The sequence below is a fragment of the Citrus clementina genome, unplaced genomic scaffold (assembly GCF_000493195.1).
Source record: "Citrus clementina cultivar Clemenules unplaced genomic scaffold, Citrus_clementina_v1.0 scaffold_6, whole genome shotgun sequence".
Lineage (NCBI taxonomy): Eukaryota > Viridiplantae > Streptophyta > Magnoliopsida > Sapindales > Rutaceae > Citrus > Citrus x clementina.
The window spans coordinates 6802119-6874207 of NW_006262139.1; the positions used below are offsets into that span (position 1 = coordinate 6802119).

Consider the following 72089-nt stretch of genomic DNA (forward strand, 5'->3'; position numbering starts at 1 on the left):
ACTCACTTAAATTATGCTATTTGTTTACATTCATATCTTGAGATTTCAAGAATTAGACCAGATTATTAGCGTTTTAAGAATGGCATAACTCACTTAAACCTATTTATTGAATACTGCTATTAAGTATACTCTATGGTTGAACTGTGGTTAGATTCTTGTGGCACAAGCCTGAGCAGCATTTGTTCTTAGCATATTTGCAAGCATATTATTTCATACTATTGACAAAGCCTTATAGTCTCTTTTGAATTATATAGTCTAATTGGTATTGGAGCCAGGATTAGTAGCAACTTCTTATGTGTTGAAGTTTGAAGGACCCTTTTGGTGTTTGCTTTCTTCGTTGATGATAGTAGAGCTGGCAAAATTTGACATGATTCGATTATCTGACATGAACATGACACGAATAAATGAAAATTAAGTCGTCAAATTGGACACGATTATTAAATGAGTCGGGTCCGGGTTGACACGATTTTTTTATGTGTTGGGTTAGGGTTAAAGTTCTTGACCCATTTACCCAAAAAATGACACGATTATATTTTTTTTTAATTAATTTCTAAGTTCTTTTCATTAAAACTCAAATATTGGACATGATTCTCTCTTTTTATTTTTTTTTAGAAAGGTAGATATATACACAATGTTTTATTTATAAAATTTTATATAGATTTAGAACTTTAATAGTGTATGTAAAATATTAGTATACATGTATCCTTTATGATATTGATATATAGTATTATTTACATATATATAATTAAAAGCTTTAATAGTATAAATGTGTAATATTTTAGGGGGTGTGTGCATATGTGAGTGTGTGTGTAACATTTGTTAAATATATAGATATTAAATAGGTTATTGGGTAACCCGTTTATTTTCTGTATCGGGTTTGGATCAATGTAAATTTTACACGATACGAAACTGACACGACACGAACACGACTTGACAACCCATTTTGTCAGCTCTAGATGATAGTGACACTTTTCCAGTAGTGTATAATTTAACTCATCACCCAAGTTCTCGTGAACACTGATTTAAATTTAGTAAGTTTTAAAAGAGCGATTTATAGCCAACCATGTTAAGTACTCATGTGGAAGGCCACTGTGGCACTATGAACTCACATGGGATTAATATTGTTTCGGGCACACAATCCATTTGAGTCAAATGCCAGTTCCCAAATTTTAATACTATGCAACGCAATTTTATTGGATGGTGAATTTTATAACTTATAAAATTATTATTTTATAACTTATAAAATTATTATTTTATTATCTAATAGATGAATATTACATTAATTGTGAATCAAATATTAGAGTCTTTAGTATTAGTCACGAGGTCAATAATTATGAAGAGCCAAGTGAAAATTTGTTAACATCATCGGAGGTCAAAATACCCATAAAAATTAGTGAAGGAAGACTTGGCAACTCATTGAATTTAGTTTGTCATATGATGACAAGGACCAAAGTGGTCGAAAACATGCCAAAATTCAATCATTTATGCCGACAGTCAACTCTAAGCAATCAGTAAATACAATTTTAATTTAAGAAATAAGCGTTGCAAATAGTTTAAAATTCAAGACTTTATCATTCATTGGTGACTAATTATTTAGAGTTATTCGGTCAAGATATACACCTCGATCAGTTACAGAAAAATTATTTCAAAATTTTGGAATTTAAAAAAAGTATATCTTGTATACCTTTTCTTAACAAAGAAGTCATTGCTGCTGCTGTAACACATAATGAAGAGTCCTAGGACGTGGAGATGGCAAAAGCTAATAAAGCTATTTTGTGGGGAATGCGGGAAGCTCTTAGAGCTGGAGCAGTTTTTGTAATCAGAGTTTGACTCGAAGGGAGTGATAGAGCTAATCAATAACAAGAGGGGTACTTTAATAGAAATTTATTGGGTGATTTTCGATATTTTGGAGACTAAGAAGAGTTTTCAGAATTTCAAAGCTCAACATGCATCTAGAAGTTGTAATATATTAACAAACTCTTGGCCAAATTAGTCTTAAGGAAATTAGAGTCTATTATATGGCTAGATGTTGATGTTATATATTTGTTCTTTTCATGAGTAGTGAAAGGTGTAATTTCTATTTTTCTTTTAAAAAATAAAACCAAATCACATCTGCCTGGTCAAATTTTGAGGCTAGCTTGCATATATTTGTTAAGATTAAGAGTGTAATTTGCATCATTTGAAGGTTTCGACTCCTATTATGACAATTTTTTGTTAGGAAATTGATGGATGAAGTAGACACACAAATAAACGAAAATTGAGAAATATTGAGACAACATAATCACATAGGGACACCAAAACTTATGTGGTTCGACTTTTGCATCATTTGAAGGTTTCAACTCCTATTGTGACAATTTTTTTGTTAGGAAATTTGGGTGAAGTAGACACACAACTAAACTGAAATTGAGAAATATTAAGACAACGGAATCACATAGGGACACCAAAATTTATGTGGTTTAACTTTTCACTTACGTCCACGGACAAAGATAGAAGGATAAACCTTTACTACTAAAATGAGAATTACAAGTATTATAATATTTTTAACTCACTGCCCAAAACTCCAATACACTCAATCTCTCACTCATCAATCACTCAATTCTCACTTGGCTTTCTCTCCTCTGAAAATAGAATTGAAGAAGAAGAGAATTAGATGCCGAGAGGGGAAATGAAGCCTTCTATCTATAGGCTTCATTTCCTCTCCTTTTTGAATATTATTATTATTATTATTATTATTATTATTATTATTATTATTATTATTATTATTATTATTATTATTTTCTTCAAATTATGCGGCACCGAATGGTGCTGCTTTTATTGACTTTAATTATTATTATTAACCATAAAATATGTTAATTTAGCTAATTGGCAAATTGTAAAAGAAGATTATATTTACGGGGAGCAATTTGTGGAATCATTCTTTAAATACATGAAATGTTTGTCATCATCAAAAAGGGGGAGATTGTTAACATATATGTTTCCATAATATTTATTTTGATGATAACAAACAAGATTAAGAATGATTAATCTTTTCAGCTCAAATTATTTAATATTCTTTTTAAATAAATCATTATTTTCACATTATAAATGTTTTGTATTTAATGGAAAAATGATTTTACGAAACTAATTGTTTTTATTCTTTTTAAATAAATCATTATTTTCACATTATAAATGTTTCATATTTAATGGAAAAATGATTTTATGAAATTGGTTGTTTTTCAAAGTTTATGGTTTAATTGAAACATTTTGAAAACTTTGAAATAAACAAGTATTGCTTGAAATTTTGGTGAAGGACTTATTTGAAAAGTGTCATAGCATTTTGGGCTATAACATAATTTTAGAAAGTTTTGGGATTAACAAAGTATTACTTAGAAATTCTGAAATTGGACCTATTTGTAAAGTTTCATAACGTTTTGGGTTATAGTACAGTTTAGTAAAATTTTAGGGTCAAACTGTAATTTCAGAAAATAGTGCACTGTACAGGTTACTGTAGCAATCACTGTAGCAAACGGCTAACCGTTTATTTAAAAAGGGCTAACCGATAATTTCCAGAAAGCATGTTCTGCAAAGTATTGTTAAAATGATGATTCTGGAAACTAACGGTGAACCGTTTACTGAAAACGGTTAACCGATTATTTCCAGTTTGCTAACCTTGAACCGTTTAGTAAGAACGATTAAACCAAATTTGTTTTGCAGGTCTCTGGAAATTAACGGCGAAAGGGTAAGCCTAAACGGCTAACCGTTTATTTGAAAATTGGCCCAACGGTAACTTTGACCAGCGTAAACGGTTAACCGTTAATGGTTAACGGCGAACCGTTTTCGGGCAGACAGTTTGTAACGGCTAGTTTTTCAGCTCCAACTATAAATAAGCTCAATCCAATTCAAACAAGAAGAATTCCAACGATCATCATTGAGCAAAATATAGAGAATACAACTTTCATTGAGCTTTAAATCTTTGTATTCATCTCATTCATTCACACATTGAGCTTTCACTTGTGATCAAACATATTGTGTGAGAGAGATTCATTTGTAATCTTTTTTGTAAAATCAAGTTAAAAGATTGTAAGTGTTGGGATACACTTGGGTTAAGAGATTGGGGATAATCTCTTATTGTAAAGGTCCATTGACACCTTGGAAGTCAATTGTAAGCGTTTGAAGCCTTGGGAGGCTAGCTTAGTGAAATCCTCAAGCCCGGTGTGCTTGGAGGCGTGGACGTAGGCGGGGATTGCCGAACCACGTAAAAATCCTTGAGTTTGCTTTCTCTTCCCTTACTCATTTATTATTGTACTTTTATTGAATTTATTGTTTTCGAATTTATTAAGGCATTAGATTAAATTGTTGTGTGGTTTGCCTAGGATAATTTTTAAAATCCCAATTCACCCCCCTCTTGGGTTGCCTAGTTAGTATTTCAGCGCGCTGCTGCCCAGCGACGGGCGCGCGCGCGCTGATGAATTTAGGAGATGGGCATTTTTTTTTAATTTGTTGGCTTGTTTGTTGGTTTGAATGTTTGTGTTCTGTTTTCTAGCAATTGTTGTGGGAATGAGGTGAATGTTAAGAATTTGGAGAAGAATGTAAAAATATTGGTGATTTGAATTTTTCAAAAAAAAAAAATCATGCCTGATTCTTGCAGGAAGAAGATGATTGCTACTAGAACAATCAGTTACTTTTTTTTTTTTTCCTAATGTTTCACTTTTCCAACTCTTGGTGATTCAGGGAAAGCCTGAGTTGGTGGCTGATGATGAAACCAAGATGGCACAGATGGTTTGCTCTCCAACAAACCATGAAGAGTGCACGGCTTGTGGAAGTTAAAGGAGCAAATTCTGGTTATATTCCTTAAAAAATATATATTACCTAGGCATAGGTTACAGACCCTTAATTGAAGGGGGCATGTTTTGATAATATGGGTATCTGAAGTATGATTAAATAACTTTAACATGAAGTAACTTAAAATGCTCGGTATGGCTTATGTGTTAATATATCTTGTTAACTGCATAGTTCCTATTTCATGCTGGGTTGCTGTATTAAGAGTTTGAATACTGTGGAACCTGAAGTAACGATGACAATTTATTGAATTAGGTTGTGACAATTTATTGAATTAGGTTAATTACAATTAACGCTAGTGTTACTCATGATTGCAAAGTTGTATTTTTTGGCCCGATTTTGTCCTAGGAATGATATGAGAAGTTTGAAATATGGTGCTTTACTTAAGATTTTATATGCCTTCTTGTGAATTCATGCATACTTATTCATGTCTCACATCTTCTCATTGGGTGCTCAGAACGCATTTTGGTAATTGCATGCAATAACATTGAGGGGTGAATGGTGATGGCCTCCTTAAATGGAAGAAATGAATGAATGGATTAGGAGAAGCTACAGTGAGAGTGGAGTGCATTTGAAATTCCTATCACACTCATTTAGATGCATTGTTTTCCACTCTATTTAAATTTCCTTTATCCTTCAAATTAAATTGAAAGTAGTTTTGAATTTTGATGATAGAGCCTTAGACTCTTGAAAATCTTGAAGATTGCGATGTTGCTGAAGAGCATGAAGATGGCGTGATTGCTGAAGATGCTGAAGCTGGTGTTGCTATTGTTGCTGCAATAGTGAAGTTGTTGAGGTTAGTAGCAGCACTATAAATGGCGGTGCTGTTGCTGCTGAAGAGAGCCCGCATGGTAAGGGATGATATTTGACATTATTTATGGATATAGCATAACTGTTCTTATTCTAATATTCAACATTAATTTTACAGATGAAGAGAAGCCTTAAGATTGCTGCTTGCTAGGGAAAGAATAAGTGAAGAGAAGCTGAACCAGATCTTAGAAGACATGCTTGAAGGATTTTTTTTCCAATAAAAAGAGAAGCAACATCACAAAGACTACTTATTGAGGCAAAATTAATATTGGGAAGAAGACTAATCCATGGGAAAATGCTATGTAGATGCTCCTAAGATAGAGATATATGAGTCTTGTAACTAAGTTAATATCTTGGTTACTAATTATAGTGAAGCACGTTTATTTAGATTCTTATTAGGTTTATTATTTTCTTGGAACTTGCTGTGGACAAAGAATTTAATATGTCAAGTGAATTATGTCTATTGGACATCGACTTTAACATATAATAAATCAATAAATGATTCAATTTTAACGGTACCTCTATTTATATCAATAAGAATTTCAAAGATACTATAAATATCAGTTTGTATATTTGAAACCCTAGTGTTCAATAAATTTAAATAATATTAATTTATTAATAAATTAATATTTTTACATTATAATTTATTCATAAATTTATAATTTATTATAACTAATAATAAATATTTAAATTTGAATAATATTAATTTAAAATTAATAATAATATAAAATATTGATACAATTTAAATATATTAATATAATATAATATAATATTTAGAGATATTATCAGTTTCCTACCAAAGTTATTCTGACACATCATGTCAGTGCCACGGTTTGGTAAAAACATCATTTTACCACCAAACGTTTAAACTATTAGCATTTTCCCACCATTCCGTCAACTAAATAAAAATTATGCTAACATCATAAGGGCATTTTGGACATCTCACGAGAAACCAAAACGTTGCGTTTTGCAATTGTAAAAAAACAAGCAATTTGGACATGGAAGCCCTATAAATCGAAATCAACCCCCCTCTCTCTTGTTTCTTGTTCCATCTCCGCCCTCTCTCACTCATTGTCACTGACCCATATCTGTCTCACTCTAGTAGCAGTGTCGTCTTTTGGGGTAATTTTGTAATTAAATCGTCTTTTGTTGTTCTTTCTTTTTAAAGGGTAAAATCGTCTTGTCGTCTTTTTGGGGGTAATTTTGTAATTAAATTATCTTTTGTTGTTCTTCCTTTTTGAAAGGGTAAAATCGTCTTTTATGCTCTAGGGGTAAAATTGACTTTTTATGCATTTTTCGTTAAATATTAATTGAGTTTTAACGGAATAGTGAGAAAATGCTAACAATTTAAATGTTTGGAGGTAAAATGATATTTTTACCAAACTGTGGTACTGACATGATGTGTCAGAATAATTTTGGTGGGAAAATGATAATATCCCTAATATTTAATTTAAATTAATAACAAAAAAATAATACAGTACAGTATAGCACCAAACATTATACAATATTATTATAATACAATATTAATATAATACAACATAATATAATAAAGTGTGCCAAATGCACTCTAAAAATACTCTAAGAGCAATGTGCCTTGTTGGTGATGCCTCGTTGCCACGAAATTGTCATCTTGGCACCACTTCAATATAAATATGAGATGACATCTCAACATGTGCCTAGGAAAATATCTCAATAAGATAACATCAACCATCGCTCATATTAATTACCTATCAATTAATGTAAGTCCCAAAGCTAGATGTAAGTTGCTAGACCTAGAGTTATTATTTAGCAAATAGGGTGCAGCGTTAGTTGGGGGGATTGAGGTCTGGTAATGAGAGTAAAGTGACTAGTTGATGGGCTGGTAAAGAGCAAGTCAGCTTGGTTATCTATGTTGTCAAACATCCAATGCCTAGATGATGTGTAAATGACGAAGATGAGACTAATGCCTAGATGATACATGTACTAAGTGAGTAAGACTCTTCTCTCTTTGTTGGCCTATAAATAAAGGAGAAGTTGAAGATAAAGGGTTCATAATTTTCTCTCTTTCTCTTGGAAAAATCTTCTCATTTTTCGTACTCGAGAGTCGAAGGATTTTTTCTCGTGAACTCCATCAACGATGACTAATTGTATTTGTTTTGTAGGCACTAACATTTAATTTTGAGGTGGACTTGACGTCCAGTGAAGATTCCAATCATCTCTTTCCTTTTTCTCTTTATATATTTCTCTTAGTAATTATTTATATTCTTAATCTAATGTGTAATTTGAGTTGTAATAAATCTTTGCATGTATCTTAATGCGTTTCCTCATGGCAAATTTATTTGTGAATGTTGACCAAATATCCGTGATCATACGATTGAAATTTTGGTATCAACATTGTACCATAAAGAAATTGTGTTAATTTAATTAAAGATTAATAATCATACAATTAAAGTAATTTTGACATGTAATTTAGAAATAATGAATTTTTTAATAAAAATTTTAAAAAATAAAATAAATTTTTAGTGTTTTTATCATAAGAATAAAATATTTAATTTAAACTTATATTAAAAGTAATCTTAATAGTTAAATATAATAAAAAAATAAATCATAAAAATAATTAAAGATATTGATTAATTCACTGAGTTTTTTTATTTGCTTTTTTTTTTTTAATTATATGAATATATTGTAATTATATATTAAAACTTAAAAGTGAGGTTGGTTAATAAAACGGATCGGTGGAAATGACACCACCCTGCCACACTTTTCTATAAACAGACGCGTTTGCTGAACAAATCTCGCCCGCCAAGTACAAGTGCCACCACCTCTGTTCCCCTCCATGAATATTATTCAAAATACTTTTACCTCAGTTTTCTGAGTAAAGAAAAGGGAAAGGAAAAAGAAAAAGAAAAGGAAAAGAAATCAATTGTGATCACAGAATTGATACCTTTCGCATTGGCCGAAGCATTGTATGATTGTATCTGTTTAAGCAAGTGCATGCAACTTAGCCATATTCCATTTCCGTTTAAAGACTCCGAATTCTTTCTTCTACAGAAACAGTAACACTGCTGCAATCGACACCATCTCCTAGGATATCGATGGAAAATCATGGACGTCGATGTTCCGACGCTTCGGAAGACGTGTCTGTTGATTATGACGCCGAAATTGAGAGCGAAAATTGCAATGGCCGCGGTGATTCTTCAGGTTTTCCTCTTATTTCATTTTTATATTATTGTAATTTTTGACTGTTTACCAAAAAATGAAAGAAAATTAAAATCGGACTTTCGTTTTATTCTTTCAGGAGGACAAATTTTAAAGCTTTTAAGGTTTCACCAAGTGACGTAAGATCATGTTCGAGTTCTGAGCGTGGGAAAGTAGTACATAATCATTCACTTGGCATATTGTCAGCCAGACTTTTTGACGAAAGAGTTCCTTTCAGAAAGAAGGTTTGCTACTTCATATTTTTTAAAATTTTTTTGTAATGTGTCTTCTATGAGAAATACTCTATGTGACTTAGGGTGTGTTTTGGAATTAGCCTATTCAGTTACTGATTAGGTTTGCGGAAATGACGCTGCGTTACAAGAATAAGACGACATTGTATGACAAGGTGCGGAAAATGTGGTTGGAGTCCGGAGGGTACTAAGCATAGTGTCTAGGAATTTTCATTGAAATTGGGTTTCGGAAACAATGGCTATAATGTGTTCTTGTCAAATAGTCTGGTTCAGGATTGAAAGTTGGCCCTTGATATCATTGAAGTAAGTCCAAAAGAGGGAAAGAAAGGTAGAAAAACCGGAAAAGCTAGGAGTTTGTATGATATAAAGTATATATTTATTAGATGACCATCTCGATGAATTTTAGCAATATTATTTTGGATTTTAGAAATGGTATGAAATTTGATGAGGATTGGTCCTTATATCTTCTTTACATTTTGTTTACAATATGTTGTATGGGCTAGATAGTAGTTATAAGGATGATGTTGAGGCATATTCCATTATAAAAAAATGTAGAAACAAACGAACTGAAAATCAAACTATTAAAGGTATAACAAGAGGAAAGGACTTAGGTAAAAGTTTGAGGCAAGTGTTGATTTAAATGTCAGTGTAAGAAGGGTAAATGGCTGTGTTATTTCAAGGTAGGTGTTGGAAAATTGATTGTATGTGACTACTGGTGTATTACTTGTCAGTTCAGTGATTGTGATGTGTACAGATTAGATTATAATATGTCCTGTTGGCACTTCGATGGTATTGACAGGAATTTCGTTGGTGTTTAATATGTATCAGATTTGAAGCAAAGCCCTGTATCTTTTAATATTTCTGACTGCCATGATGTATTTAATGTGGAGTTGAAAGAGTTGAATATGAAATAAGGATATTCTTGCTGTCATGGAAAGAAAGTTCTGTAATGGCCTTCATTAATTTTGAGGTAGCTTAGTTATTGTTGTGGCAGTAGTTTCTCTTTTATCAGGTATTGGGATGCTTATATTGACAGTTGGTTTACATGAACAAATGCTTTGAGTTAAGAAACTAAGGAACTTGAATTTTGTAAACGTTGTTTGGGAAAAAAGTGTAGAGACAATTCATTGGACCAAGGGGTAACTTGATTCAGATTGTTGAGGTCTTTTCTGTCCAATCTAATGGTGTTTCTTGTTATATAATGACTTTCGTTGATGATTATTCCAAGAGAGTCTTGAGTCCTTTTGCACCTTCAAGAAGTGCAAAGGTCATACTCAGAGGCAAACAGGTAAGAAAATTAAACGCCTTGGAATTGACAATGGTTTGTGTTTGCAGAGAAAATCGTTACTTATTCTTTATTCAATAGAGTAGCCTCTATTTAATAGAGTTTTACAATTAATTGATGGCAACAAAAAACAGAAAATATCCCTAGAAACTAGGAAATGGTAAAAATATGAAAAATCTAGAAGATTAGGAAAAAGAAATAATTTAAAAAACTTTCAAATTGTCAACATTCCCTCTCAAGCTGGTGAAAAAATATTGATCATTCCCAGCTTGTCAGTCAAATCTTCAAAGCTTGAATGTGTCAGTAAGTCAGCAACCTGCAACTTGGTTGAGATATGTCATGCAAATAATTCCTTCCTCAAATTTTTCCTTGATAAAGTGACGCTCTACTTCTACATGTTTAGTACGATCATGGTGACTGGGTTGTGAGCAATACTAATAGCAGACCTATTATCACAGAACAGCTTCAGTGGTGTAACACTTGATAGCCTAAATTCTTCTAGTAACCTCTTTAACCATGAACTTTGATAGAAAAATCCCATTGTCCACAAGGTATTTCCCTACAATGGAATTAAAGTATTCAGTACCATTATCAGTATGAAGAATTTGTATCTTACTCTGGAATTGCTTTTGAATCAGTTAAAATGAAATATTTGGAAGATAAGTGGAACTTCTGATTTTCCTTTTAGAAAATAAACCCAACAAACTTGTGAACGATCATTAATAAATGTTATAAACCACTATGTTCCAGAAATATTTGGCACTCTGGGAGGACCCCAAATATCACTGTGGATTAAGGAAAAAGGCTGAGAAGAACTGTAAGGTTGAGGAGGATAAGGAACACGAGTATGATTTGCAAGTTAATAAATTTCACATTGAAAAGAACTGACATTTTCTTTCTTAAGCAATGAAGGAAACAATTGTTTCAAGTAAAGGAAAATTCGAATTGCCTAATCTTTTGTACCACAACATGATATTCTTAGGAAGAAACAGATTCACAACTTGTACTCTTAAGCAATCAAGGAAACAATTGTTTCAAGTAAAGGAAAATTTGAATGGCCTAATCTTTTGTGCCACAACATGATATTCTTAGGAAGAAACAGATTCACAACTTGTACTAAGAGCTTGTTTATTCACGGATTTATTATCCTCAATTTTAAAGTCCATTTCTCTCCTTAGCACTGCCAATCTTCCTTCCTCCTCAAGAAAAATCCTGAAACTCATGACATGAAGAATAGAACTTAGCCACACAATTCAAGTTCTTGGTTAACTTACTACACAGGATTACATGTTAAATTTAGAACATGTAAAACAGATTTTAAAGTCATATTAGAAAGCATTATAGTTACAGTTCGAATCTTAATGTTTCCAGAACAATGAATATACTCTACAAATAATTCATGGCAGCCAGTCATATGATCAGATGCTCCAGAATCAATAATCCAAGAAGTAGTTGATGTCACCATTGTATTTAGTGCAGAGTGATAATTACCTTTCCGAGCTATAGAACATTGAGGTGCTGAAGTGGACACATTTAGTCGAGTGGACTAAGAAATAAGTTCTTGAAGTTGATCTAGTTGCTCTTTTGTGAAAACTAAACCAACAGTCTGGTTTTCCTCCATGTTAGCTTGGAAACTTCTTCCATCTTCTTGTTCCGTGGCTTCCAATTTGCTGGTTTACCATGCAATTCCAGCAAGTTTCCCTGGTTTGGTATGGGTGTTGACAATGATCACACTAAGCACAATCACTCTTCTTGGTACCCCGTTCTACAATGACTGATTCATTTTTCTTGGTAACTAATGCTGAATTTTGAGACTGATTGTCTGAAATCAAATCTTTATTTCCCCAGAACCACTCGTTTTTTACTCTCTTCTCTTCTTACATCAAAAAAAGCCTCTAATATGCTTGGAAAAGGTATCACTCCGAGGACACGTCCGCAAACCTCATCAAGTTCTTTGTTCAACCCATTTAGAAGGTCAAGCACTCTCTCCTTCTCAAGGTATTTTTTTTTATGATATTCAGTGCAGTGCCAATCAACATCATGGAACATATCAAGCTCCTGCCAAAGCCCTCAAAGATTATTATAATAATCTGTCATTGACAAGGAGCCTTGTTTCTTATCTCTCAGGGCAGAATGAATCTCAAAAATCTAAGAGGAATTCCCTAGGTTGGAATATAGTGTTTGAACAGTGTCCTAAATTTTTTTTGGATGATTGACGATGCGGAAACGTTTGAAGTTGATTGATAGAAGAAGTAATGGTTTCTGAATAATAAAGTTTATTGAATAATTCTGAATTAACAAAATTAGGGTGTTGGGTCCTTTTATATAATAACCCTAGATATCGCGAATTTGCCAAAATAGGCTAAGACATATGATAATTTACTCTAATTAAAATAAAAAATCCTAAAATGATAAAATTCTAAACCATAAAATAACATCCTACATCAGTGACTTGTAAAACAAATACCTATGGCCAATCTTGAGATTCATGGAATTAACCAGCCATGCCATCAGCATGGTGTTCGCAGATTCCCAACTCTGAAAGCCTGGTTCTCCTTCCTTTGAAGCAGCTGTTGCTCCTGTTAGATAACCAATTCTCAATGTTAGATTGAGACCACTCTAGAGAATTGGTTTCTTTCAACTTACGCTGGGTTATTTGAAGAGTATGAGTGTCATTCACCCTTGAATTGATATTTGGAAATGTCTGCGTAGACAATTCAGTGGACATTTCTGAATGTCTATCTCCTACGGTACTTGTATGGGCGGAACTCTCATGAGTTGCCCATGGATTGGATGTTTTAACTGTGTAACGTAATAATTAGTTTTTCATTGCTGCGATGCCATATTTGCAAGAAAATTCACAGTTATTCTTTATTGAATAGATTAGCCTCTATTAGATAGAGGTTTTACAACAAAGTGATAGCCAAAAAAAAAAAAGAAAAAAAGAAAAACAGAAAATATCTCTAGCAACTAGGAAATAGTAAAAATATGAAAACTAGAAGATAAGGAAAAATAATAATTCAGAGATCTTTCAAATTGTCAACAGTTTGTAATCTTTCAAGGTAATTCAAATGATTTTGCAGAGTGAAGGCATTACAAGACACTGCATGTAGAATATGTGAATGAGCTCTTTCACAGGGAAATTACTGATTTTTTTTTTTTTAAAAACTCTGGTTTGTCTGATTCATTTTAAGTTGAAGCTATCAATCATGAATGAGCTCTTTCAGAGTAAAATTAATGATTGCTTGTTTTCTAACTCTGGTTTGCCTGAATAATTTTGAGCTGAAGCTATTAATTATGCGTGCTAGATCATTGAATAGATCTCTACTGCAATTGGGGAGTCGAAGAGTCTGGTGATTTAGTCTTCCTACTTATGATTTTCATATAGAAATATCTGGTTGTCCTGCAATGCACATATAAATGATGGTAACCTTGCGGGAAAAAGTTAAAAAAATTGATGTTAACCTTGAATGAAGGATACGGAAATGAGTATGACTTAGATTCTGTCTATGTATAGATTGTTTCCATGTGGCCCTTTTATGTCTATTGAATCTATGTGACCCTGAATGTTCTTCAATGACCACAGGAAGCTGCTGAGTATTTCTTGTTACAAGAGTAAATAGTAAAAAGTCTGCAGTTGGAAGTATAAATCACAACTCAAGTGAGCAGCAAGACATTCTGTTTAACTTATTATTGATTAGGTACATAGGTCTGTAGGTAATAAGATGGAAAAGTCACAAAAACATTACAGTATTGGTGTTGGGAAAGCAAAGAGAGTTTCTGCTGCCCGATAGATATGCATTTGGTGATTCAATTTCTCTAACAATGTCTGTGGTATATACTATTAGTTTAGGAACCATTCGGAGTTGCTACAATGATAGTCAAGCTACTAATACAACCATGTTAATTGTTGTGCAGGTTTAAGACCACTTTGACTTTTTTAGGGTTTGCAGTTTGTGTCGTTACCTTAAGGGTTTGCAGGAGATGGCTAATTTTCTATGTTATTGATCTTGGTATTATTTAAGCCAAGATGATGATTATTGTGATATGGTTTGAAAAAGACTTGTTTCCTTGGTTGTCTGTATACGTCAACCATCAGACACATATTTATGGATTGTTGAGTTCTTGCTGCTTACAGAAACAGTGCCAAAAGAATATGTGACTACATGCATGTCAGATATACAGGATAATGTGGTCATTTCTTTCTGGGTTCTTTTTGTTAGTGGGTCCATTGACAGTATGTGGGTATCATATTGTGTGCTAGATCTTCATCATTCTTGTAATATTTCGTAATGTATGTTATTGCTTTTATATATTTGGCCTCATGAACTGATTCCATAGATACTCGTTGTAGTTTAATTGATTGGGCAAAGTGCAATATTTTGGTGTAAATTTACTGACATACTCCTTCATTAGAGCTTTACATAATTGATTGTTTAAATTCTTTGTACTTAATTTGAAAACTAACTTTTAGAAGTTCTGCAGTTAAAATGGCTAAACCGTCTTGCCACTGTTAAAGATGATGGAACCGTGCAATTTGAAGTTCCAGCAGACATCAAACCACAGAACCTCGATTTTGGAACTGGAGTTGTTTATACTGATGACTCTACTGACCAAGAACCCATTGAAGCAGCAGATGTTCATGGTATACCTCCACTTCATATAGTAATGCTTATTGTTGGAACGCGAGGAGACGTGCAGCCATTTGTCGCAATTGGAAAACGGTTACAGGTTATATGCATTTTCTGGTTTCAACACTACCTTTAGTAAACTGCTTCTTGATCTTCTGTGTGAATATGTTTTTTAGTTTGTAATCATATGTTGTAGCTGCATGACTGCAGTGCTTTCTTCTGTAGCTGGATCTGATAAAAGAGACAGCTTTATAGTATATGAAAAAAGCTAGTACTTGAAGAAGCTTGATTTTTGGATACCAGGCTCTCTGCTGCAGTTCTGTGCTTCTACTCTTGTTTTCATTTTCCTTTGCCATATGATTTCAGGAAAATATGAACTTTTATATCTTCTGCTTATATTGTTTATTTTTTCTACTTCCCCAATTCTTGATATTGATCTGAATTAAGCTATATGATTGGAGTTGCAATGAGCCTCTGTAGTTGTGTTGGATTTGCAGGGAAGTGTAATGGATAAATAATTTATTCTCATTGTGTAATAAATCTACATGCTCTACTGAATTTGGTGATTTTTTTCTGCTTCAAGTTGTCTTGAAGTATTTTAGTGTCTCCTTTGCAGTAATGTTGTTGAAATTATGAACTAGAGCATTAAAAGTTGATGTTGGTAGAAATTTGCATGCAGGAAGATGGCCATAGAGTTAGATTAGCAACTCACGCAAACTTCAAAGACTTTGTTTTGGGTGCTGGACTGGAGTTTTTCCCTTTAGGTGGAGATCCAAAAATTCTTGCTGGCTGTAAGTGTTCTAATATCCTTTTAATACTGTCACATTTTGTCCTACTTGTTTCATTATTTGACTTAGTTTCATCTATTTATTCTGTAGCATGGTAATTCCTGAAACAGTTTGTATTTTGATAATTTTACAAGCAACCTTTCTCATAACTGGTAGGAGAGTTTGAGCTTCTTTTCTCTCATATAGGGATACCATCTTTCATTTTATATGCAGCAAAAAGAAGGATTTTACAAGCGAAGGAAATAAAAATCTTACTCCAACAAAAATAATGAACGCACTTCTTACTCAATTAACTTAAACAAGTAATTAAACTAAACTGCCCTCGGGGGAGGTAGGGGGCTAAAGTATCAATTTGGGCTTTTCCCACCTTCCTACCTTTTTTCTTCTGAAAAAGTAAGTAGTTAAACTAAACACAAAAAGGACTATTAAAAAAAAAAATTAGACGTTAGTAATCTTAGCCTGTCCTACATCAAATAACTTTAAGGAGTCCAGAAATTAAAATTTTTCAGCATCTGGTAAAGTTAATTTTCATAATGGCTTTGGAGGCAACAGGGGCAATTTTGTCGATTAAGTTTGTTATAATTGCATTTAAGATCTTGGAGTAAGGTTGAACATATTCAGGGTTGAGGAGATGCTACTCCTCATTTGCTATTGGTTTTGGGCTTTTGGCTATAACTAATATCATTTAAAATTTTTTTTGCAACCTATGGAATTTTTTATATGACATACTGAATCTCTATAACTCATCTGTAGTAATTGAATAATGCTTTGTCCTCCATCTTCATTGTTTATTTCCCTCGATAATATGCATGCATTTCAGATTAATTTATAACAGTTATATCTTTAATATACCAACGCCGTTCTTCACAAAATGTTGGTTTTTGAATTGAATCAGTTCAGAACATAGATTGACGAGAAGTGAGATTGGCAACTGTCTGAGATTGATTTCTATGAATTTCTTTTTGGTATATTAATGTGAAAAGATGCAGATTCCCTGGCTCATTGCTTTTCTTCTTCTCTTTTTTCTTTTTTTATATTTCGTTTTTCGTTTTAAAGTTCCTATTTCCTGCAAGGGTGTCAGAGCAGCGATGAATTGAGAGGCTTAGGTCTTTCCCATTTTTATTTATGACATTTGACCATAAATTTGTGCTTTCTGGTTTTTAATTTTTCTTATAATTCTTTTCTGTTCGATATGATGTATATTTGTGGGTTTAACACTGTATTCTATGCAGATATGGTCAAGAATAAAGGCTTCTTGCCATCAGGACCCTCAGAAATTCCCATTCAGCGGAATCAATTAAAGGAAATTATTTACTCTTTACTTCCTGCATGCAAGGACCCTGATCCTGATACTATGGTTCCATTTAAACCAGATGCTATAATTGCGAATCCCCCAGCTTATGGTTAGATTCTCTATGGATTTTCCATATTTTATCCTTCTTTATAAAACTATACTTTCATTCTTTGATGGTTAGGTAACTTAAAATGGATCTTGTAGTGATGTGACAACAGTTTATTTATTTTGACTGGTTGGTAATCTTATTTGTCAATCAGTAAAGTTCACTTACTGGTCTGATAATGTGAAATTTTTGACTGGTTGATAATCTTCTTTGCCAATCAGTAATGTTCATTTACTGGTCAGATAGTGGGAAGAACCCTAATATTTTCAATGATATGTATTTTCACAAGTTCTGTGCTATGATAGCAACTGGAGACACAAACTACAGACTTTACTTCTAGATATACTGGTTCATGTACAGACTTTGCTAACCTTGTTTTGATGAAGACAGCTAACACGAGCAAGCACTTATTCAGGTCATACACATGTTGCAGAATCACTAAAAGTACCACTGCACATAATTTTCACTATGCCGTGGACGTAAGTGTTGTTTGGATGTGATAATGTTGATGCTATATGTATTTTTGAAATAAAAGTTTCAGATTTTGCATTGGTAACATCTGCCTCCTGTTTGTCAGGCCAACTAGTGAATTTCCCCACCCGTTGTCCCGTGTTAAGCAACCCGTTGCCTATAGAGTGAGTCTATATTATCAACTTACTCTTAACACACACACGTGCGCGCGCGCGCACACACACCTATTTTTTTATTGTAAATGTACATTGGTTTCCATACCCTACCACATCAACATCTATCCAAACTCTAAAATGGAAGTAAAAACAAAATGATCTCTCAACAGAGAATGTAAATGAAACTGCCAAACTCCAATTTCTATACAGACATCCTTCTATTTGGCTTTCTCTTCACTCTCCATGCTTTACAAGCTTCAGTTGAACTGCTTGTCTTACTTCCTAGAAATCTTTTGAGGACTATTTTCAGTTCTCCAATCATGTTTGTTTCATTCAAGCCATAGATAAATTGTGGCTACTTCACCTTCAAAATAGCCTACTGCTTTGTCTTTTGCCTTTAACCTGAGTGTGTATCTCGTTTTATATCTCCCACGCAACTATCATTCTCGACATATCACAGTGGGATAAGAGTTCTTCCAAATGAAAAGTAATGATTATTTCTTGTTTTTAATTTATATTTGAATTTTATATATTCATCTCTGTGGCAGCTATCATATCAAATTGTTGACGCATTAATATGGCTTGGAATACGAGACATGATTAATGATTTTAGGAAGAAGAGGCTGAATCTAAGACGTGTCACATACTTGAGTGGATCATATAGCTCTCCTCTGGATGTGCCCTACGCGTACATATGGAGTCCTCACCTTGTTCCAAAACCAAAAGGTCAATACTTATATTTTTCAATTAAGATTTCTTGATATTCATATCGTTGTTGCTATTGGGAGGATGTCATTCTAATCTGGTCTTGCCCTACTCTTTCGTGGTCTTGCCTTATTCTTTCCTCAGCAGACTGGGGACCTAAGATTGATGTTGTCGGCTTTTGTTTCCTTGATCTGGCTTCAACCTATGAGCCTCCAGATTCTCTTGTAAAATGGTTAGAAGATGGTGAAAAGCCTATCTATATTGGTTTTGGCAGCCTTGTGAGTTTCCTTCTACACTTCTATCATATTTTTTATTTGCATTTGTTGAGATATTCGGATAAGTATCAAATATTGTATTTGTTATTGGAAAATTCTTTATTTATGTGCTTACCATGCAGGAAATTATGAAGCCTTTGTGGCTCAAATTGGTAAAAGAAAAATAAAACTGTTGCTTCCAATTTCCATAGCAACTCAACTGGTTAAGTTTTGCAATTGCTTTAGTGGTTCTTTTCTATCTCTAAAGCTCTACTCAGTTCTCAAGTGTTTTAGTCAGATTCTAATTATTGCAAAATTAGAACATATCTGTTGGAACAATAAAGATGATTGGAAAGCAGGAGCATTTTTATGTATATAAGTTGTTTGTCACGGATATCTTTCCAATTTTTTACCCGAAATACCCATCTTTCATATCAAATATTTATTTCCATTTTCTTTATTGCTACATATTCATTCTTATTTTCAATTCAAATTAAGCCTGTTGAAGAACCAGAGAAGATGACTGAAATAATTGTAAAAGCATTGGAAATTACTGGGCACAGAGGCATCATCAACAAAGGCTGGGGAGGTCTTGGGAATTGTAAGTCTTGGTATCTATCTTGATTTCATGAAGCACATTGGATTCTAGTTGCTGCTGATATTCAGGACTTTGATGGTTATGGATGTGAATACTTGATAATCTTTTTCCAGTGGCAGAATCAAAGGACTTTTTGTACTTACTGGACAATTGCCCCCACGACTGGCTTTTCTCGCGATGCCTTGCCGTGGTAACTGTCACTATATTTATTAAGTTTTATTTATTTATTTTCCTGTAGTTGAAACTGTACAAATTAGTATTGCTTTGTTGGTTGAATTGTATTACCATCTAGTTTATTTAGCACGCCATGATTTTTTCACTTAATGGTAGATTTTTATGTTCTCTCTTTACATGTATTTTTTGGTGTAAAGACAACAAACTTACATACAAATTGATGTGATACTCTTGCATCATTGCCACATGGTAGCATCTACTTCATTAATTTTGTTGTTACAACTATCTCAATTCTTTTATGCCATATCAGTTTATATTATCTAGTATAAAAAAAGCTTTTACCGAACACTTTTATGACACTTTTAATATTGGATCAGTTTGTATTATTATTGTAATTTCTGTGATATTGTTTCGGTATAAAATTTTCAGGTTCATCATGGTGGTGCTGGAACAACAGCTGCCGGTCTTAAAGCTGCAGTAATTATTTTCTATTTATTATTTCTTCATGGGCTTCCATTTTTTATTATTTCATTCACCAATAGGTAACTCATTTCTTTCCATGCAACATAGTGTCCAACAACCATTGTACCTTTCTTTGGAGACCAGCCTTTTTGGGGAGAGCGGGTGCATGCTAGAGGATTGGGCCCTGCACCAATCCCAGTTGATGAGTTTTCACTAGACAAGTTGGTTGATGCTATAAGGTTCATGCTACATCCCAAGGTAGCTCAAATTGCTATAAAATTGACTTTGCTGCATGTTAAGCTTACCATTGTGTCAAATAGCAAGTCTGGTTCTGATCTACAAGTTGTTTCCCATTACTATCAGTATCCGTGAAAACCCTTCTTAATTTTGTCCAACAATGAATCAGACCTCTTTTGGTATACTCATTATACAAATTGTGCGGGCTTCAATCTTAACATTGACTTGCTTTGGCCCAGGTGAAAGAGCGTGCTGTGGAACTTGCAAAGGCCATGGAAAATGAAGATGGAGTTACAGGTGCTGTAAAAGCCTTCTATAAGCATTTTCCTGGCAAAAAATCGGAGTCCGAACCAGAGTTACCCCATTCTCACCGAGGATTACTTTCCATTCGCCGATGTTTTGGTCACACATGAGTTTTCTAGTTGAGATTATTTACAGTGAAAATAACAGAACTAATTACCTCATGTATTGATTTTGATTCTTATCTACTTCCTTTTGAAGTCTGACGGTGATTCTTCCTATCTACTTCGTAATTGAGGTTATCCACAGATATCCTACTCGCCAGCTTCAAAATTGAGACTGGAAATGATTTTTGAGGTTGCATTGATATCTCTCGGACCATTGAATGATGTACACAAACTGAGAGTCGCTGGAGAAGTTTAAAACATTGATATGTTGCCAATTTTGTGGGGCTGTTCTGCAAAGAGAGTTGTAAGAGGGTTTCTTAGGTTTTATAAAGCCCTGGATGCTGAAAGGCTTGGATGGTTGATGGTCTGTGGGGCGTACATGTGATTCAAGGCATGTTCTCTTCGTGTGCTCACATCCTTAGTACAGTTTGTGTGTTGTAAAATGTAGTACTTTAATTCTCAGCACTCTTGCTGTCAGAGGTGCATGGTGGACTCTGTAACTAAATTTGTTTGGTAGGCACTTTTAAATATTGTCTTTTAGTTACTATGAAACAAGATAGAACTTTTAAAGGAGGATGAAATATTAGAAGCGTATGTGCAAAATCCATGTTTCATTATGACAATTCTAAACACAATTCTATGATTTAGGCATTTAGCCTCTCTTAATGTAGCAATTGAAGATTTGACAAAGACAGCCTTGCATGTTTGTTTTTCTTTTGCCTTTTTCTTCCATTCTTACAACCATCCCCGTCATATTTCTCATGTTGTATGGCTTCAACATAGCAAGGATATCTATAGTGATTTGAAATGAGCAGGAGAAATATCATGCTTATTACCATGAGTCGTGTCTCCATTGAAAGAACTGCCGACAGATGCATCTTCTTTCAACACTGGCATTATGGGAGGTTTTATTCTTCGCGTTACTGTCATTCTTAATCCATTTGTCGTGTGGATTGTGGCTCCTGTTGTCATCTCAACCTGCACACATATTTATCCTTTACATGTATCTGAAAAGTTTGCCTTAATCAATTGTGATAATTGATAATTAAAATCTAAGGCGTTGTAAAATTTCTCTCGTATAGTTGTCTAAAGTAATAGAAGCTCAAGATAGAGAAAACAATTGGGTGATCAAAGGCCCCAGCACAGTTCAAGGGAAAAAGGGAAATCAAAACAAAGAAATACTTGTTTCTCCTTTGAAGGAGCTTTGACGGATAATAAATGAGGCTACCGCAAATTATTGGTAGATTCTTCACTTTTCTAGATCCCCCTCTCTAACCAGAACCCTCTACTACCCCAACACACAACAAAAAAGGACTGCCAGTTCCTAATAATATATCTCTCAAAAAAAGCAAGATTTTACTTCATCATCAGCTATGCTTCGACTCATTAACAAATATTTGTAACATACGACTCACTTAGAGCCCAGAAAAGGTCCTCCCCAAAACAAGTTGAAACATAGCACAAATTATCTAAATGTTTAAGTTGCATTGAGATATCTGAAGGCAAAAAATTGAAAAGAAATCCCTTTCCTCATTCCAAATCAAGGACATGAAAAGTTATCAACTTCATGCACCAGGTTTCCAATAAACTCATTTGGCAATGATTTAGGAAAATTTAACAGCAATGGACTTACTTGAGGAGCCCCAAGTGCCATTTGAAAGTTAAATTGCCGAACAAGCATCGCAACTGCTACTATGTTCTGTAAATTATAAGAGTATAACAAGCACAATGAAAATGGCTTTATAAGAAAGATCTGAAATGGTTATAATGATCTAACAGTTTGTAACTGTAGAAATAACACATATACCAAGTAAAATAAATAGATAAATAACGAATGTGCAAACTTCAGTACCAGGACAGTGTCCATAAATATTATTTAGCTAATGAAAAGGTCTATAAAACTAGCAGCGACAATCGAAGTACCTCAAAGGTAGCAAACATATCACCTACGCATTTCCGTGGCCCTCCACCAAATGGTAAGTAACTAAAACAATAGATACTGGTATTAGTTATCTGTAAAGCGCAGGTATAACAGTAAAAAAAAATGGTTGGACCCTGTTTGATTTTATTTATTTATTTATTTATTTTTTAAAAGGACCAAGAGCGAGAGAGAGAGAGAGAGATTATGGTAATGACAACAAATAGAAGTGCTTCAAACCAATAATGCCAATTCAAAAATTCAATCGCAAATTTAAAAGTAAAGCTATCCCTTTTTGCTTGCACAATCATAAACATGTACAAGTGGCAATAGCAGTAATCTCAATCCAAATGTGTAGGATTAAAAAGTTCGATGTTTATCTGGAGAAGCAGGCTGTAATTTCTAATGAATACCAAGGGAAAACATGAATCAAGTACACATTCAAAAAAGGGAAGCCAATTTCTCATTATATTTTTAAGGGTTAATTATCCCTTACTGACACATGTTTTGACAAATTTAAAAAGGTGACACATTTTTAAAAATACTCGAGCAGGTGACATTCCGCTAACTTTAGCCATTAACTTTAACGAGAATAGTAAATTAACTACAAAATAACGTTTCTGCCCTTACAATTAGTTACAAAATGACGTTCCTACCTCTACTATTTATTACTAAATGACATTCTATCCCTACAATTAGTTACAAAATGATGTTTCTGCCCCTACACACTTATTTTTAATTTTTTAAATAGAAAAATATATAAAAATTTGAATCTAAATCTAATTAACAGGGCATTTTTTGGGTTAAACCAAACAATTTCTTAAAAAAAAAATTTCTTGTTGAACCAAGCTAATTTGTGAACATACAGAAGTAGATCTCTTAAGAATTGTAAAGCATTATACAAATCCAACAATTTTATCTCTTTGGCTTTATGGAGGGGGGAAAAAAAGAAAAAATCTGTTTTTTCCAATTTTGCCCTCGGTTGTTGAAGCTAACAGCAAAAGTTAACAGAATGTCACCTGCTCGAGTACTTTTAAACTATGTCACCTTTTTAAAATTTGTCAAAATATGTGTCACCTAAGGGTAATTAACCCTATTTTTAACATCCCAGAGAAGTTTATAACAATAGATAAGAAGATGGTAACAACAGTAAATGTACAAATAAGAGGTAAACTTTTACATTAGGCACCAAAAATTGCAGTACTGGTAAACTACCCCATGCCAATATGATAGGGGAGGTCTGGTGGAAAAAAGCTCAAGCCCAGGGTGAAATTTTTTTTAATATATGCTTTTAACATCCTAGAAAATAGCATTAACCTATAGACTGATCAGGACATGTTCATTTTGGTAAATAAGACGTGATTAAATTGTAATACCAATTGATCACTCATTCTCATAAAATTAAAGCAAAAGGCATACTTGTAGAAGACCACCATTGATACTTAATTTGATTTCACAACTGTAATTACCAAATTGCTAGATATTGACCTCAAGCAGAAATCATTCAACAAAATAGCTGACAAGAAACTCGGCAGAACTGTTTATAAGTGCAGCAACTAGATGAAAAATAAGACATTAGCCATAAGCGCATCATCAGACACTCAATGAGTCAAATAGTACCAAATGCAAGTGAGTGGAAAGCAAAACAATCCATCTATTAACTTATCTCTTTCACTAAGTTGATAACATACCAGTAATCTTGGTTTGTTTCATTCGGATTAGGTCCATCTAGAGGCCATCTTTCGGGATTAAATTTGTCCGCATCATCCCAAATATGAGGACTATGATGCAGGTTCCAAACTGAAATAAATATATCTTCACCCCTGTAGGGATAAATAGAGCAGCATTAATTACATAACATAAAATAGAAGGTACCAAGACAGCAAAAATTAGAATGGAGAGAGGGAGAATTAAAGAAAAGGGAAAAAAAAAATTAAAGGTAGATACATGTGACAGCTAAATGCATTGTCAGGAGAAGAAAAAATTTATTGAGGAACCAAAATGGAAAGTGAACAAGTTAAAAACTAAGAGCTGTTAATATGAAACTTCTATTTCAGTGAGTTGTTTTCTTTTAGTAGTTGAACTGAGAATCATTATTCTTGTCTTAATTTATAAGTAGATATATAGAAGTGTCATAGGTAAATTGTGGTCAAGCATCATTTCAGATTAATTTGTATAGTTTTTAATACAACACCACATCACAGTTTCATTTTCAGTCATACATAAATGAAAGAATCTACGAAAAAGCTCAGAGGATTAGAATACTGAATGCTTACGACTAGAAAAGAGTAACAATGATGATGGATTTATCAAGATATGACCTTTTTATTGGGTACTTTCCAAGCACGTCATCCTCAAGAGAGCGACGAATTAGGACAGGTGGTTGTGGATATAGCCTTAGAGACTGCAAAGAATTTAATTAAAAAAAAAAAGTTTCAAATGCATAAACTGAAAAGATACATTTAAAAAAGATAAGAAAAAGAACAGCATCAATCTTCTTACTTCATTAATGACTCGAGCCGTATACTTCAGTTTCTTCATGTCTCCAATGGTTGGAAATCGATCTCCTAAAATAGAATCAACCTGAAAAAGCAATTTAAACAGAAAAATGAATACAACAACATGGAATAAAAGATTCAGAAATAAGTTCAAAGCATATAAAAACTTAAGGCACCTCATCCTGGAGCTTGGATAAGACAGCTGGTTCCTGTAACCATCAGAGGACAAAAGCAATCATATATATAGAGAGAGAGAGAGAGGGGGGGAGGGAGAGAGAGAGAGAGAAACAATCATATATTTTGAGTTCACAAGAATAGATATATCGGTAAAAACATGCATTCCAAGTGCAGAATGATACAATCTTTCTGTTTTTCATTTTTATTTTCACTTTTCTGATGATAGTCAAAACTAAATATGACCATAATGTATAACAGAAAGGCAGAGGAGTTTAGTGAGAAACAAAATGCTGCATGCAAGAAGGCTAAAAAAGCATGTCCGTCTATTTATGTTATATATTTGATGTATAGAAGAATATATAAAGAAAGATAAGAGTGAAACTAATATAGCAGAATAGGTAAGACAAAAGACAAGAGTATCAAATGTAATTGTGTAATGACAAATTAACAAGCTACAGAAGTTATAAAATGGAAATGACTTTTATATCGATGCAGAATGATAAGGTGAGAACAAAACCAAGGGATAAAAGTTAAAATAATACCAAATACCTTGGATAGGAGATAAAAGGTCCATGTTAAAACTGCAGCTGATGTTTCGTGCCCAGCTATAAGCATTGTCATCAAGTCATCACGAAGTTGTTTACTAGAAACCTATAAACAGTCGCACAATAATGTTCAATTACTTGTGCCAGCAGAAAGCATGCTTAGGAACTAATAGTACTTACATCATCTCCTGATGCCAACAGAAAGTGGAGAATACTAGGATCTTGTTCATTCATGTATTCCTCATGAAACTGCAGCTCCTCTTCATCTACCATCCTCTGCAGATGCAGAAATTATATAATTACCAAATCAAATTTAGCAGTCATGTAAAGCCAAGAGCCACAAAAATAATAAAAAATAGGGCAGGCCTGCATGCTAACCAAGAGCATATGGTAAACATACAGCCAGACAATTGACAGATTTGCTGTTCAAACAGGAACTCAGTCGAATCACGAGCAAGACTCTACTACTCACACAGGAGTGTGAAGATGAGCATAATACCATCTATCATTGCAAACAGCTTCATGGATTCTCAAGAAATATATACTACTTATTTTAAACCTAACAATTTCTCAGTTCCACCAACAGGAAAATTTCAGAAAAACAAGAAATTAATTACTAAAGCTTTTTCATTTATAATAACCTTTGGTTTTTCTGTTATCTTTTCCTTGCCCTCATTTCTCATAATAAAGCAGATGCGCGAGAGGAATTAAAAAAGCTCCAAATCATCGAACTTGTATCAGTACTTAATTGGAAATTTGCAAAATAAAATAAAATAATATTTCCAAAAACAACTGTAAACAATCTCTAAGTGTAATTTTAGAATAAACCTGATGTTAGTTACTGCATCTGGGGGAAGGGAGTTGCAATATGAATTATACCCACCCAAGACATAGTTGCTGTTGACAATTTGAAAGTTTTTTGAATTATTAGTTTTCTTTATCGACTAGTTTTTCACATTTTTGAGAGTTCCAACCCATACAGGTACTGTAGGAGATGGACATTCAGAAGTGTCCGGTGAATCCTCTCCACAGACTGCAACTTTGCAAACATCAATTCAAGTGTCAATGACAGTCATACTCTTCAAATAACCCAGCATAGTTCAATGGAACCAATTTTCTAGAGTGGTCTCAATCTGTAATGCTTGTAATTCAAGGGAAAAGAAGAATTGGTTATCTAAGAGGAGCAACGACGGCCCTGAAGGAAGAACCTGGCTCTCAGACTTTGGAATCTAAAAGCCATCTGGTGATGGCATGGCTGGTCAATTCCATGGATCCCAAGAATGGCCAAAGGTATTTGTTTACAAGACAACCAAACAAATCTGGGACACTGTTCGAACTCTATTCCGACCTAGGGATTCTTCTCAGATTTTTGAAGTTTGTTGAAACAAGGCTCCTTGTCAGTGACAGATTATTACAATGATCCATGTGGGCTTTGGCAGGAGCTTGATATGTTCCATGATGCTGATTGGCACTGCAAGGAAGATCATAAAAGGAGAGAGTGTTTGACTTTCTTCATGGGCTGAACAAAGAACTTGATGATGTTTGCGGATGTGTCCCTGGAGTAAAGCCTTTTCTGAGCATAATGGAGGCTTTTTCTGAGGTCAGAAGAGAAGAGAGTTGAAAACAAGTGATGGTTGGCGGAAAGAAGGATCTGATTAAAGACAATCAGTCTCAAAATTCAGCATTAGTTACCAAGAAAAATGAATCAGTAATTGTTGATCAACGGGGCACCAAGAAGGGCGATCGTGCTTAGTGTGATCATTGTCAACACCCATATCACACCAAGGAAACTTGCTGGAAATTGCATGGTAAACCAGCAAATTGGAAGCCATGGACACAAGAAGAAGGAAGAGGTTTCCAGGCTAACATTGAGGAAAACAAAACAGTTAGTTCAGTTTTCACAAAAGAGCAACTAGATCAACTTCAAGTACTTATTTCTCAGTCCACTCAACCAATTGTGTCCAGCACCTCATTGTTCTATAGCTCAGAAAGGTAATTATCACTATACACTAAATACCATGGAGACATCAGCTGCTTCTTGGATTATTGATTCTAGAGCATCTAATCATATGACTGGCTGCCATGAATTATTTATAGAGTATGTTCCGTGTTCTGGAAATATTAAGATTCAAATTGGTATGGTTCTTTGTCTTCAGTAGCTAGAACAGGAACTATAGTGCTTTCTAATGCGACTTTGAAATCTGTTTTCAACTTCTTGGAATAGTGAGATATTTGAACTCTAATCCTGCGAAGGGATTGTTCTTTAAGAAGAATGAGAAGCGTTAAGTTGAAGTCTTTACAGATGCTGATTGGGCAGGTTCATTAGAAGATAGAAGGTCTACTTCTGGATATTGTACATTTGTTTGGGGAAACCTTGTCACTTGGAGAAGAAGGAAGCAGTCTTTAGTTGCTAGAAGTAGTGCAGAAGCTGAATTTGGGGCTCTTGCACATGGGACTTGTGAGCTGATCTGGTGAAACAGTTTACTAGAAGAACTAAGGCTGTCAAATGTTACACCAATGAAGCTGTTATGTGATAATAAGTCTGCTATTAGTATTGCCCACAACCCTGTCCACCATGATTGTACTAAACACGTAGAAGTAGAATTAAGGAAGGAAATAAATGCATGACATTTGTCTCAACCAAGTTGCAGGTTGCACACATTCAAGCTTTGAAGATTTGATTGACAAGCTGGGAATGATTGATATTTTTTCACCAGCTTGCAGGGGAGTGTTGACAATTTGAAAGTTTTTGAATTATTATTTTTCCTTATCTTCTATTTTTTCATATTCGTCCTATTTCCTAGTTTCTAGGGATTTTTAGGTTTTTTGTTACTTTCACTTTATTGTAAGACCTCTATTTAATAGAGGCTAGCTATTCAATAAAGAATAACCGAGAATTCTCTCTGTAAACAGTTGCACATGTAGCAACAGATGTATGTCATAAAGTACATTCGACATATTGCAAAAAAGAACTTTACCTTGCATATAGCAATTAGATCATCAAGTGTATCATTAATCAATTTGAGGGCTGCATTGACCTTCTTTAGCCTTGGCGAAATGTCTTTCCAAATAGGAATCTCCCAGACAGGAATTGGTGCAACACTTCTATCTTCCGCTTCCCTCAAAACTGTGTAAACAGCCTGCACTAACCAACATGAGACATAATAATGTGAAGCTTCAGTAGGAACTCAACTTCGATAAAACATCAATCAAGGTCATTGACAGAAAAAATTAGTAAAATCTTCAGCAACTACGAGAAAATACCTCAACTATTCCCGTATCATTTGTAAGTGAATCAAAATCATAATTAAATACTGCCTTGCCAATGACATCCAATGTCAAACGGGAGAAAAGAGACTCCATTTCTGCATCTTCTCCTTCAGATGCAGCAGTATCAAGTTTCTTGCAAAGCCTATCCGTTGCTTTTCCAAATAGATCAATCATAGCAGCTACATACTGCAGATAAATACGGATGAAATCAGTGGAGGAAATAGGTCAATTCAAACATTTCCTAGAAAAAGTGGATCTATGGATTGTCTTATCATGAGGTAGCCTTAAGACGCCTTCAAGCAGAAAAATGGAGATATAGTATGTTTAGCATCTGGCTAAAAAGTTTGAGTAGCTGCCTAAAAGATGTGTTTCTGTTACTTAAATGCTTTGTCCAATAGTATGAGTATCCTTTTTCTTATTTCTTCTCTGTTTACAATTATGCTAAGTGCCAACTGTTGGTTATAATAATGACATTTTCTTCTAACCATTTCCCTCCATCTTTTAGCAGTTTCTGTATCTACTGTTCCAAAAAAATGATTGATGCAAGGCTGGGATTTATAAATGTCAAATCCTCATATAATGCGATACCTTTTGATGCAATGCTGGGACTATTGCACGACGTCGAACACGCCATATCTCCCCATCTGCCGGGATCAGTCCCTTCCCCATGACAAACTCCAGTATCTCTGCCAAAATACCCTGCAAATTAAGGAGTTAGGAGAAAAAGTTAAATGTATCTAATCAACCACAAAAGCAGGAAGTGAAAAGGCGTCCAAGAATAATAAACAGCCAACCAGCTTACCTTTGAGTATCCCTTTGAATTGTCTTTCAAAATATGTTTAGCCATGGAAGGATCAGATACAATCAAAAACGACTGCAAGAAAATCAACCAGCAAAGATTTCAAAAAAGCCAATTATGTCCCCGCCTTCCACATATTTGACTAAATATCATTACTTCATATTTGACTAAATATCATTACTTAAATAACACAGAACTCTCTATCCTAATTAAAGAAACAAACCTTTGGTCCAAATGTCAACCTGAAAATTCCACCATATGTGAGGTAAAGCTCATACAAGGGGAGGAAAAAGGCCTCGCTGCGGATAGCATTGACTGCCCCTTTTGCCTCTGGAATCTTTGGATAGCCTTCATTGGCTCCAGTCCAATTAAATAAAGCTTCCAAAATGTCATGCGGAATGCCCAATTTAGACAAACCATTCCTCAATCGTGATGGAAAACTATGTCCCAAAACCAAAGAGGAAAATAAAAATCAAATTCAACAGCTAAATATAACTTACATTCAAAGCCTAAGCATAGTCATCTGCTCCTTTATGATTCGACATGTGAAATGAAATTTTATTTTCTTGCTAAGCATAGTCATCTGCTCATTTATGCCTACCCAAATGGACGTGTAAAATAAAAGATGAAAAATCTTCTACTTTTTGAAAATCTAAGCATATCCAATTGAAAATAATTGTAGAAATAAATTCAAATCAAAGCAGACCCAGAAAGTAAAAACTAAATATAAGAAGAAGGGGTTGGTCCTCGAGTTTATTAAGGGGAAAATCATCATACCCAGATCGCTCAACTGTCAATTCACCGGAAGCAATGCGTGCAGACAACTCAGCTCGCCGTTTCTTCTCAGGAAGCTGCTCCACGCCCTTGACGCCATTGTCAGCGGACTCAGATTCTCTCCCATTTGTAGAAGCGCAAGTGATGCTGCTAAATTTAACTGATCCTACACAAATCAACAAAAAAATAATTAAAACTCAAAATAAACCACTAAGTTAATCGGCTGAGAGTCATTTTATTAAGAAGGAGAAGGACAAACGGACAATTTTAATCAGCTGAGAATTCTTTTATTAAGAAGAAGAAGAAGAAGAAGGACAAATGGACCATTTAGCTTGGATGATTTGAATGTACTTGAGCAAAAATTGACGGAGGAAGTGAGTTGAAGTAACGGGAAACTGGCAGCCATGGAAATGAAACGCAAGAATTTTATCAGCCTCCTTTTTTTTATTTATTTTTTATTATGGAGTTAGTTAAATGTACGAGTTACTGTTTTTGTTGGAGAAAGAGGTGATAACGCACCAAGAATGTGCCGGTCTTTGCCGCTACAAAACAGGTGGGAATCTTTTGAGTATTGAGCTTCCTAGAAAAGCATATAAATTTATTTAAATTATTTTGCTATAAAAGATATTTACTTCAACTTCAATCATTGATTTTTTAATTCAAGTTCGTTTGAGGAAATTTCAGCAGATGACCGAATAGTTGGTTTATTATACATATGGATTATACTTATAGACTTATTATAGAAAGTAAGAAAACAAATAAAAAAAAGTGATAATATTTTCGCTCCATAATTTTTGTAAACCCCACAATTTTTATAAGAGTAATGATACAGCCACAAACTCTTGTACAAATTTATTTTGTACAAACTGACGTGGCATTAATTCATTGGTTGAATGAAAATATAAATTAATAAAAATAAATCATGCGGGCCAAGTGATATTTAATTCAACCAATCTTATCATGCCACATCAGTTTGTACAAAATAAATTTGTACAAGAGTTTGTGGCTGTATCATTACTCTTTTTATAAACTCACTCCACGTTCAAAAAATAATTACAATATCTTCACGAAGTTTCAAACAATAAAGAAGTTGGAAAATTTAATCAAATAAAATTAAGTGCATATTTGTTATATCTTATATACTGGTCTTAAGTGATTATTTAATTTCATATTTTTTTTCAAATTTTTTTGTTATTGTTTGATTATTTTTTAAGCAGAGCTTATGAAAACTAAATAAGTTATTTTGCTTTTATTAACAAAAACTCAAGTTTTGGACTTCTAAAAATAAAGGTTGAATAGCTTTTTTTAAATATTAAAATATGTAAAAATATCCTTTACTTATTTGAAAATCTTATTTTATTCTTTTCATAATATAACTAAAAACTTTCCTATTAAAATAGCTTCATAATTTTTAATAAAAGTTCTTATTGATGACTAAAAAATAAATTTTTTTGGTAAAAACTCCACTTAAATAAATTCTTTCTGAAAAGATATACCAAACAAAAATTATATATATAAACTATTAGATATAAGAGTTCATGTTTTATGGGGGTAATTTGATCATTTAATATCATAAGATAAACTAGTTAAATATAACTTATTTTAAAAGTAATAACTTTAATAGTAAAAAAATAAGTATTTAAAAAATTATAAAAAGAATTTTGTTGATTAATTGTTTATACTTCTTGTTAATTTGAAGATTTTAAAAATAATGTGAAATTGTTATAATTAAATTTTGAAAATGGAATGGTTTTACAAGAATAATACGGTAAAATTATCTCCACCCATGAAAGAAATGAAAATTGTATTAAAACTTTTTTACCATAAAGTAATATTTTCAAGTAGTTCACGCAACTTTATTTGGTGGATGTAGCTCATCATGAGACTCGTCAGACTTGACTTCTTGTCCTTCTTCATTTCTCATGTGACAGTTTAGTTTTAGTCTTCCGTTCACTGAACACCAAATGTTCGGGTCATTTATTGTAACCTTCTAAAGATTTGCCTAGCTAACCCAATCCCATCTTCTCAGCCTTAGAGGTGGCTAAAATATCCGACCCGATCCAATTCGAAAAATTTCATATTCGGATAGGATCGGGTGGTGAAGAAAACTTGATTGGGTGAATTTGTCTCAATCCGATCGGATAATGATTGGATCGGGTGAAATCCAATCCGAAAACCTGATAGGGTTGAGACAAAAAAAAAAAAAAAAAGAACAAAGCCAAAAATGACACAGTCACACAATCACACACTACACTAGTGCATTATAGTGCACGGAGTCACGAACACCACACAGCACACACACAAAGTCAGTATTCACAAATCACAAGACTCACAACAATTCACAAAGAACACACACCAACCCTCACGGCCTCACGTCCCTCACAAGGAACAAAGCCAAGTCTGCCATTAACGCTTAGCACACACACAAATCAGCACTCAAGCACAAGCAGCCAGCCCACTGCCGATCGGCAACGTACAGGCCACACCCATTCACGGCCTCTGTTGCTCACCACACGCAGCAAACACACACTCGCCACACGCAACAACCGCCACCAAGAACGTCGCCAACTGAAGCCGAAGTTGATTCGCGAAGATCGTGACCCGATCTACGGATCTGTTGCAACCAAGCATTGGATCCATGCCTTCAATCCTCCACTCCACCATCACTCGGTCCGATTGAAGATCTACCTGGCAAGCTGCCCCCGATTCAAGCTCTATTTGCATTTTGGATCTCGGCTGTTGACTTTCAAAAAGTCTTTGAGTTTTGGAAGCCCGAATCCGGCCTTTGATACTTATTAAGTGATGTTATATAATATATATGCATTAATTATAATTCTTATATGTTATATGAGAAAGTGAAATGTTAATTGCAATTTTGTATGTTAATAATATATAATTATATATTGTTAAATTTTAACAATAAAATAAAAAAATGGGCATTAATTTTTTGTTACTTATTAATAATTGATTTTTTTTGTATGAATAGTAATGGTAGATTAAAAATTAAAATTAAATATTATGTTACAATATAAATTATAATTATATGTCATATGATATGTGTACTTGTGCAATAGTTTCAACTTCAATTAAAAATTAACCAATTTAATTGCTGTAGTTTCAAGTTTCAACTTCAACAAAAAATTAATCAATTTAATTAATTGCATGATAACCAATAAGTAAATATTAAGTGGTTAAGTACATATAATGTGGGCATAAAATTTAGGATTTATAATAAGAATTAAGAATTTAAGATATGGATATGTAATTAATATTATATTATTTTTGCCAATGGATAATTAGATATTATAAATTAAATAATTACATTAATTTCTTGGTTTTCTTTTATGGAATATGCAACTTGAATTCTTGATCATATATAAATATTATGGTGGAAAATTGGAAATATCGATTTCAAAAGGTTTCATAAAATTAAATTAACAATTATTTAAATCAATTTGTAATACTAACTATTAAGTACATTTTTTTAATAATCTTTTTGTGTTTTGATTTTTGAATTAATGATTAATAATTATTTATTTATATGTTTAGATGTCTGGACACTCAAGATCGAACTCAATAAGTGATGATGACAATCAAAGTGTTCAAATGGAAGGAACTCAAAAGGCAAAGCGGAAAAGATCACTGATGAAAAAAATATTTGAGACGTGGAATCATTTCACTTTACTTGAGGACAATTCAAACAAATGCAAGTGCAACTATTGTGGTAGATAATATCAATGTCATTCAAGGCGTGATGAGATTACAAATATGAGAAATCATATATAGACTCGCCCTGCATACAAGACATTTTGGGAACAACAAGAGGGAAGTCAACAAAACTTGACAGTTGAGGGTGGGGAACGAAATGCAAGTAATATGGTTTTGGCTAAAGAGTGGAGTCAAGACGCTTGTAGAAGGGCAGTCACCAAAATGATCATTATGGGTGAGTTGTCGCTTAGTTTTGTGGATAACAAAGGGTTCAGGCATTTCTATAGTGTAGCCATTCCGCAGTTTTTTTATGCCATCTCGGAGAACTATTGGTAAGGATGTTATGGATTTATTTTTGGAAGAAAAGACAATGTTGAAGAGTTTGATTTGCAGCAACAAGCAGCGAGTGTCTCTTACCACTGATTTATGGACTTCAGTTCAAAACATGAGTTACATGGTGATCACAACTCATTTTATTGATAGTGACTGGTGTTTGAATAGAAGGATTATTAGTTTCAGTGTGATTGAAGATCATAGAGGGAAAACGATCAGTAAAAAGATTGTAGCTTGTTTACAAGATTGAGGGATAGAGAGGTTGTTTGCAATAACCGTTGATAATGCCACTACAAATGATGTTACTGTTAATTATGTGACTATGCAATTGCTTGCTTGGAGGAATGATGATGCACTTGTATTGACGGTACAGTATATGCATGTGCGTTGCTGTGCACATATTTTGAATTTGATTGTTGTTTTGGGGTTGAATGAATTGCATGCTAGTGTTGCCGCCATCTGAAATGCTGTGAAATATATGAGATCCTCCACTACGAGGCTACAAACATTTAAACAGTGTGCTCAACAAGTGAAATGTCCAAATGGAACGTTTGTTTTGGATTGTCCTACTAGGTGGAATTCCACCTATTTAATGTTGATGACTGTGTTGAAGTTTCAAGCGGTATTTGATAGAATGGCAGAGGTGGATAAACCGTATGAGATATACTTTCTCGAAAAAGAAACTAATGCTAAGAGGGTGGGCCCGCCTGGACTTGAGGATTGGGAGAGTGTAGAATGAATTGTGAAGTTTTTGAAGGTATTTTATGATACCACATTGTTAGTTTTTGCCTCTTTGAGGTTGACTTCTAATCTTTATTACGATACCATTGGCTTAATTGAGAGCTCATTGACTGCATTAGAGGCAAGTAAAGATCCTTTGGTGGTGGCTATGGCTTATAATATGAGGAAAAAATTTGATAAATATTGGGAGTCTTCAGGGAAGATAAATAAAATGTTGATTGTTGCCTTTATTCTTGATCCACGAGCTAAACTAGACTTTGTCAAACATATATTTTAGATCATTTTTGCCAATGATGGTTCGAAAGTTGAAGAAATGACCAAAGCAGTGAAAGATTTGTTGAATGAGCTTTATGATGCATATAGTGCAATGTGCTCCAGTTCCACACCATCGATGTGTAGTGAGAGTGTTCATAGCAGTAGCTATGGTGGTACAAGTTATTCTCCAAATTTTACTACTGAGGTTGGTTTGGCGGAGGTTCCTAGTGATGATGGTGATGACATTTTCCGAGTTTCTTGCCCTTTCCTTGGGTATGCTTAGAAAGTGTTTGTTCAGAATGAGGCCAATAGAGTAGTATCTGAGGTGGAACGATATTTGAGTGACCCAGTTGAGGATCCGAGCAATCTTAAGCTCAATGTTTTGCTTTGGTGGAAGGTTAATGGATTGAAGTATCCGATATTAGAGAAAATTGCAAAGGATGTCCTCGCTGTTCTTGTTTCCACAATGGCATCTGAATCTGCCTTTAGCACTGGGCGTCGTGTTATTGACGAATATCATAGTTCTTTGACCCCTTGTATGATTGAAGCATTGCTATGTACCGAAAATTAGTTACAAGCCAAACTTTTTGCTAATCCTGTCTACAACCTTCAGGAAGATATTAAGGAGCAGATATTCCATATAGAACTACAAGAAGGTAATATTTTTCTCATACCTTATAAAGTTAAGATGTATTATAACTTTATAAATAACATCTACATGTACTTAAGTTACTAACTAATTTCATTTTTTTTTTACATTTTAAAGAGTTTGTAAGATCACAAGCTTCAACGGTGGAAACAGTGAGCGCTAATATGAATGTTATGGATATTTAAAAGGTAATTCTTAATAGATATTACTATTTATAATTTCATATTATACGTTTAGGTTGTAATTTAAACTATAATAATAAACAATAGTTGTTATAGTTTTAACTTTTAAGTTTTAAGTCAAATTGTAATATTATAATTGTTTTATTTATTTTAGAAACATTGAAGTTGGTGGAATGGTATTACTTAGGAATTAGGATTATTCTTAACTTTACTTGGTGATGAATGCCATGAAATAAGCCACAATTGACTAATTTTTTTTCTTATATTTAATAAAGTACACACATGAATTGGGCATATGTGTTCGTGTTTAATGTCCCTTTATTAGCAATGTGGCTTAAAGAAAGTAGTTAAACAATTATCATATATTGTTTTTTCAATTCTTCTCTAGGGGATTGATGCTTCAATTCTTGAACTTAGAGTAGAATAAATTGAAGTTAAAAGTTGTCAAAGTGCTTGCGAGGAACGGTGGAGCCATGGAGGAAGTTGATCTAGATTTACATTTAAACTTTGTTGTTTTTTAGATTTTGGAACTTTGTCATTTGTATTTTGGAAAATGGAAACTATTTAATTATGTTTAATTTTGTGACTTTGTATTTTAAAGATTAATGTTTAGAATTGGACATTGTGCTTTGGATGGAGACTATTAAATTTAAACTTTGTGTTAATTTTAATTTTATGCTTTGTGTTAATTTTTAATTTTCAATCATTTAAATTTAATTCTATAGTAGTTTTCTTTTTTTGTTGGTTGAAATGAATGGATGGATGAATGGGGGAGGACAAGGAAGGTGGGAGAGAAAGGTCTTAGTTAGCAAGGTGCCAAGAGGGTCTTTGAATTGAAATTTCATTGGTCAACATTATTATTATCATTACTATTATTATTATTTTTCATGTGGATTAATGGATTGGGGCGGGTTTGCCTTTATGTTTTAGCCCTTGGATAAATTAAAAATTCTCTAATCTCTACAATAAATTGGTATTTATTAAATGTTTATGATGAATTTTTAGATGGGATTCATATTGAAGGCAAAGAAAAGCACCAAATTGCTTAGACTTGAATTGACCCGAACCCTATTTGATCCGATTTCACCCAACCCGAATTGACTCGAATCTAATCCGAACCCTATATAACCCAAATTCGATCCGATCAGAATTTAATTCGGATTAGATCGGATCGGGTTATAAGTTCGGGTGGAGTTCGAATGGAATTTTTTCCAACCCAACCAACTCGAAACCCGATCGGGTTGATCCAAACCCGATCGGGTTGATCCAAACCCGATCGGGTTGATCCAAACCCGATCGGGTTGATCCAAACCCGATCGGGTTGATCCAAACCCGATCGGGTTGATCCAAACCCGATCGGGTTGATCCAAACCCGATCGGGTTAATCCAAACTCGACCTGAACCTGATTTTGCCCACCCCTACTCAGCCTCCATTGGCCCCCAACTTCATTCTTTCTCCGCAACACTGTTTTGTACTTTTCTCAATAGATTTTGTTCAATTATCCTATATATTAAGCATGTAAGCTGGCTTTTGCATATTTAATTTACTTGCAGGTTTCTAAATATTTGTCTAACTTATCTTCTTAAATAAACATTCACTGTGCAATGAAACTGTCCTTCAACACAAAAATGATCATTCGTTACAAACTTCAAAGTTTAAATCTGTAAACCTGATCAAATTGCCTCCCCTTCATACATATGTCCGCGATATTCTTGCTTACATCTTATCACTTTGGTTGCTGTAAGTCACGACTAAGGTACCTTAACAAGATCTTTAGAAGATATAATAAAGGTTTATTGGTATAAGGCAATGGGTGATGTGACAAGTCAAATGCAATTTGAAATATTAAAAAACCTTATGGACATGTTTGCCCTAAAATTTATATTTTAATACATACAATGGCCTTGCAAAGAGTCTAACTATCTAAATCATGGTCACACATTTTATCACTATTTGGATGGAACAGTTACAAATTCTGAACATGTGCACATATCATGAAGGCTTTGATACATTCTACACAAAACTCATATGAATACATTTTTTTCTCAAATGACTCCAAAAAGCTTATCACTACCAAATACTTATTGCTTCTCTAGTCCTTTAAAACTCCTCTCACTCATATTAAATAATCTTTAATGCTATATTTTGCTTTTATACCAATATGATCTGACGCACTTGCCTCACCAATAGCTACTGTAACATCCCTAATTGCTAGCAAGAAAATTCCTGAATTAATTTATAAACCTTGGACTCTCCTAATTAAGTAGACGTATTTTAAGTTATAAAGCCCAATAACAAAATTATGACGGGCTATGTGTCCCAAAGATATAATATCTACTTAATTGTTGGACTTACACTATTAAAATTAGTATGTGGGAAGGGTGACACAAAAGCATGTGGTTTGCCTCTATCTATTTTTTATCTCCCCATGAAGTGTATGCTTGTAACAATTGGGACAAAATTTTCTCAATTCCAATCGATTGGATGTATTGTGTTGATTTTTTTAAGTAATACATCTAGAAATACCCGTTGATTCGTTATTAACACTATTCGAACACAATTAGTACATTCTAAAACAATCCTCACTCAAACCTCATTACCCTTGGCCATGAACCTCCTTTGTGTTTTTGACTCACCAAACATTTCTATTTTTCGACTTGAAATTAATAAGAAGCATGGGGAAAAAATTTTGACCTGAAACGAATAAGAAGCGTGGGGAAAAAATAACCACTAAAAAAAAACTTATGAAATAAAGATTTTATTGCAATTAATAAAGAGTTCTTGATTTAATTTATAAGTTTTGGGCTCTCTTAATTAAGTAAGCACGTTCTAGCTTGTAAAGTGAAATAACAAAAACATGATTGGCTATGTACCCAAAGCGGACAATATACAATAGTATCACAGTTTTCTAAAATTGGGCTGTTACAAAATAATTTTCTAAAATTGGTCATTCTATAGAAATCACAGTTTTCAAGTACAACAGTATCTGTATCGAAAATCCATACAAAATCGAAAAAAATGTCAAATATTATGTAATGTTGTAAATATAGTGGATTGCGGTTTTTAATTAACGATACCCTAAAAATAGGGCATTTAGTTAAATATACCCCATGCATGAAAATTATCTAGGTATACCTTTTTATGTGGTACATTGTCTAAAATACCTGTAAAGAAAAATATAAAACACACACAACTCATCTCCAACACTCTTTACTTCTCACTCTTTTTAGCTCCACAAAACAAAAAACTCACTCCACAATCTCAAAATCACTCGTGAACAACCTATGCATTGAGATTTTGGTTTGCAGCTAGGTGCATTATTCATCCCACAAATAAAGTATTTGAAACTTTATTTTTATTTTGTGTTATTTATTCATTTTGTTGGCATTATATTATTTTTAGGGTTTTGTTTGGTTTGTGATAAATAATAAAGCAGCTCACATTTTTATTACATTTGCATCATATGACTGCTATTTGATGGATTTTATGACTACATTCGTTGAAACCTGAATCTGTTCCCAAAATTTTGTTCTGCACCCAACATATACGACAACAGTCGTGTATGTATGATTTTACGCGACTGTAATTGTGAAAGTGTGCAAAATATTCCAATTATTATGACACCCTAGCATTCTATTAGTGCAAAAAATATATTTTTTCACTAGATATATCCTCTTACTATTACTGGACTATGGTCGTGTGTTTTAATGAGTTACACGACTACTATCGTGTACATATTAACTTATTTATTATAATTGTGCGATGTAAAACGTTTCAACTATTATGAGGCCCTAACATTTTATTAGTGCAAGAAAAGTATTTTTTGGAGAAAAAATATGTCCTCTGACTATTTATTGAGTCATGTATTTTGTAACTTACACGACTTTTGTCATGTATGTATGAATTTACATGACAGCAGTCGTGCAAGTGTGAAAGATATAATAACTATTATGACACCTACCATTTTGTTAGTATAAAGATTACATTTGCTTTTACTAAATATATCCTCTGACTGTTTATTGTACTATAGTTGTATATTGTAGCACGGTTCCACACTTCATTATATACATTGTTTGATTTTTTTTTAATGTGTTGTATTATTGCAGGAAATGAATTAAGCACGTATGCCTAGTATGTTTTATGGTGAATGGATTGAGCAAAACGACCATTATAGGTTTAATGGTACGGAGGTAAGAGGGATCATGGGGCTCGGTTCTACAAAGTATGCAGACAAAGTATCTCGGCTTATTTGTAAGATATGTAAAAACAATCTATCATGTTGGCACACAAGAAGAATGAGAGGTTTCAGAGGAAATGCATAGTAATGAGGTTTAGTCTCCTGTGGAAAAGTAGAAAAAAAGTCGACCACAAGAAATTAGGATAACATCACAAGGTAAAGAAAAGTTACACCGTAAGTGTGGTCGATGTGGTGTTCGATGACATTATCGAGTAAATTGCAGTGCACTAATCCCATTGTCTAACAATGAGCCCATAGTTGGACCGAATGAAACAAAAACAAGCACATGTACTACTATGAACCTTACATACTTGCCATTTTTGTTGTTTTAATTTCTTTAATATCTATAATAGTTAGTTGATAAATTTCTACATTTTTTGTTTCGCAGGTGGATAAACATATTTGTGTTGCTTATGTTGTTTTCAAATGGAGGCGACTAGGGGGTTATAATACATGGGTTGAGTGTTTGGGATGAGCATGTAAATAATTATGATGATTGTGCAGCAACTTTCATTGTGTTATGACTTATTTACGATTTGAACATGTATTGGATCTATGTTGTTTGATGTACAATCGCTTTTGTTATCTGTTAAATTAAAGTTTGATATGTTAAAACCTATATTGATTGCGTTGTCATTATAATGAATGTTTTAAGTGATTTTATGTTATATGTCTACTTACCCAACTACAGTCGTGTATTTTGGCTGTTACCCGACTACTATCGTGCATATCTAATTATACTCAACCATAGTTGTGTATCTATAAAATACTCAAATATAATTGTTTATCTATGAAAATACTCGACTGAAGTCGTGTACCAATGCGAATACCAACTGGTCATGTATGTCTGAAAATATCGGACTGCAGTCGAGTATCTATGAAAATACCCAACTGCAGTTGTGTACTAATGCAAATACTATCTAGTTATGTATGTTTGTAGATACTCAACTGTAGTCGAGTATCTGTGATAATACCTGACTGCAGTTGTGTATTTAGGCTGAACATTCCTTGAGCATATATGACCATCTTGTTATATCATGTGTATTGTACAAAATCATCTTCTCAGTATTAATATACTTAATAAAAAAATAAAGTATTTGCATGATGTCAAATTATCTTTAATGATATCAAATATCAACAACATCCCGATTGTAATCATTACATCTCATGATAAGTAATTCAAAAAATGACATATCAGTGATGTTTAAGGGTGGGACACTACGTAGTTTCTTTCCACAACCTATGCCCAAATAATTTGATAGTCAATGCTTTTCGAAATTGTGCAACATCATCTTTTTGGCAATATGAATTGACATGAAGTCTATGAGCCAAGACCTCCAAGTACCGCAACAAATGCTTCACAATCACCACAAAAAATTCATATAAATCACTTGTTAAAAATCATTATTGTTATTATTAAGTCGAAAAAATATAATTTCGGTTTGTAATAAAAATAGTACTTTAAATTTACTATCATTGCCGTAATTTATTATCAATCTACTAAATGATCACACAACATAGAAGCAACATATATGAGAACTTTTTTGCAACTTAAAAAAGTTCCATATACAAGACAACATGGCTTTCTCACAACTAGCATCTATAGGATCAGCATGACTCAAAACATTATTTCAAGAACAAACCCATCAAATTAAAATTTATTGCCGATAACTAAAATAATTTTTAAAGTAGTTACAAACAAAAATAAGAAATAAACCATCACTGCCACATGACATATAAATCGAACTTTATATATCAAGTATGTTAACAATTCCAAATGAAGTATAAATATTCAAAGAAAATGTTGAATTTTCCATAAAACTCAAACAATTAATCTTCATTAGTTCAATCTGATTAATAGGCTATTAAGCATGTATATAATTGTCAAAAACTAAAAGCAAGTCTAGGCCGAGTGTATTAAAGGGCAATTCTCCAGTAGTTAACTAGTTGGAAAGATATGTAACAACATTTGTTGCACAATAATACCAAATCCTAAATGACACATGACTTTAAATGTCGCACGACTTCTTCAATCAATAGCCTCACAGTGAGAAAAATTAATAACATGATCCAATATTGTCTCAAAATTCACAAGGCCTTCAAAAATCATTTATCCACAACAACCAAGCCACTAAACAACAAAAACCAAACATGACTAGCACAATTACATGTTTGGAAAGGAGATAACATTTGATTTCATGCACATTCGAGATGCTACAAATGCATTTTGGCCAATGAATGATGGCAATATAAAATTCTTGTTTTCAGTACTTGCCAAGCCGCAATCAGATTTGTCCAACTTTTCACCTCGTGCAAGTACACTATCAATTTTTATGCTAAAACAAATAACAAATTATTAAGAAACTAGAATTGCAAATTGAAGGTTCTATAGCAAATAATAGAGAAAACCCAGATTATAGCATAATGAATGCATACGCAGTTGAAGAAAATTGATATATAATTCCCGTGGATGAAGTTCAACTACAAACACAAGTAAAATCATACAAAGATCTAATACATAAACTAGTGTAGGCATAACCGAGTAGTTACAAGGATAATCTTTGTTTTATCCAATTCTCTTTGAATATTTAATTAAGAACTCCCACAACCATTATAAGGAGCCTTGAAATCACTCCCTTCAATTTCAATTCCGCAAGTTCAAGAAGCTTCATTACATTACAAAGAAAAAACATTATCAGCAAACATACAAGTGAAACAAATAACTTGGCCAACTACAATAATGACCAAAATCATGTAGGTAATTTATTTTTTAAAACCCTGATGCATATAACCCTAACAATTATGCATCCTAAATTCTCTTTTTGAAGTAAAAATCAAGTGTTAATGTGGTTAATGACCTTTAATTCAGTGAATTTTCAGCTTTTAATTCAGTGATTTTGTAGCCTCTAATGTGATGGATGAACTTGCAGCAGCATGAGCATGAACTTGCACCAGTAGGCGTTGTGTAGGGTAGTTTGTGAAGATATATTTTGAAGAATTAAATTGGGGTAATTCTGTAATTGCACCTTAAAAAAGCATATAAGAGAAATTTTGAATTATGGGAGCGTAGTTAGATAAATACCCTACTTTTAGGGCTTGGCGAGGACACATTCCTGCAGAGAAATAGTATGTTGTGTTTGTTGCTTATGATTTTAATTATGTAGTTTGATGTTTTTGCAACTTCTTCTCCAATTGAAAAGAATTTTTCCTTGAGATTAATAATGCGTTCTCAGCACGATTTGTTATCACCATGTTATAAATATTGAGTTGCTAGTCTTTAGTCATCAATAAAAGAACTATTGTTGAGCAAAGAGAGATCAAAGATAAAGATGCGAGTCAACGATAAGGTTAAACCCAAAATCGAGCCCGGCCTCTTTTTACAAATCCATCCATATCACCAGCAGTAAAGGGTGCAATTGGGTCCTCAAACGATGCCGGACATCCCCACACTATCATTGTTGTCGGAAAATGGCCAAAAGTCATCCCACGAACTTGCAAACAACCGAGGATAAAGCTAGCTTAAATTGGTGCTATTTCATCAGATTTTGGCCACACCACTACTTGGGGTTTGTTCCTCATGTCGTCCTCCTCAATATTAAACTGTCAATCATCACAAAAAATTATCGATTTGCCATCGATCAAACTGCCAAACTTTCACTACTGTTGGAGCCCAATTTGTTGCTGTCACCCTATGTTGAAGTTCATCGCCATTGTTGGATTTAGTGCAGCTTGAAGTTTTTATCCTGATCTTCACGTTCATTGTCGCTTATTTTTCAATCACTGTTGTCCGCAAAGGGCATTTTAATAGCTTCGTATTTTAAAAGAATTTTGGTAATTTTAAATTTTAAGATAAATATTTTTCAAATCCATAACAGTTATTTAAATTATTGTCCACTCATATGTATTTAATTTTTTTAAAATAAATGTGTGATGACTTGAAGTTTGTAACAAAGGTGCATGTAATAACCTGAAGTTATTAGAAATAAGCTTTAAAACTTAAAGCTCTAAAATTTAAATTGGGACTTGAAGTTCGAATTATTAGATTACAATCTAAAGTTCTAATTCTTAGCTGTATGTACATGAACTAGAAGTTTTGACTTTTGTGTATCTATAACAATTGTATATCTATATATATGAACTTGAAGTTCTAACTTATTGACCTGAAGATCCAAGATATGTTTTGAGTGGTATATTTAAACTAAAAGTCCCAAAATATGCATATAGCTACTATTCATGATCACAAGTACTTTAAACTTGAAGTTTTATGCGTAGTATATAAACTTTTTTTTATTATTATGTTATTATTTTATTAATTTGGGCTGGTTTAACCCTTATTAAGTTATTTTAGTTTTAATAGATTAGGATTTGTTTTTACACTGTTGTAGCTTGAAGTTAAAACACAATTGAGGTGGGAGAACCCAACCTCATTCAAAATCAGAACTTGAAGTTCTATGTTATGATTTTAAAATTTAGAACCTGAAGTTTTAAATCGTGTCAAAAGCTAATTATTCTCTGAAGTGAATGTAAGCATTGGAACTTATGATAAAAGAACATTATCTTCATAGTAGTCATAATTCCTTTATGATGATAAAAATATTGAGAAAATCACTTAAAGTGGAATTTTCTAAAGTGAATAGTTTAATTTTTTTATTTTTTTAATGATTTATTACTATATTGATTTATATGGCTGGTTTTATAATATCACTTATATTATTATTATTATTATTTTAGTTTATATGGCCAATTCTATAATACCGCACATATTGTTATTATTTTGTTAATATGGTTTATTATCATTATTTGAAGCAAAAGGTATATGATAGAGTGCGGTAGCGGAAGTGGAAATGATAGGATAGATAATATTAGATATTGTTACAATAACAGATAAGGCCAATGTGATTAGGTTACGCTCTAAAAGAAAAGTGATTACATCTTATTTTAGTCCAAACGACTCAATGAGATTTCCAGTAACGTGTTAAGCAAAATTAGATGATGCTCTAGTCTAACCGACTCTATAAGAGAGATTTTTTTATAGCCAATCCATAAGGAATTATAAAAGGGAGCTTTATTGAATAATTAAAGCTAAAGTTATGAAAAAATAACAATACCTCTCTATTTTCAGTAAAAGAAACCTACTTCCCTAAGTTAACTTGAAAAGAAAATTAAATCACAATTATAATATAAATAAATGACTAAAACACCTACCATAATTGACTCTGATTAAAATAGAAAATCCTAAAATAATAAAACTCTAGGATCTTAAAATAATGTCCTACATCAGTTTTACCCTCACTTAGAAACAAAAACTCGTCTTTAAGTTTGGTTCATGCAACTCCTTATCATATGGATGATATTCAAATAGATCAGCCAAGTTGAAAGTGTTAGAGACATTCCAGTTGTTCGGTAGCTGAAGCATATTATCGTTAATCTTAAGTTTGCACGAATTCCAGGGAAACAACTTTACTGTAGACGAACCATCCCTAAAAACCATCTTTGAAATACTTTATTCTATCATTGTTTGTCCGTATCAGCCTTATACTTAACATTAGCAGCTTTCAAGTGAGCTCGCACCTCCGCATGAATCTATAGCACATTTTTTGCCACATTATCCATTGCTTTATTCCATTTCCCAATTACTAATGGCACAACTGCTAGATCACAAACATGGCATGGAGGACACATGTAGACAGTCTAAAAGAAAGGATCGTACTAGCAGATCGATTCATCCTATTGTTGTAATCAAACTCGACCTGAGGCAATGTAGCTTCCCAGTTCTGTTGCTTGTCACCACAAACACAATGAAATATGTTGCCCAATGTGCGATTGACCACTTCTATTTGTTCATATATCTGTGGGTGAAAATCATTATTAAAATGCAATCGTCTGCCGAACTTGTCCCTAAAATGACACTAAAACTTGCTAATGAACTCCACATCCCTTTTAAGAATTATAGTTTTTGGAACATTGTGCAAACTCACCACTTTCTGAAAGAACAAATATGTAACTGAGGGATCATTTTTAGCCTTCTTACAAGCAATAAAATGTGTCATCTTTAAAATCTATTGACCATAACCAGTATAGAATCTCGACAATCCTTGTGCAAGGCAATCCAACACGAAATCCATGGACAAGACCAATAAAATATTTTCTAGAATAGATAATAGCATAAATAGCCCCGTGTTCTGTGCATGTCCCTTGCCTTCTAAGCAAATTCAACACAGCTGCACAATCTTGCACACATCTCCATTTAATTCAAGCCAATAATGTCACTCTTTCATAAGCAGAATTAATAGAATAGATAATACTAAATATTGTTCTAGTACTAGACTAAGCCAATTCAATTAGATTAAGCTCTAATCGAAGGGTGATTAGATCTTGTTCTAACCCAAACAACTATATAAGAATTTTAATAAAGCATTTAGCGAGATTAGATGATGTTGTGACCCAAATAAATCTATAAGAGAGATTTTTGATAGACAATTCCATAGGGAATTATAAAAGGGAGTTTCATTGAATAATTGAAGCTGAAGTTATGGAAATAATAACAGTACCTCTCTATTTATAAAAAAAGAAACCTATTTCTCTAAGTTAACTTAGATAGGAAATTTAATCACAGTTATAATAGAATAAATGACTAAGGCACAAACCATAAATAACTCTAATTAAAATAGAAAATCCTAAACTAATAAAGTCTTTAGAATCCTAAAATAATGTCCTACATCAGTTTTCCCCTTACCTAGAAAAAACAACTCGTCCTCAAGTTTAGTTCATGCAACTCCTCATCATATGGAATATATTCAAACAAATTAGCCAGGTTGAATGTATGAGAGACATTCTAGTTTTCTGGTAGCGGAAGCATATAAACATTATCATTAATCTTCCTTGCCACTCGAAAAGGGCCATATTTTCGCTTCTCCAACTTTATCAGGAAACCTATTTCGAGGTAGATGAGTCATCTCTAAATCACCTTCCTGAAATACTTTCTTCCATCGGTGCTTGTTTGCATCAACCTTATGCTTAGCATTGGCAAAGTGAGCTTGCACATCGACATGTATTTATAGTGCCTCTTCTGCCACATTATCCATTGCTTTGCTTTATTTCCTAATTAATAGTAGCACAATTGCTAGATCACAAACGTAGTGTGGAGAACAAGTGTAGACAATCTAGAAAAAAAAGGTCTTGCTAGTGGATCGATTCACCATACTGTTGTAAGTAAATTTGACCTAAGGCAATGCAACTTCCTAGTTATACTACTTCTCATCACAAACACCGCACAACGTGTTACCCACTTGATTACTTCTATTTGTCCATCTATCTGTGGACGAAAAGCACTATTAAATCGCAATTGTGTGCTGAACTTGTCCCAGAGATGATGCCAAAACCTGCTAATGAACTTCATATCCCTGTCAGAAGTTATAGTTTGTGGAACACTATGCAAACACACCACCTTCTAAAAGAACAAACGTGCAACTAAGGCAGCATCTTCGGTTTTCTTAAAAGCAATAAAATTTGTCATCTCAAAAAATCTATCGACCGCAATCAATATAGAATCTTGACCAGTCTTTGCGCGAGGCAACCTAACACGTAATCCATGAGTAGGACTAACCAAATATTTTCCTGAATAGTTAACGACATGCATAACCTTATGCTCTACACATGTCCCATGCCATCTTGGCAAATCCAACACCTCTGCACAATCTTGTGCACATCTCTATTAAATTCCGACCAATAATATCGCTCCTTCACAAGCAGAATTGATAGAATAGATAACACTAAATATCATTTAGTAGCAGACTAAGCCAATGTGATTAGGTTAAGCTTTAATTAAAGGGTGATTAGAACTCGTTCTAATCCAAACGACTCAGTGAGGATTTTAGTAATCTGTTAGGTGAGATTAGATGATGCACTAATCCAAATGACTCTATAAGAGAGATTTTTTTATAGATAATCCCAGAGGGAATTGTAAAAGGGAATTTTATTAAATAATTGAAGCTAAACTTACGAAAATAATAACAAAACCTCTCTATTTATAATAGAGGAAACTCATTTCCCTAATTAAATAAAAAAGGAAATTAAATCACAATTATAATAGAAATAAATGACCAAGACACATACCATAATTCACTTTAATTAAGATAGAACATTCTAAAATAATAAAAACTTTAGAATCCTAAAATAAAATCTGATATCAGTATACATTATATTTGGTCCTGTAGACTTGATAGAATACTCTGGAAGAGTTATAATCAATCAAATTCTCCAAAAGATTTATAATATTGTTAGCAAGTAGAATGAGATTATGTATTTTGAATGCTTTATATTCAGTCAGATCCAGAAGAATTGATGCATTTTAAAAGGTATTCCCTCAAATGTATATCATATTGAGATTTAAGTATAAATACTATAAAGGCATTGAATACATAATAGAGAAGCTCTAAATCTTTCTCAATTGGGTTTATTATAAATAAAAGTTATGGCATAACGAACCAGAAGCTCATTCATCCAAAAACATTTATATTGTGGCATGATTGCATTGAACACCCAAGATCTCCAATGATGAGTTAAATTATTAAAAAAAATTCTTCATGGACATCCATTATAGAAAAATCACAAAGTTGAGTAAGTTTTTGGATATAAATGCGTAACAGTAGCTACTGATATTGTAAATGATCATAATTTACAAACGATTGATGAATATAGACAAATGAATGATTGGCCTTAGTGGACAGAAGCAACTCCAGTAGAATTGACTTCTCGCAAAATGTGAAGTTTATAGACCTGTAGTCTAGACACCTGAAGATGTTAATCTTGTTAGATATAAATGCATATTTGTGAGGAAAAGTAATGAACATAATAAAATTATTAGATATAAAATGTGTGTGCTAGTTGTACAAGGTTTATTGCAGAGACGTGGCATTGATTATGATAATATGTATTCTCTAGTAATAGATACTATTACGTTTTGACTTTTAATCAGTTTAGCAATCTAAAAAAGACTTGACATGCATCTCATGAACATAGTAACTGCATATTTGTATGAGTCACTTGATGCTAATATTTACATGAAAATCCCTGAAGGATTCAAAATGCCTGAAGTATTTAAATGAAAAGATCATAATCCATGTTCAATCAAGCTACAACTATCTTTATATGAACTGAAACAATCCGGATGCATGTGGTCCAATCGTTTGAGTGAATATTTAATTAAAGAATAATACAAAAATATTTGTCCATGCATATTCATTAGAAAATCTAAATCTAGATTTGCAATTGTAGTGGTTGATTAGTGTTCAAAATTATATGTTTATTAAGGGATAAAAATGTTATTTTGTGCTATTAATGTAATTTATATTTGTAATTATGTAACATATTATGAATTTCTAATTATTTTTCTAAGTATTTGATTTTGTTTATTTTTGTGTGTTTATTAGGTAAAAATAATAATTTCATGCAATTTGAAGATTCTAACAAATGTACGGATGTCAAATTTGGATTTCAGAAGTCTGAGAAATTATGTCATTGTCGAGGAGAATCCATGACTTTTGTTGTAAATTTTTGCATTTTTACCACGGTAAATGTGGTAATTGTAAAATTATAAGTTTTTATCATGTTAGGTATGGTAATTGTTAGTGGAATGTGTTGGATGTGCTTAGTGGATTAAGTTAGGTTTATGTTTTATTAGTGGGACAAATGTAAGGTTAAGATGTAATTAGATTTATTTATTTGTATAGTGTGGATTTACCATGTATTAGTATAAATAGAGGGGGGGGGGGTGAACACACCTCTACACACCTTCTCTTCTTTTCTTTCTCCTAAATTCTTCTTCTCATCTCTCTTTATAATTTATTTTCAATCAATAAAATTAGTTTTATTTTCATTTTCAAATTCCATTTTTAATTATGTGTTTTTCAATTTTAGTAATTTCCTTTATAAAAAAAATGTTTAGCTAAATATTAATAGTTAGGGAAGGTGAAACTCTTAGGAAATAAATATGATTTAATCAAATTCTATTTTTAATTTTATAAATTAAGTTATTTTCTATTTAATTTTATACATATTTTATATTATGAAATTTTGATTTATTGTAGACAAATAAGGGAGTTTGGCACAATAAATTCTTTTTATCTTAATATAAGGTATGGTAAAATGATATTTTGACTTATTATAGACAAATTAAATTTTGGCACAATGAATACTTAATCCATCATAAAATTAAAGGGATAATAATAATAATTTATATAATTAATCTTTTGGGCAATAAATCTAAAATATGGCAAAAAGAATTTATTAAGGTTTATTTACTACTAAGAGTGAATCAACAATCCTAACTAATTCAATTTCATAGTTTTATTTAAATTAAGTTGTTTATATTTAAGTTTTATTTTCAAATTTTAGATAAAATAAAAAAATTAAATATTTTCTTTGTGGATCGATCTCGGACTCACCGAGATATATTATAACTAGGTACTCTTATACTTGAGAGTAAATTAAACACTTTTAAGTCGTGTCAAGTTTTTGGCGTCGTTGCCGGGGAGAAGTATTTATTTTGCTTTATTTTTCCTTTTATTTTTTCACTTTTTGTGTAAATTTTCATTTGCCCCCTTTTCCTTAAATTCTCTTCTACCCCCATATCTTTCATAATTCTAGTTTCACCCCAACAATTCTTGTTTCTTGCTAATCTTCTCATAATTACGTTCTGACTCTATAATCTTCCCAAATCTTCACTTTCATCCCACATGGCTCAATTTTAAACTTCTAAAAATTACGGTGTGGCCATAAAATTATAAATAATTTGTAATAAGATCCCTAGACGAAATTTCTCACAATAATTAGACTTGGACTTATTTGGACTTAATTTGGACCAAGCAAACTAACTACTAATTTTTTTTAACAAACTAACTACTAATTTTTAACAAACTAACTACTAATTTTTTATTTCAGTTATTTTATTTCGCATTTTTTTTCTTTTTATTGGTGGGTTTAACCACCAAAGTTGTTATTTAATTTTAAGTTATTTTATTATTTCCCTTTTTTTTTGTTAATTTAATTGGTGGGTTCAACCACCAAAATTGTTATTTAATTTTAAGTTATTAATTTTCTTTTGTACACTCACATTATTTGCATATTTAATTTTCATTTTTTTCTTTTTGCAATTTTAATTTAGTTTTTGTGTTACTAATTTGTTTGTTATCTTTGTGATATGATTATTGTATGAGACATTGGTTTCGAACTTCAAGTGGTAGGTTAATTCATAGATCTCAATCACCACCACCAATCATGGACGAGATCTAAGACGAAAACAATTTAGGCCAACTTAATCCTCCAATTGATCAGGGAGACAACCAATCTCAACATGATCAAAATCAACCGAAAACTTTGAGAGACTACATGAATCCAACAAGAATTGGAGCACCGTCGTGTATAATATTTCCTCCAAAAGTATCTCGATTTAACTTCAAATCAGGTATTATCCAACTTTTACCAACATTTCATGGTTTAGAATCTGAAAATTAATATTTGCATCTAAGAGATTTCGAGGAAGTTTGTAATACATACAGATACCAAAATTGTAGCATGAACATAATTAGATTAAAGCTTTTTCCTTTTTCATTAAAAGATAAAGCTAAAACTTGGCTACAAAACCTTAGATCTGGATCAATAAGAACTTGGAATAACATGCAAGAACAGTATTTGAAAAAATTCTAGTTAGGGATTTAACAATCTTAATTAATATAAAAATTATGCCATTATTTGAAGTGTCAATTGAACTCGAAAAATTCTAGAATTTTAAATAGAGCTTATAATATGTGTCTAATATTCCAAGTGTTAATTTCATAATTTTCTAATTAATTTCTCATTTTATAAAAATCTCGGAACCTATATTGTTTAGTTAAGGCGCTGTGAGATTGTTTTAAATTTGTCATTAAACAAATAGTATTAGAAATGTTTTTGATATCAGATCGTCCTGAAAAGTTTATAGGAGATACCCATGGATGTCCAAAATAGTTCAATGTATTATTGTGTCATTTTGATTATTAGATTAAGAGTAATAATTCAGAGAATTAGACTTGTACAAGAGGTAGAAAAATCAGGAAGTTGGAGTAAGTTGTTAATAGTTATATCTTGCATTTCTTTAAGGTGTTTGCGGTTGTTGGAGGCTTAAAGGCGTGTTTAGATAGATCATTGCTTTTGTTGAGGCAATAACTTCATTCTTAATGTACTAGATATGTATGATTATTACTTATTACATGTGTTTTTTCATTGTTCTTTAAAAGTTCATTGATTTTCATAACAAAGTTAGTTTATGTGAATGTTTTCGAGTCTCAAAATAATGTTATTTTTATGGTTTTAACAAAATATTCCAAATATGTATAATTTAGAATGAAATTGATTTTGAAAGCCTAAAATCATTGTTATGATCTTTTTATGAATTCAATATGAATATTTTGCTCACATATATGATTAAGATTATTTATGAAATTTTTTTTGTGATCCGCATCTTTAAGCCGTATAGGAGCTACCTCTAGAGGGTCAGAGTGCCAATGAAGTGCCACATACAGTACAAAAGTGCTAGTGCAAGTAATTACATATGAAAAATGAACTTTAATCTTTTAATTCATTGTCCATAGTTATTCTGATTCTAATTATGATCGTATTACAAAATATACATGTTCTAAACTAGTACTAGGTTTCTATTATGAATGTGCACATAATATTCTGATTCTAATTTTGTTTTTGGCTTGGTGTTGGGTATAAACTCTAATGCTATTGGCGTCAATGTGCAAATGTACACAACAAGTAATATAATGATGAGTATTCAAAATCGTCTTCACATGGATTGATGTTATTAGATTTGCTACAACAATCTTAACAGTGTAGATTTTGTTCTAAATTAAAATAAAATAATTAATGAAACTAATGTACTAATTAAAATAAAAACACAATAAATAAAATGCAACAAAGTAAATTATCACGTCAAACTCAAAGACAGAACCAATGTGAATATAGAGTAGTTGAGAGAATAAACTCTCTAAATGGTTTTGACTATTTTTGTAATGTTTGTCAAGTTACTACAGCATTTGATATAGCACTGGGCAGAATCCTTATGTATCCTCAGTTGTCGCTTGTTGGATGTCTTATATCTATATGCAACCTAACAGTGATCAGTTGTTAGGCCAACATAAGATATAACATTACACGCTTAGGTTCTAATTATCCTACGAGGTGAATCCCTATATCTAGTTCATTACTAATTTTAGATCAAGTATAACCCTTTTGGACTCAAGTAAAACTCAATTAAGGAAACTCAATCTAAGACTAAGTATTGCTCTGATATGTTCCACTAAGATAGGTCATTTTGTGACTATTTCTTTGCTAGTATCATTAAATGGGTGATCAGCCAAAATAATGAATAAAAATAAATGCTATCAAAACAAAATGCTACAACAAATATACAACAACACATATTTTCAGTTAATAAACCATCAAGATCTTTTATCATTCAACCACAAATAAATTTAGTTCATGATTTGTAAAAGAAAAATAAAGAACAAAGTTTCAGCCATTAAACACGTCCTCATAAATAAAAGGTAAATAAGAAAACAAGAGAAGAATAAAAAGGACTGAGCTCCTAATTGATTTCTGTAAATTCTCCCCTTTTGTAACCCTTAATCTCTCTCTTAAATTCTGTTTTTCTTTTGTTTCTTTGTGATTTTTCTCCTTGGGTGATGGCTCTTTCTTTTCCTTATGATGTGTGCTCCTTTTATTGTTGAAAATTAGAATAAACAGAAGCCTAGGTCGCGTGTCTTTGAGATTAGGAAACCGCAGATCACAATATTCTGTAAAATTTTCTTTGTTGTTATTCCAGGATTCCTACAACAATGGCAATGGTTGCTACAGCAACGGCTACAACAACTGCACTATTCCAGATTTGTTTCAATTCTTTTATAACCATGTTCTTTCTTTATTTTTGCAAGCCTATTGCATCAGCATTCCTTAAAATTTGAGCTTCCGGTCACCTATAAATATGCATATGATCTAATCATACAAATTATTCTAAATCAAACAAAATTTATTTATAATAAACTAAAATGGATGTTCATGCAAAATATCATTAAAATGCAATAAAAACACATCATTTGCTCTCTAAATAATCTTGATTTAAGTCTAAAAGTGTCATGATAACTCTCATTTCATAGAGTTATCACTAGGTCACTGAGAGCATAAATGAAACTATGCGACATGAGCTAACTTTTTATTTTCTATGTGTATATATGATACGATATGTTTTCATGATTAATTATACTTTTGATATTCTAAATTACATATGAATTTATGCCATTTTGTAAAATTTATGATTTTTGATATATGTTTTAATAAAAAAAAAGTAAGGCTTACAATGCTTTTGGTATTGGATAATAACTCTAGTATGTTGGGAACATTAGGAATGGCTTTACTTGCTAAGTTGTTTGCTTATCCCTTGTCATTATTATTTTTTTGTAGATGGAGTAACTTGTTTAGATGTATACTTATCTTTAGAACTAGAGATTCATTTACTTTTGCTAATTGAAAAAGAGAAGGATAAACTTATGTTTTCTTTCAGTTTGTTTATCTTATGAAGTTGTAATTAGAGAGTTTTGAGATTTTTGCTTTATTTATGTCTTTGGGGGAAAATGTTTAGTACTGAACTTATGGATTTATCAATTTATTTATTAAAATTTGAGTTATTTCAATTTGAAGTTTTTGTGTAAGGATTACAATATATTAGTAACCTCCACTACCATGTGCTCCATACGTGTTAGATTTTGGGTGTTACAATTAGTATGTCTTGAAGCATATAGAGACTACAACTCTAATGTCTTCAAAATCCTTTAATTATCTTTATCAATCTTTTTGATGGTGAAAAAAAATTTTGCACTGGAAATCATTGAATTGCATCTCTCATAAGATATACAAAACTACTATAAACTAAAAATCATACCTTTGCTTTTTCGTGATAATAATTCAAGCATCTAAGTCATGAACTAGTCACCAACAATTCATTGGGTCACAATCATCACCATCAGTCGTTATTTAGGATCTATCACCAACGATATTCCACTCTATAACTCAAGTTCGATCTATACTTGACACGTAGGTGCATTTTTCATTACTTAAATAAACTATCTAGCAATTGAAATATTTTTTCTCAAAATTAGAGAGAAAAATAATTTCTTTACTCTGTATATTGCAACTTATCTACTCTTTTTTTTTTCAAAAAGCAAGCCTTTTCTATTTTTTAGTAGGAAAACTATGCCCTTTAATTATCTCTTTTAATTCTTTTTTAACTAAAAAACTATTTGCTTTATATTTAAAGATTTCTTATATCTTTTAATTCTATTAAATCAAATAATATTTGATTTAATTTAAAAAACTTAACGCCAAAAGTGGCACATCAAATGCGTGTCATGGGTTCCATTTTATGAAATAACATAAGCTCCCTTATACACAAGCATATTAGGTGAATCCTCCCACCAAATAATATATTTAGGCTTTTGATCCAAATAATTCTTGCTTTTCACATATTGGCGGATCCAAACATCTAAATTATGTTGGGGAAGGAGGGTTTAGTTTAAATAATTTCAATTGAATTTGGGGTACATAAGTTTTTTTTAACTATTCACTTGAATATATTTAAAGTCTCAAAAGCTTAAATTCTATTATTTTCTTTTAAGTTTTAAAAAATGATAGTAACAAATTATTTATTTTAAATGCTAGAGCTCTTAGCAACCACATTTGTGAATGTATCATTTTCTAAGTAATATCCACCAAATATCTATAAAAAAAATTACATAGCTATTGGAATTTGAACCAACTCTCCAAAACCACTAAATAATACTCTTACTAATAAACTACAAATATTTAGTTATATAGGAAATATTTGCAAATTTTTTTATTTACCTTTTTTAGAAAGAGCTTTGGGCACATGTAAAAGAAAAAAAATAATAGCCCAAAAGGGGCTAAAGCCACTCCTAGGCCTTAACTAGGTTCGCCCATACTTATCAATCCAATAGTGTTATAATCAATTAAATGAACTAACATGAGGATCATTTGAGTACATATAATAAGGCTACAATAATTAGGCCCGTAATTTAACCAGTTCGATTATTTAATTTCAAATCCACTCCACTATAAGATTGGAATTGACCTTCATAATTGTATGCTATCTAGAATAATGTTCTCAAATAATAATTTGACCCATGCTATATTGATTTCTTTATTGAAGAATCCTTTATACCACATTATTAATTAAATTTATGTCTCAACTGTCCAATTAGTTTAATTGCATTTTGTTCCTTTGACACTTACAAGTTTTATGTAATGATCATTTTTAACATAATATTATGTCGATGCACTCCTGCTAAAAAATTCTATGATTAGGTACCAAGTACCCATTAAAAGATGTGTTGTATAAATTTTATATTATTAACCTATAATTTCATTGTTCATAATTACTCCTACGAAGATACGATGTAATCTTGACTACAAATATAAGTCTTGCCCATTGGTAACTTAAAAGTAATAACAACCATAATCATGAATCTATAATTAACCCAAAATTGAGATTGCAGTAAAATCAATGCTTATGAGATTTAATAAGCTTGATAGTCATTTCAAAATTAAATCTTATATATGATCTAGTTCAGTGAACTCAAACTACATCAATAAACTCACACATGATTAAGACAAATGATTCAATGAATTTCCCAAATTCTAAACATAAATAAAGTACCTCACTTTATTTATCAACTGTGAACTCAAATTATTTAATTATAAGATAACTTGTATTTATGTGTTTTGTGAATTCAATTAGTGATCACACAAATACATATAATATGATTAAATAAACCTTACTCAAATTATTTACACTCAAGATATTCCAAGATTATCTTATTAATTTTTATTAGTCAGAAAACAATAATTACATAAGATCCTTTAGAGAGCATATAGTCCAAACACCTTTTTTAGCCTAATTTGATCTAACATCCAAAGAGAAATCATATATATATTTTTTTAAAAAAATCTAGAACATGTAGGACTAGTGTTATACATCTATGTAGTGACCCAATCAAACATTTTAAGACATACGATGTCAATAATCATTATCAGCAACTGATATAAGATAACCCACTTTGTAGGTAAAAACATACTAGTATGGTTCCCAAGCAAAACTGAAGTGGTCACAAATGGTGCCACATAAAACCTAGAATCCTTAGACAATATATAGCCTTTGTAACAGAAGTTTCTTGGTGCACTTAAGCTTGGTAATAAGCCCCTTACACACTTATCACAAGTTTATAATAATAAAATTGAAATAGTTAAAATATATTTTAAATTATAACAATATGTAATAATACAAAAACATTAACCCAAGATCGGTAAAGTTACAGTATCCTTAAAATAGATTCACCACCTTTTCAACAATGTTTAGATTATATAAGCTCCTTCCTCCTAAGATACAATGGGTTCGAATAATCTTGGTAGCACAACCTTAGTATTCCAGTGAACTTCAAACCAGTGTTTAAATTCTATCACATAAAATTTCTAAAGTTAAAGAGAATTTTCTTGAGAGACAAGAGTAGAAAATTAATTGGATTTTTTGTGTAGTTTGTAAATGAAATTGGAAGCCAATTTATGAAGTCCATGGAGGAAAATTTGGTTAAAAAAATGCATTTTTTTCTGGACAAACTCTTGAATTTAAAAGTCTAATTTGATTTTTTAAAATTTAAATATATAGCAGTTGCAATTATCAGCAACTTTTAATCACTTGTAGTAGTTTTTAAAGATGTGTTATCCCTTGAAGAACAACCATGTTCACCCTTTTAGCTGTTACTATTATGCTTCATCAATTTCCATAACTATAGTTGTTACAACATCTTATTGATTTAGCTATTATCCTCACATTTAATTTTAAATTCCAATGCATTATGAAAAGAAAATGATAAAATCAAACCAAGACTAGTTGACTTAAATTTGATTTAGACGACATTCACAGCACATGTGAGTGCACATAAGCCAAGCTAAATTGACTGTGAATATCACCTTATTCTTATCACATATGTAAGTATATATGAAGTCTTTAGTTCTTTGTCATTTTCCAATGTGGTATTTGCCACTTTACCCATCATTTTTCTAAACCAATGATTGCTTTTTAACATTCGATTTTTCATTTACTCAAGTACTAATTTGAGTATTATATAATTCATAGTGAAGAGATCGCTAAAGAGATTTCGAATCATCTAAGTACACTTACTCAATATTCATCTTGCTCAAAATTGACCTTAAAATAGCCATTTTATAATAATTCCATTTGAGCATATATGAAAAGAACAACTTGAGTTAAGACTTATCATTTCAGGCAATGAAAACATTAGCAATAGTATAATAATCTTGTTGTTCTATAGTTATGGTTACATCATGATATGTGCCCAGATAACAAGCAAGAGCCAACCATGCTTCCCACGTACTTCGACCATGCCTGGACTTAGTTTTTAGCTTGTTTTGAAAATAAATGGGTTCTGGACATGTGGACCACGTACAACATGTGCAATATTGCCCATCTTTCCCATTATTTCCGTATATCATGCATTGTTGAGTTTATGTGTATCTTTTGTGGGTTATAGGTAGTTAGTAACGGAATTGTTTGCTCCCATTGGCTTTTATAAAAAGCCAAGTGGATGTTTAAAGAGGGGGGACGAAAAAAAGATTATTTTCCCCAAAGCTATTGTGTTCTCTAAATTCTTTTCTCTCCATTGCTATTGTTACTCCGAATTCTTGCCCATCACATATCACATAACTAACCCCATCGTTTTGTTTTTGGATTTGCTCTTTATTTGTGGACAATCCCTCTTAAAGGCCAAACTTTTTCACAATGAAAGAAAAGGCTTTGTTTTATACTTATATCTTTTGTTTTGGGTAAATTTGGGACATTAACTTGGACCAATGGGCAAGTGATGTTGGGAAAATATGCTCTTTAAAAGCATATGTGTTTATTTAATTGTAATAAATAATTTTTCTGATTAATAAAATAAATGAGGTATTTTATTCAAATATCTTAATTGCATTAATATTTGTATTCAAGGCTATATAATCATATTATATGTATTTATGTGATCACCATGTGGATTCACAGAAGACATAAATACAAGTTATCTTATGATTAAATAAATTTAGTTCGCAGTTGATAAATAAAGTTGGGCACTTTATTTAGGTATAGACTGTAATAAATTCATTGAATGATTTGTCTTAATCATGTATGAATTTATTGATGTAGTACGACTACATTGAACAGGATCACATGTGAGATTTAATTAACTTTGTAATAACTGTCAGACTTATTAAATCTCATAGGCATTGATTTTACTGTAATCTTAATCTTGAGTTAATTATGATTTCATGATTGTAATTGTTATTCCATTTGAGTTACCAATGGGCACGACACATCCTTGTGGTCAAGATTACCCGGTATCTTGGTGGGAGCAATTATGAGTATTGGAGTTATGGATTAACAATATAGAATTTGTACAACACATCTCTTGATAGGTTTTCGGCACTTGATCATAGAATTCTCTGGCCAGAGTGTGTCAACATATTTAGTATGTTGAAAATGATCATTAGAGAAAACCAGTAAGGATCAAGGAATAAGATGTTATTAAATTGATTGGACAATTGAGATATCAATTTAATTAACGATGTGGTACAAAGGATTGTGCAGTAAAGAAATCAATGTGGCTTGGGACGAATTATTATTCGAGCATACAATTATGGAAGTCAGTTCCAATCTTTTAGTGGAGTAGATTTGGAATTAAATAATTGTGCTAGTTTAATTACAGGCCTAATTATTGTAGCCACTATTGTATGTTCCCAAATGATCCCCGGGTTACCTCATTTAATTGACTGCACCACTACTGGACTAATAAGTAAGATAACTGGCTATTTGGGTCAAAAGCCTAAATATATCATTTAGTGGGAGGCTCCATTTAATTAGCTTTTGTATAAGGGGCCTTATGTTATTTTACAAGGTGGGTCCCCTATTGAAAAAGAAAATAACGTGAGTTTTATTTAGGGCATTATTTGGAGCCTAGGGTTTTCACTAAAGGGAGATATATAAGGCTTATTTTCTCTAAAGAAAAAAGAGAAACCACTTTATACAGATCAGAGAATAAGATTTTTCTCTCCATTGTTGAGAGAAAAATTTTCTCGTGCTAGTTGCTTTGGTAGTGATAAAGGTGCCCACACATCAAGTGCAGATCGAACCTGAGTCATAACCTGGAAGATCATTGGAGACTGTTCGTGATCTAACAAGCGTGGTGGTGACGGATCGTGATCTAACAGGAGCGGTGGTGGCAGATTGTGATCTAGGAGCCTAAAACACTTCAGCGGAAAAAGCCAACTCGGATTTTCAAGGTACGATTTCTAGAATATAAATTCTTATATATTATATGAGAGCGATCTTCAAAAGGTTTTATAAAAATTTAAAAACCTAATTTTTCCTCAACAATTGGTATCAGAGCGATCTCATATTAATATATAAGAATTTCGTATGAAATCATTCTTGAAATTTATGTATTAGAGTGGCACAATTTATTCAGATATATATTATTTGTTTAATATATGAATAAAGCAATTTTGGTTTGTCTTAATTCATGGTTAGATGTTCTACTGTATTTTTCGTTTGGATCTGTACCAAGAGGGGTGGTTTATTATCACCATGTTTCCCTCTTGATTTATTTTAATGTAATTAAAATTTTGTAAGTCAAAATTTGCGTTGAGAATTTGTAAATCAATGAAGAATCATCACTGGAAAATTGCGGAAACTTGCTGGAAACTGCAGCAACGAACCAGTGCATGCAGCAGCGAGCGGCCAGCAGCATACGCTGCTGCGCGAGCAGCAAGCGGCCAGCAGCACATGCTGCCAGCCAGCAGCCACACTGCTAGCAGCTGCAGCATGTGCTGCACATGCAGCAACTGCAGCGCGCGAGCAGCAGCTGCAGCGCGCGAGCAGCAGCTGCAGCGCCTAAGCAGCAGCGTGAACGTGGGCTGGAGGCGCAGAGCGTTCTGGTTGGCGTCTTTCCGGCCTCGATGACGGCTGTCTGGTGTGGAAACAGTAAACAACGGCTGGGTTTTTGTGCTGGTGGCGGCTGGGGAAGAAGAGGAAAAGAAAATTGTGATTTTAGGGTTCCATGGTTTTTATCGTGGAGGTCCCTATAGCTTCATATTTTTTAGTTGGGCAGAAACGTTTTTTAATTTTTTGCATTTAAGTCCAAAAATCATTTTGGGCTTAAAGAATCCTAGTTTTAGGCCCAATTTCAATTGGGCTTAATGGATTAAAAAAAATGCATAGACAAAATTAAATACATTAAATTTATTTTTGGTCCAAAAGTTTTAATTTAATAAAAAAAATTAATTATTTGTTTATTTCCTTTCAAAATTAAAATTGGACCAATTATAAATTTAAAAGCCCAATTTCCCCTAGTCCATTAACAAAAACAAGCTTATGGAAGATGGACATTGACAAGAAGCCCAATGAAGATTAGGCATAGGGTTAATGTATTTTTCATTATTAGGAAAGCCATGAATTAAGATTATTTAATTGTTTTTCTATATGTTATGTTTTGGATGATAACATGCCATGATAACATGTCATATAGAATAGGTAGTGCCACTCTATGCATAATGATACATGTCATTCATTAATTATGAATTTCATTATATTGTTTGAAATTTGCGCATGCTTAATAATATTTGATATCATCTAGATAATATTATAGGAAGCATGCAATTAACAATATGTATGTTTTAAAAAGGAAAAACCAATTTTAAAATATTGAGTGGGAGAGGGAAAATTCAAGATAATTTTCCCACGGGCTCCATTGTTAGTTCAATAATAAAATTATATATATACCTCGACTTCATGATACGGTGATGCTCCCTACGGAGGGTATATATATTAGATATTTTATTTGATGAACTTCTTCAAAGATAAAATTGAAATATTTTTCAATCGATTGTTCACCCCAACGGTGACTATTGATATGAAAAATACGTAGATTGAAACAATGGTTATACACTCAACTAAAGTTTGTTATTAATCTTCCCAATGAAGCTCTGTTAACAAATTTAGGCCCAAAAAGATAACGATAATTATTTATCATGTCTCTACATGAAAGTAAATAATCCAATGGGTAATTGGGTCTAGTAAGTATAGACATGACTTCCCCACCGGATAGCTTGTCAAAGCAGTACTAGATTATCGTTACAATAAATTAAAATGCATTTATGGTTTTTTGCATTTTTGTCATTTATTGTGAATATTGTTTCAAATTATTTATGCATGGATGTTTTTATTTTTCAGAAAATATCTTCCCTGAGCCCACTTACTATTATTCTGAGTCAAAACAAACTCACTGGAGAGAACTATATAGATCGGAAAAGAAATCTATTCATTGTCCTGACTGCTGAAAATTATAAATATGTCTTAACCCAGCCATGCCCCCCAGTTCCAGCGGATGATGCTCATAGAAATCAGAAGAGGCTTTATGAGAAATGGCAAAAGGCCAATGAAATGGCAAAGTGCTACATTTTAGCCTCGATTTCTAATATTCTGCAGACCAAACATCAGAACTTGGAGACTGCCACTGAAATAATGGATAGTCTCCAATAGATGTTCGGGCAGAGTACTCGCTCTGCGAGACAAGCAGCGCTGAAAGGAATTATGAACAGTAAAATGGGGAAGGGCACAAGAGTTCGTGATCATGTCCTCAAAATGATGGACTATTTGAATGAGGCTGAGATTCAGGGAGCACAAATCGATGATAACTCAAAGATTGACATGGTGCTAGAATCTCTGCCAGAAACATTCAAGGAGTTTAAGGTCAATTATAACATGAACAAAAGAAATATGACCTTAACTGAATTGATGAACGAACTCCATTCTGCTGAAGAGATCTATCGTGCTGAGAAATCTCTGGGAAGCATAAATTTTACTGAAAAAAGTTCATCTTCTGGGCCTAAACCGAAAGGCAAAGGTAAGAAGAAAGCTAGGAAAAAGAAACCGTCTACCAAGCAAGATGGCAAGCCGAAAGGCAAATGCTTCAAGTGTGGACAGAAAGGTCACTGGAAAAAGGATTGCCCTAAGATTGTGAAATCAGGTATGGGAAATCTTTTTGTAATTGAGGCCTGTTTAGTTCAGAATCCTATTGACACTTGGGTGTTGGATTCAGAAGCAACTAATCATATTTGTAATTCACTTTATTGGTTTCAAGAAACCAGGAAAATAAGTGAAGGAAGCGTCAAGCTGCAGTTAGGGACAGGACAGTTCGTGTTAGCAGTAAAGACTGGATCTGTTTTATTATCTTTTAATAATGAGACTTTAGTTTTGAATAATTGTCTTTATGTTCCAGACATTAAGAGGAATTTAATTTCAGTAGCTTGTTTGTCAAAGCAAGGGTACACTGTAAATTTTGGATCCTCTGTTTCTATTTTTCATAATAAGAGATTTATTTGTTCTGGTACATTGGAAGATAATTTATATCATTTAAGTCCAATGATCCATTCTATGCATGACACAGTGATAAATAATGATGAGCATACATATTTATCTAAGAAAAGAAATATTTCTTCCAACCAATGTTACCTCTGGCATTTACGCTTGGGTCATATAAACCAAAATAGGATACAGAGAATGATCAAAGATGGGCTCTTGGGTCCATTAGAAAATGAATCATTGCCACTCTGTGAATCCTGTTTAGAAGGAAAAATGACCAAAAGGCCATTCTCGGCCAAAGGAGTACGTGCAACAGTACCACTTGAATTGGTACATACAGATGTATGTGGACCAATCAATGTACAAGCTCGAGGAGGTTATGAGTATTTCATCACTTTTACTGATGATTACTCAAGATACGGTTATGTTTATCTAATGCGTCATAAGTCTGAAGCTCTTGAGAAATTCAAAGAGTATAGGGCTGAGACAGAAAAGCAATTAGATAAGAACATAAAGAAACTTCGATCTGATCGAGGTGGTGAATTTCTCTCAGGAGATTTCAAAGAGTATCTGGTTGAAAATGGGATTATATCTCAATTGACTGCCCTGGGAACACCACAACAAAATGGGGTAGCTGAAAGAAGAAATAGAACTCTTTTGGATATGGTGAGATCTATGCTTAGTTATTCTTCATTAACAATCTCTTTTTGGGGACTAGCACTGGAAACTGCAGTTCACCTTTTGAACTTAGTTCCATCTAAGTCAGTGCCTAAAACCCCAATAGAATTATGGTCAGGTCGCAAACCAAGTTTACGACATGTCCGTATTTGGGGATCACCAGCACATGTGCTGAAACCAAAGGCAGACAAAATGGATTCACGTTCTGAGGTTTGTATGTTTGTGGGGTATCCCAAAGGAACAAGGGGAGGTTTATTTTATAGTCCTCAAGATAGGAAAGTGATCGTGAGCACACATTTCACTTCCCTTGAGGAAGACTATATGAATAACTTCAAACCTAAGAGTAAGGTAATACTTGAAGAGCTGTCAGGTGATCAGGTTGATGCTCAGCTTTCAACGCCTGTTACAGAACAGGAAGAACAGCAACAACCAGATGATCAACACAGGATTAACCCTGAACAACCATCACTTTTAGAACCTCGTCGTAGTGGGAGGGTAACTAGGTTACCTGCGAGATACATGCTTTTGGGAGAAACCTATACGGCTATCTCAGATGAACATGTACAAGATCCCACTAGTTATAACGAAGCTCTAATAGATAGAGATGTTGAATTTTGGAAAAGGCCATGAATCAAGAAATGAATTCTATGTATTCCAATAAAGTCTGGGAACTTGTAGAGGCACCAAATGGGATAAAACCTATAGGGTGCAAGTGGATCTACAAGAGAAAAAGAGGAGTAGACGGAATGGTGGAAACATTTAAAGCAAGATTAGTAGCCAAAGGGTTTACTCAGAAAGAAGGAATCGATTATGAGGAAACTTTTTCTCCGGTTGCTATGCTTAAATCCATCAGGATTCTGCTCTCCATTGTTACAATGCTAGATTATGAAATTTGGCAAATGGATGTCAAGACTGCCTTTCTTAACGGGCATCCTGAAGAAAACATCTACATGCAGCAACTAGATGAATTTATACAAAAAGGCCAAGAACACATGGTATGTAAGTTGCAGAAATCCATTTATGGATTGAAACAAGCATCCCGGTCATGGAACATCAGATTTGATCAAGCGATTAAATCGTTTGGATTCATTCAGAACATTAATGAACCATATGTGTACAAGAAAAATCTGTAGTCTTCCTAATTCTTTATGTAGACGATATTCTCCTAATTGGAAACGATATAGGAGTATTGACTACAATAAAGAGTTGGTTAGCAAAACAATTTGATACGAAAGACCTGGGAGAGGCAAGTTATATTCTTGGTATCAAATTACTACGAGACCGGAAGAATAAAACTTTAGCCTTGTCTCAAGCGGTCTATATCGATAAGATATTGGCTAGATTTAGCATGGAAAATTCCAAGACTGGTTTATTACCATTCAGACATGGAATTACATTCTCTAAGGATCAATCACCTAAAACATCTGAAGAGATAGAGAGAATGAGACGAGTTCCCTATGCAGAAGCTGTGGGAAGTCTTATGTATGTCATGCTTTGCACTAGGCCAGACATCTGTTTTGCGGTAGGGATGGTTAGTAGATATCAATCTAATCCTGGACCTGAACACTGGACTGCGGTCAAGCATATAATGAAGTATCTGAAAAGAACTAAAAATTATATGCTTGTGTATTCTGGTGATGAACTCATTCCAGTGGGTTATACTGATTCTGACTTTATGTCAGATAAGGATTCCAGAAAATCAACTTCCGGCTATGTGTTTACATTGGGAAGTGGAGCTATTAGTTGGAGGAGTGTGAAACAATCTTGTATCGCAGACTCCACAACTGAAGCTGAATATGTGGCTGCATCTGAAGCTGCAAAAGAAGCTGTATGGCTCCGCAAGTTCCTACAAGATCTTGAGGTGGTACCTGCTGTAACTGCACCCCTTAAACTATTTTGCGATAATAGTGATGCGGTAGCTCAATCTAAGGAACCAAGGAACCACAAGAAACAAAAACATATTGAGAGGAAGTATCATCTTATAAGGGATATAGTGCAGAGAGGTGATGTGGAGGTTACTCAGATTGCGTCACAGCAAAACTTGGCAGATCCTTTTACTAAGGCCATACCTGGGAAACCTTTTAACTTGCACTTGGAATCCATGGGCATGCGTGAGATGCCAAATATGCTTTGAGAGCTAGTGGGAGATTGTTGGGAAAATATGCTCTTTAAAAGCATATGTGTTTATTTAATTGTAATAAACAATTTTTCTGATTAATAAAATAAATGAGGTATTTTATTCAAATATCTTAATTGCATTAATATTTGTATTAAAGTCTATTTAATCATATTATATGTATTTATGTGATCACCATGTGGATTCACAGAAGACATAAATACAAGTTATCTTATGATTAAATAAATTTAGTTCGCAGTTGATAAATAAAGTTGGGCACTTTATTTAGATATAGACTGTAATAAATTCATTGAATGATTTGTCTTAATCATGTATGAATTTATTGATGTAGTACGACTACATTGAACAGGATCACATGTGAGATTTAATTAACTTTGTAATAACTGTCAGACTTATTAAATCTCATAGGCATTGATTTTACTGTAATCTTAATCTTGAGTTAATTATGATTTCATGATTGTAATTGTTATTCCATTTGAGTTACCAATGGGCACGACACATCCTTGTGGTCAAGATTACCCGGTATCTTGGTGGGAGCAATTATGAGTATTGGAGTTATGGATTAACAATATAGAATTTGTACAACACATCTCTTGATAGGTTTTCGGCACTTGATCATAGAATTCTCTGGCCAGAGTGTGTCAACATATTTAGTATGTTGAAAATGATCATTAGAGAAAACCAGTAAGGATCAAGGAATAAGATGTTATTAAATTGATTGGACAGTTGAGATATCAATTTAATTAACGATGTGGTACAAAGGATTGTGCAGTAAAGAAATCAATGTGGCTTGGGACGAATTATTATTCGAGCATACAATTATAGAAGTCAGTTCTAATCTTTTAGTGGAGTAGATTTGGAATTAAATAATTGGGCTAGTTTAATTACAGGCCTAATTATTGTAGCCACTATTATATGTTCCCAAATGATCCCCGGGTTACCTCATTTAATTGACTGCACCACTACTAGACTAATAAGTAAGATAACTAGCTATTTGGGTCAAAAGCCTAAATATATCATTTAGTGGGAGGCTCCATTTAATTAGCTTTTGTATAAGGGGCCTTATGTTATTTTACAAGGTGGGTCCCCTATTGAAAAAGAAAATAACGTGAGTTTTATTTAGGGCATTATTTGGAGCCTAGGGTTTTCACTAAAGGGAGATATATAAGGCTTATTTTTTCTAAAGAAAAAAGAGAAGCCACTTTATACAGATCAGAGAATAAGATTTTTCTCTCCATTGTTGAGAGAAAAATTTTCTCGTGCTAGTTGCTTTGGTAGTGATAAAGGCGCCCACACGTCAAGTGCAGATCGAACCTGAGTCATAACCTGGAAGATCATTGGAGACTGTTCGTGATCTAACAAGCGTGGTGGTGACGGATCGTGATCTAACAGGAGCGGTGGTGGCGGATTGTGATCTAGGAGCCTAAAACACTTCAGCGGAAAAAGCCAACTCGGATTTTCAAGGTACGATTTCTAGAATATAAATTCTTATATATTATATGAGAGCGATCTTCAAAAGGTTTTATAAAAATTTAAAAACCTAATTTTTCCCCAATAAGTGACATGTGGCAATAGAGAATAAAAGAGAAGAATAGTCAAAATTGAGTGAAGGGAGTGTAGCTCAAGACAAGTTAGAGGTAATTTGTATGAGAGAAGACAACTTCAGTAAAATTTTCTAATACAAAGACCAAAATGAAAATAAAAAAATAGCAAGTTAAGCCCCCACATGAGTGGGCTACATGTCATCAAAAAATAAATAAATATATTTGTCCTCCAGGCTAAAAATAAGGGACCAATGATCAGTTGAGTAAAATAATGAGGAAATGACACATCATCAACACTCGTCAATTGTCTCTTGAAAAACAACATGACCACTATACAGTGTCCGCCACATAGCAAAGAGCAAAGACCCTGCAAGGGTTAGGGAAATTACTTGTTCACTAAGCTTAATTGGTCATTATCAAATGAACAAAAATATATATATATAAATAGCCCCACCTAAGGAGGGCAGCACCAATAGAAATTTTCCATATGGCAAAAAAAGATGAAAATGCCTTTAGGGCCCCTAACTTACAAATTCAACTTAAGACATAAGAAAGGGAGGCCTTTTTCTATATCTAATTTCTTAAAAGGCAACTTCATCTTCTTCTTCCTTGGTTTCTAGATTTTCTTCCTTCAGTTCTACATCTCCATAGAAGATGTTGACTATCTCATCTCCCAAATGAGCTTTTTCCTTATTCTTCACCTAGAGAACTCTCTTATCTCCACAAAACTCATATTCTCCCTTATGTTATTATTCATTCTATGAAACTTAAATAAGGTTTTGTTCATAGTGTAATAAAAATCATGTAATATTTCACATACATAGTGGATTGGAGATGATTACTCATTCTACCAAACTTTAATAAAAGTTTTGTTCATAGTGTAATGAAAATCATGCAATACTTCGCATACATAGTTGATTGAAGATGATTACTCCTGCGGATGTAGGCCAACTGGCTGAACCACATAAAATTTTACATGTTCTTTACGTTTATGCTTATTAGGATGATGTTAATGCCCATCGTATATGACCTCACATGAGGTCTCCCACAAACTCCACTGAGCTCTCCACATTATTCTAAACTCAACTCACCTTCCAAATCATTTCAACAAAATCACCTTCCCCAAATAGTAGGAAAAAAAATTAAACTTTTATTAGCCCAATCTTCCTCTAAACATAAATTTATTTGTTTAAATTGAATTTGACCTAGATCCACTAAATAATTCAAATCGAATCTTAGCAAAAATGTGGTGAAGACGTCTTCTATGCTTCTTTCTTCTCATCTCTGCCTTTATTGAGAGTCCTACACTGTCTTTGTGATGTAATTTATTTTAAATTTCTTTTTTTTTTAGCTCAAGGCAATTTTAACCTCCTTCAATGCTAGTGAATCTCACTGGTAACCTTTGAGCTATCTATGTGGTCCCTATATACTACGTGAGGCTTCGTGTAGGGGACAGTGGGGCAACCTTGCTCTAAAACCTAGATGGTCGTAGGATAGCCTCAAGTGCTAACCTCTCTGCACTTTACCTATTAAAGTCAACGTGTCTGGTGAGAGCTCTTTGGCCATCTTACATGCTGCTACATTTCCCGTATCAGTCGACCATGTGGCGGAATCTAATTGCTTATGCTAACTTATTCTAATAGAAAAATGATATTTGGCTACCAACAAAACACACAAAAATGATGGAACTGTAGCATGAATAGTACTGTTATTTTGTGTGCTACCGCAATACTATATCATGAACGGTACCCATTTTTTGTCCTGGTAATGTCTTAATAGTGCTCAAATATCAGTGCTCAGAATAATCAATATTAGCAAACATTGTTCAAATTTAAAAATATAACATGAACTGTAAAACAAGTTAATGGCACCGAATTCTAGTTTCAATTTCAAACATTCATGAACTTAGAAATATGAAGAAAAAAAAAAATCAAAATACAATCCATAAATATCAGTGCTCAGAATAATCAATATTAGCAAACATTGTTCAAATTTAAAAATATAACATGAGCTGTAAAACAAGTTATTGGCACCAAATTCTAGTTTCAATTTCAAACATTCATGAACTTAGAAATATGAAGAAAAAAAAAATCAAAATACAATCCATAAAACTTATAGTATGAACTTTATATAGCTCTATTTCTTATTTTCTAATTTTCTCCTAAGGAATGACAAATAACATAAACGGCCAGATTATAGAAAATGCCATTCACTCAAGTCCAACTGTCAATGTCCTTCATCACCTAATACATGAAAAAAAAATTAGTCCAATGGCTATGTTAAAAATTTTAATGGACAATTTTAAATCGCTTTAAATTTTATCAATGTTGTTTGTAAATAATGATAAAAAAAATTTCTATAAAAAAATAATAATAAATATATATTTTATAGAGAAAAAGAAATATACTTCGAGATGGAGTACATTATATACGCGCACGTTTGCTGAGAGCTACATAAAGAAACCCTAATGGAAGTACTTTTTCATAGTAGCTGTAGTTGTGTTATTTAACAATATTTGCTTTATGAAAATATATTGCCTAAATGTGTTTGGAATATTAAATGACAATATTAAGTTAGAAACTTATCAAAGTCAACGGTTCACTAAATTTTTAGTAAAAGTTAAAAATACACAAGCTTAACCTTCAATAATTATAACCGATTCATTTAAAGTTTATAGTTACAACTGTTTATAAACTTATCAACGGTTCTCCAAATTTTTAGAATAAGTTAAAAATACACAAACTTAACCTTCAATAATTATAACCGTTCCACTTACAGTTTATAGTCACAAGTGAAAAATTGTATTTACACACCATAAATCTATTTCTTAAAAAATTACCACCTAACCTTTAGCAAAAGTTCAAAATAAAAAAATCTTCTTTACGTATCAATACTCTTCCAAGAGCATAGCATTCTTTTTGCAAATATACCTAAAAGTTTCTCATAGAGTTAGAACAAATATGATTCAATCATACAATTGCAAAATTTAGATGTGCCGATGATAATTTTAGAAGATTGTGTGTACTTTTCAAACTTTCTCCAAAACTTAAGTGGACGACCGATAATTTTGTAATAAGAAGGGGTTGTGAATTTTGGAGAGTGTCCTCATCTAAAATAGTTTAAAATACAGTTGATTTATGTGAAAATACATGAACATTTCATTAATCTTTTTTCAAAGCCAATTCAAATAATGTTTTAGAAGGAATTTTGTTTTAAAAAATATTTATAGCCAATTTAAGCATAATTGTAAATTGGATATAGAGCTTACCGTTGTCTCTGTCTCTTCTTGCAATAAACATTCGTATGTGAGGGTCAATAGGCAAGCCCATGGCTTCGTACATAGGATCATAGACTGTGTTTCTCATGAAATGCCTGATTGTTTTATTTGAAAAATTTTAAAAAGAAGACTTTAATTAATCACTTTTGTTTTGATAGTTAAAAAAAAAAAAAAGACTTAAAGCAGTGACTTAAACAATATACCTATTAAAGGGAAAGC

General features: G+C 32.7%; 2 protein-coding genes across 3 annotated transcripts; one reads left to right on the top strand and one right to left on the bottom strand.

Annotated features, from left to right (window-relative positions):
• The first annotated feature begins 8349 nt into the window (after positions 1 to 8349).
• Positions 8350 to 21313, top strand: LOC18039007 (sterol 3-beta-glucosyltransferase UGT80A2). Its single transcript, XM_024181528.1, has 14 exons — positions 8350 to 8808; positions 8923 to 9050; positions 14827 to 15072; positions 15652 to 15763; positions 16993 to 17163; positions 17576 to 17639; positions 17738 to 17795; positions 18335 to 18512; positions 18636 to 18769; positions 19244 to 19346; positions 19457 to 19533; positions 19947 to 19994; positions 20088 to 20237; positions 20456 to 21313. Exons 1-14 carry the CDS (start codon positions 8703 to 8705, stop codon positions 20627 to 20629), a joined length of 1749 nt encoding a protein of 582 aa, XP_024037296.1. The 5' UTR covers positions 8350 to 8702; the 3' UTR covers positions 20630 to 21313.
• Positions 21183 to 31167, bottom strand: LOC18039008 (protein LUTEIN DEFICIENT 5, chloroplastic). Of its 2 annotated transcripts, none has more exons than XM_006428483.2 (16): positions 30956 to 31167; positions 30608 to 30770; positions 30054 to 30270; positions 29834 to 29905; positions 29620 to 29730; positions 29026 to 29217; positions 28740 to 28901; positions 25942 to 26037; positions 25766 to 25867; positions 25216 to 25248; positions 25044 to 25124; positions 24863 to 24945; positions 24233 to 24364; positions 22547 to 22607; positions 22257 to 22322; positions 21183 to 21601 (listed from the first exon to the last, which is right to left on the bottom strand). In XM_006428483.2, the coding sequence occupies exons 1-16, from the start codon at positions 31008 to 31010 to the stop codon at positions 21416 to 21418; spliced, it is 1812 nt and encodes a 603-aa protein (XP_006428546.1). In that variant the 5' UTR covers positions 31011 to 31167; the 3' UTR covers positions 21183 to 21415. The 2 variants fall into 2 exon arrangements, with proteins under 2 accessions (XP_006428546.1, XP_006428547.1); XM_006428484.2 differs by having other exon boundaries at positions 30929 to 31167.
• Between the last annotated feature and the right edge of the window lie 40922 nt (positions 31168 to 72089).

Excerpts from the sequence above, each read along its gene's own strand:
- LOC18039008 (XM_006428484.2), bottom strand. The coding sequence starts at position 31,010 with ATGGCTGCCAGTTTCCCGTTACTTCAACTCACTTCCTCCGTCAATTTT. Across the intron at positions 29,218-29,619 it reads TCCCAGCATTGCATCAAAAG|TATGTAGCTGCTATGATTGA; the intron begins GTATCGCATTAT and ends ATTTATCTGCAG. Across the intron at positions 22,608-24,232 it reads GAAACAAACCAAGATTACTG|TTACTTACCATTTGGTGGAG; the intron begins GTATGTTATCAA and ends CTATTGTTTTAG.
- LOC18039007 (XM_024181528.1), top strand. The coding sequence starts at position 8,703 with ATGGAAAATCATGGACGTCGATGTTCCGACGCTTCGGAAGACGTGTCT. Across the intron at positions 15,073-15,651 it reads CAATTGGAAAACGGTTACAG|GAAGATGGCCATAGAGTTAG; the intron begins GTTATATGCATT and ends ATTTGCATGCAG. Across the intron at positions 17,796-18,334 it reads AGCAACCCGTTGCCTATAGA|CTATCATATCAAATTGTTGA; the intron begins GTGAGTCTATAT and ends TCTCTGTGGCAG.